Source organism: Pristis pectinata, chromosome 10 (assembly GCF_009764475.1).
Source record: "Pristis pectinata isolate sPriPec2 chromosome 10, sPriPec2.1.pri, whole genome shotgun sequence".
NCBI lineage: Eukaryota > Metazoa > Chordata > Chondrichthyes > Rhinopristiformes > Pristidae > Pristis > Pristis pectinata.
The window spans coordinates 10571732-10640748 of record NC_067414.1 but is presented as its reverse complement, the minus strand read 5'-3'; the positions used below and the strand labels follow the sequence as shown (position 1 = coordinate 10640748).

At 44.1% G+C, this 69017-nt stretch overlaps 2 protein-coding genes across 2 annotated transcripts in view; one reads left to right on the top strand and one right to left on the bottom strand.

The window, feature by feature from the left end:
• Positions 1-14561: 14561 nt before the first annotated feature.
• On the top strand, positions 14562-47798 carry gpr137ba (G protein-coupled receptor 137Ba). Its single transcript, XM_052024067.1, has 7 exons — positions 14562-15014; positions 32582-32631; positions 37652-37874; positions 39577-39726; positions 41314-41442; positions 43911-44035; positions 45771-47798. The coding sequence occupies exons 1-7, from the start codon at positions 14661-14663 to the stop codon at positions 45895-45897; spliced, it is 1158 nt and encodes a 385-aa protein (XP_051880027.1). The 5' UTR covers positions 14562-14660; the 3' UTR covers positions 45898-47798.
• A 19845-nt stretch (positions 47799-67643) lies between these two features.
• LOC127575160 (ERO1-like protein beta) overlaps positions 67644-69017 on the bottom strand; it is a 30603-nt gene continuing 29229 nt past the window's right edge. Inside the window, exon 8 of the mRNA XM_052024852.1 lies at positions 67644-67782. Coding sequence (XP_051880812.1) covers positions 67644-67782 — 139 coding nt within the window. The remainder of the gene's footprint in view (positions 67783-69017) is intronic.

Below are 69017 nucleotides of genomic sequence, written 5' to 3'. Positions count from 1 at the left end.
ATAGGTAAAATGTCCCAACACTGGCCACACACATTCTGGAACAAACTCCACTGAAAACTATGCATGGATTGTTCTATATGGAGAAAAGATGGACCTGGTTCTAGGCAATGAGCCTGATCATGTTTCAGATCTCTCGGTGGGAGAGCATTTTGGAGATAGTGAGATAGTGACCATAACTCCTTGACCTTTGCCATAGCCTTGGAGAGGGATAGGAGCAGACAATATGGGAAAGTATTTAATTGGGGGAGGGGGAATTATGATGCTATTAGGCAGAAACTTGGGAGCGTAAATTGGGAGCATAAATGTTCTTGGGGAAGTGCACAGTGGAAATGTGGAGGTTGTTCAAGGAATATTTGCATGGGGTTCCGGATAGGTTTGTCCCATTGAGGCAGGGTAAGGATGGTAGAGTGAAGTTGATAAGAGATGTAGAATACCTTGTCAAGAGGAAGAAAGAAGCTTTCCAAACGTTTAGAAAGCCTGGATCAGACAGGGCTCTGGAGAGCTACAAGGTAGCCAGGAGGGAGCTCAAGAATGGACTTAGGAGAGCTAGAAGGGGGCATGAGAAAGCCTTGGCGAGTAGGATTAAAGAAAACCGCAAGGTGTTCTACACATATGTGAAGAATAGGAGGATGACTAGAGTGAGGGTAGGACCGATCAGGGATAAAAGAGGAAACGTGCCTGGAGTCAGAAGAGGTAGGGGAGGTCCTTAATGAATACTTTGCTTCAGTATTCACTAGTGAGAGAGACTTTGACGTTTGTGAGGATGGCGTACGACAGGCTGATACGCTGGGGCATGTTGACATGAGGAAAGAGGATGTGCTGAAAGTTTTGAAAAACATTAGGATTGTTAAGTCACGGGCCAGACGGGAGATATCCAAGGTTATTACGGGAAGCGAGGGAAGAGATTGCTGTGCCTTTGGCAATGATCTTTGCGTCCTCACTGGCCACAGGAGTAGTGCCAGGTGGGTGGCAAATGTTGTTCCTTTGTTCAAGAAAGGGAGTAGGGAAAACCCTGGGAATTACAGGCCAGTGAATCTTCTTCAGTGGTGGGAAAATTACTGGAGAAGATTCTTAGAGACAGGATTTATGGGCATTCAGAGAAGCATAGGCTGATTAGAGACAGTCAGCATGGCTTTGTGAGGGGCAGGTCGTGCCTCATGAGTCTGATTGGATTCTTTGAGGATGTGACAAAGCACATCAATGAAGGTCGAGCAGTGGATGTGGTGTGCATGGATTTTAGTAAGGTGTTTGATAAGGTTCCTCAGGGAAGGCTCATTCAGAAAGTCAGGAGGCATGGAATCCAGGAAAACTTGGCTGTGTGGATTCAGAATTGGCTCGCCCATAGAAGACAGAGGGTGGTGGTAGATGGAGCGTATTCTGCCTGGAGGTCAGAGACCAGTGGTGTTCCACAGGGATCTGTTCTGGGACCCCTGCTCTTTGTGATTTTTATCAATGACTTGGATGAAGATGTGGAAGGGTGGGTTAATAAGTCTGCAGATGACATGAAGGTTGGTGGTGTTGTGGATAGTGTAGAAGGTTGCTGTAGATTGCAACAGGACATTGACAGGATGCAGAGCTGGGCTGAGAAGTGGCAGATGGAGTTCAACCAGGAAAAGTGTGAAGTGATACACTTTGGAAGATTGAATTTGAAGGCAGAATACAAGGTTAATGGCAGGACTCTTAGCAGTGTGGAGGAACAGAGGGATCTTGGGGTTCCTGTCCATAGATCCCTCAAGGTTGCCGCGCAGGTTGGTAGGGTTGTTAAAAAGGTGTATGGTGTGTTAGCCTTCATTAGTCGGGGTATTGAGTTCAAGAGCTGCCAGGTAACATTGCAGCTCTATAAAACTCTGGTCAGGCCACACTTGGGGTATTGTGTTTAGTTCTGGTCGCCTCATTATAGGAAGTATGTGGAAGCTTTAGAGAGAGTGCAGAGGAGATTTACCAGGATGCTGCCTGGATTGGAGAGCATGTCTTATGAGGATAGGTTGAGTGAGCTAGGGCTTTTCTCTTTGGAGAGAAGGAGGTGACTTGATTAGAGGTGTACAAGATGATAAGAGGCATAGATCGAGTGGACAGTCAGAGACTTTTTCCCAGGGCGAAAATGGCTAACACAAGGGGGTATAATTTTAAGGTGATTGGACGAAGGTATAAGGGGGATGTCAGAGGTAAGTTTTTTTACACAGAGTGTGGTGGGTGTGTGGAACACACTGCCTGCAGAGATTGTGGAGGCAGATACATTAGGGACATTTAAGAGACTCTTAGATAGCCACATGAATGATAGAAAAATGGAGGGCTATGTGGGAGGGAAGGGTTAGATAGATCTTAGAGCAAGATAAAATGTCGGCACAACATCGTGGGCTGAAGGGCCTGTACTGTGCTGTAGTGTTCTATGTTCTGACAGAAACTAGCAAAAGTACTCCAGAGAGCATGTGCACACCTTTCAGCTCTAGTTGTGTTTGTTATCTTGAAAGGTGTTTTATAAATGGATATTCTATTCAAGGTTGGTGTACTAGCACCAGCGATCTGGGTTCAGTCCTGACTTTGGGTGCTGTCTGTGTGGAGTGTGCACGTTCTCCCAGAGAATGCATGGGGTTTCCCCCAAACCTCAAAGACATGCGAGTTAGTAGGTTAATTAGCCACTGTAAATTACCACTAGTGTGGGGGTGAGTGGTAGAATCCGGGGAAGTTGATGAGAATGTGGGGAGAATAAAATGGGATTAATGTAGGATTGGTGTAAGTGGGTGGTCGGTGTGGACTTGATGGGCTGGTTCCATGCTGTATCTCTCTAAAGCTCTGTGATTGTCCCAATTATTTGCAAGAACTAAACACTAGACTGTATTGTATGCTTATTTTCACATCCACTTCAAATACGACATTTCTGCTTACTGTTCCCTTGCCTGAACCACTTGTATGGAGCAAGAGTTTCAAGCCTGAACCTACAGCACCTCATCCTTAACCTTCAGCTTGAACATGTACAGCAGCAATGTTATCGTAGCATAGAAAAATGTCCAGCAAATCCCATATGACAATGAGCCAACTAAGGCAATATTAGGACAGATGAATAAAAAATGAAATGGTTTAGTTGTAAAGTGGCTTCAGTGACTGTGATGCCTGGGGGTGTACGGACACAAGTGTTTTGAAGATGTTGGGATAGGTTGAAAGGACTGTAAGAAAAGCATGGCTTTATAAATAGTGTCACTGAGTGCAAATGCAAGGAAATCTCACCACGATGTTATAAACTCTGGGGAATGATGGCGCCAGAGCGTGGCAGCTCATCGCAAGCGGCTCTCTGAAGATCCGCTCATTACTTCTATTATAATCATTCTACTCTTTCAAGATAAGATAAGATCTTTATTAGTCACATGTACATCAAAACACACAGTGAAATACATCCTTTGCGTAGTGATTTTTGGGGGGCAGCCCGCAAGTGTTGCCACACTTCTGGTGCCAACATAGCATGCCCACAACTTCCTAACCCGTACGTCTTTGGAATGTGGGAGGAAACCGGAGCACCCGGAGGAAACCCACGCAGACACGGAGAGAATGTACAAACTCCTTACAGACAGCGGCCGGATTTGAACCTGGGTTACTGGCGCTGTAAAGCATTATGCTAACCACTATGCTACCGTGCCTAGTTTTAAATCTAAATTCTATGTCTCTAAGAATTACCACTCTTTATTCTGCATTCTGGTATTGCTTTACCTCAATGCACTGTGTAATGAATTGTTCTGTACGAACGGTATGCAAGACAAGTTTTTCACTGTACCTCGGTACAAGTGACAATAATAAACCAATTCCAGTAACACTGGTCAGGTTCCAGCAGTGGTGTGTGTGGCCAGTTCTTCCCACTGCACTTGAAGGATGTCACCACCTAGGACAGGATGAGTAAACAGATCCAGGATCAAAAATTTGCTCTACGTGGAAGGACAGGAGAAACGGGTTTATTGTTCTTAGAACAGAAGGGTTTAAGGGAGATGTTCAAAACCTCGACGGGTTTTGATGAAATAAATACAGAGAAATTGTTTACGGTGACAGAAAGGCCGATAACCACAGATGTGAGGTGATAGGCAAAGGAACCAGAGGTGAACATGGGGAATAATGTCTGCACTTTGAGTTGTTGTGCAAATTCAATAATAACTTTCAAGAGGAAACTGGATAAATAATTAAAAAGGAAACATTTGCTGCTGTGGAGAAAAACCAGAGGTAAGGGGCAACTAACTGGAGAGCTCTTTCAAAGATCTGGCATCGACACAATGGCTGGTTTCTGTGTTGCATTGCTATTTGATTTTATGATCTTTGAATCAATTCCACATTGACACGGTTAACTCTCAACTGTCTGCAGAAGTGGCCTGGCAAATTACTGACGAAACACAACGTGGCCTACAGCAGCTCAGGAAGGAAGTCAATTCTACTTTCTCAGGATGGGCAATAGACATTAGCCACAGTCCACATCCTGAGAATGACAAAACATACATTGGCTGGACTTGGCTGCAATTTTAATGGTGAAGTTATCAATGGTCAACATTATTAAAGGGTAAATAGACCATTAGCAACACACAAGATGCTGGAGGAACTCAGCAGGTCAGGTAGCATCTGTGGAGGGAAATGGACAGTCGACATTTTGGGTCCAGACCCTTCGTAAGCGGTTAGCATAATGCTTTACAGCGCCAGTAACCCGAGTTCAATTCCGGCCGCTGTCTGTAAGGAGTTTGTACGTTCTCCCCGTGTCTGCGTGGGTTTCCTCCGGGTGCTCCGGTTTCCTCCCACATTCCAAAGACATATGGGTTAGGAAGTCATGAGCATGCTATGTTGGCGCCGGAAATGTGGCGACACTTGTGGGCTGCCCCCAGAACACTCTACGCAAAGGATGTATTTCACTGTGTGTTTCGATGTACATGTGACTAATAAAGAGATCTTATATCTTATCTTATGTGTGCAGGTAAACACAGAAATAAGATGTCTGAGGTACCATGTTCTTTGAGAAGCTTTGCTAAAACTGTTTGTGACTGAGAGACTCGCCGTTGAAATACACAGAATAATGTGAATTTGTACTTGCATTACATGGAATAAACTCAGCAGAAGAAGTTATTGTTTGACCCTTTCAGGTCAAGTCATTTCTTAACGATTTGATTAGTGTAAGTCTTACCAAGCACCCCCTCTGGCACAGAAAATTAACTGCAGAGTCTCATTCTTTCAAAGTTTAATTACTGTTGGAGATTAATAAAAGTAGAAATAATTTACGTTTTACTTTTTCCACCTCCCTCTTATCTCTCTATTAATCCTAGCCTTTTACCTGTCTTTATTTTGCTTTCTGGGTATGATTTTACATTGAATTAACTGTTCTAATTGACAGTTTCCTGGTTCCGATTCAGTGTTCCACAGGAATGTTTAGCTCACTGTTATGTACAAATTCTGGGTCATTAAATGAAAATTAAATTTACTGTAATCTATTTTACTAATGATACATCATCACTATGGAAGTGATATATTGGATTAGCTATTGATCCCTTAATAAATAGTAAAGGGCAATATGTAAGAATTGAACATTTGACAATCTCTCCTGAGCAACCATGATCAAATGAGTTCAAAATGCTAGAAACCCTCTTTTTTACAGTAGTAAAGCCTTACTATGTGAGTCAGGTTCAATAAACCCAAGTCATAAATCACAATTTTTTGAAGTAATAATTATCTAACCAACCTAAGTTGTCAAATTATAGGTCTTCTCTAAAACATTTTCCCCACATCTAACCTAAAATCCTGGCAGTATTTTACTTGTAAGTATTCCAGACCAAAGGCAGCATTTTAGAAGTGAGGAATTTGTGCTAAACTGGCTATTGGGCATTTATTTATTGCAGATAAATGAATAGTCAGCCTGTGGCATTATCCTCCTGCCTGTCTTTTTATCTTAAGTCCTGTAGGTAGTTATTAAATTTTCCCCCAAGGTCAGCTTTTCCCCCAAGGTCAGCTTTTCCTGTTGGAAAAGATATGCTCAGTGTTTAATTTAATACATCCATCACCCCTTCCTTTAGGTTTAATCTTACAGCATGCTTAATTTCAACACCTCTAACACATTTAACTAATACAGAGTCAAATATTGCACCAATTTCTCAATTATCAGCCAGATGTACAAATATTTGAAAAGACGCAGATTTTGTTTTGTCATTTATCATTTGTAAGGTGACGTGAGGGACGAGAGTGTAGGTGCCAGAATAGGTTACTGGGGCAGTAGTGGAAGCAAGCATTTAGTGGAGTTTAAGAGGCTTTTAGATAGATACATAGAGTCATAGAGCACTACAGCACAGAAACAGACCCATCGGCCCATCTAGTCCATGCCGACCTGATCTTCTGCCCAGTCCCATCTAGATGCACCCGGGCCATATCCCTCCAAACCCCTCCCATCCGTGTACCTATCCAAACACAATTGAACCCACATCTACCACTTCCGCTTGAATATGAAGGGAATGGAGGGATGTGGATGATACACAGGAGGAGGACATTTAGTATAAATTTTATTAACCTCGCACTCATCGTCAGCAAGACCAAGGAACTGATTGTAGACTTCAGGAAAGGGAGGTCGGGAGAACACACACCAGTCCTCATATACAATTACAAAACAGTGCAAACCTTTACATTCTTGTACAGATCAATCATTAGTGTTACTTTTTTATATATATAAAAACAAAGCACCAATGCCACACATGTGGCTCCCTGGAAGCTACCCGGTCCCGTATTTACAATATTTAGGGGCTTTCTCGCCTGTCCCCCCCCCCCTCCAGTGGCAGAAGAACCCTAAACTGTAGTCCTTTCCCACCGAGCCTTTGTGTTGGCTGCACCCAGCTTCAGTGCGTCCCTCAGCACGTAGTCCTGCAGCCTGGAATGTGCCAGCCGGCAGCATTCCCCTATAGACATCTCGCAGTGCTGGAAGACCAACAAGTCTCAGGCAGACCAAAGAGCGTCTTTCACCGAGTTGATGACCTTCCAGCAGCAGTTGTATAAATTGGCATCGAGATCGGCACAACATCGTGGGCCGAATGGCCTGTCCAGTGCTGTGGACGGCATGGTAGCATAGTGGTTAGCACAATGCTTTACAGTGCCAGCGACCCGGGTTCAAATCCGGCCACTGTCTGTAAGGAGTTTGTACATTTCTCCCCGAGTCTGCATGGGTTTCCTCCGGGTGCTCCGGTTTTCTCCCACATTCCAAAGACGTACGGGTGAGGAAGTTGTGGGCATGTTATGTTGGCGCCGGAAGCGTGGCGACACTTGCGGGCTGCCCCCCAAAATCACTACGCAAAAGATGTATTTCACTGTGTGTTTCAATGTACATGTGACTAATAAAGATCTTATAATAAAGATGTTTTATATCTGTATCTGTCTTGTACAGACACACACTTATTTAAGAACATTAGATGCAGGCTTATGAGGAAATATAGTCACAGGATTAGGGAGCAGTAACTTAAAACTAAGGAGCATAGGAACTTCTTTTCAGGGATTCTCCACCCCGGAGGTTTGGGGGGGGGCTGGATAATTGGGGGCACTTAAAGAGAAGGTAGATGCATTTTTGAAAGATTGGGTGGGAATTGAGGGCTTAGGAAACTGGCACAGAAGAAGAGATGAGGCCTGGGGCAGATCAGCCATGAACATATTGAATGGAAGGGCAGGCTCGAGGGGCCGAGTGTCCTACTCCTGCTCCCATTTTCTATTTTCTTGTGTTCTGATATTCTTAGGAGATTGTGGTGGCTGCTCCAAGCTGTAACTGGACGGTCTCTGTTGGATCTCTGTGGAACTGCAGGCATGACCACCCCACTCACTGATGACCCCTGCTGGTTAATTTATGCCTCATCGGCTGCACAAGTTTTGATGATATTATCTCGCCGAGTGTGGTAGGTGGCAGGAGATGGCTTTCACTTTCATTAGTGCACTGTTTTGGATTTCCAAATCTGGCATTGAAAGTTCAGTTGCAGATTAAGAACATAAGAACACAAGGAAGGACCAGGATTAGCCACAGGCTCTCAAGCCTGAACCCAATTAAATAAGATCATGGTTAACCTCAACCACAATCAGCTTGACCCTGACTTTACCTGATCCCCTTCAACACACAAAACCCATTGTTTTGTATACACTCAATGGCAAAAACCCCACATCCTGCCGGCAGAGATTTCTAAACCGAAAACTGTTCTCTGTGACAAAATTTCTCTCTGCCTTAGTCCTAAATGGCCAACGTTTTAGCATGTGGCTGTTCTCCCCAAGAACCAGTAACTCCAGTCAGAAGAAGGCAGCCCTGGGTGTCATCCTAGTCAAGCCTTCTTAGAGTTTTACATGTTTCGATGTCAACACCTCACATTTGTCTATGAGAGAGAAAGAGAGAAGATGCTGCCTGACCTGCTGAGTTCCTCCAGCACTTTTTATGTATTGGTATTGGTTTATTATTACCACTTGTTCCGAGGTACGGTGAAAAACTTGTCTTGCAAACCAATCGTACAGTTCAATTCATTACACAGTGCAGTTACATTGAGTTAGTACAGAGTGCATTGAGGTAGTACAGGTAAAAACAATAACAGTACAGAGTAAAGTGTCACAGCTACAGCAAAAGTGCAGTGCAATAAGGTGCAAGGTCACAACAAGGTAGATCGTGAGGTCATAGTCCATCTCATTGTATAAGGGATCTGAGATGAAGGAAGATGCGGGAAGAGAAAGGTGCAGGGGAGGTGCAGGGAAAGCTTGGCCTCTCTTGGGCATGTGTCCAGATTAGACACTTGGACTTTGATTGAAAGTCATTCACTGCCCACCCTCCAGTCACTTGTTCTTCCTCTTCTGCCTCAAGATATCATGGTTTACTTTTGCATGGTTCATAAATGTGGCTATTTCATTATTGCTTCAGAATATGATTAATATTATGATTAACTGGGAATTATTTTCAATTGCTTTCCAGCCCTATTACTCTGAACCCATAAGGACTTTATTTTGCGGTTACCTTCTGAGTGCTATTGAAAATAGAAAAAATTGAGATCCCAGTGTTTGCAATTTATCCATCCTGTCAGTTACATCCTCAAGAAAACCTATTAGATTTGTCAAACATTATTTCTTTTCATAAAACCACGTTGGCTCTGCTTAATCATATTACGATTTTGTAAGTGTCCTGGTACCATTTTAAGAAAAGATAAGGTATCTTCATCAGTCAGATGTACATCAAAACACACAGTGAAATGCATCTTTGCGTAGAGTGTTCTGGGCATTTGCAATAATGTACTGAATCATTTTATTGACCCCTAACTTCAGCTTACTGGTCTATAACTCACTAACATCTCTCTCCTTTCTTGAACAGTGATGATACATTAGCTACCTTCCGGTACAGTGGGATCACTTGAGATTTGACATGCCAGAGCGGTGCCTTCAATGTTCTGAGGGATAGTCAGTGTGCCAGTCAGTGGAGGGTCAGTGCACCCAACAGTGCCAAGGTTGTGCTGGGGGCTGCAGTTAGTGTGACACAAGGGTCCAACAATTGTGCCAGACGTTGACTATCTATAAATTGGCCAATGACACCACTGTTGGTAGAACCTCAGATGGCAATGAGGAGGCGTACAGGAGTGAGATAGATCGGCTGGTTGAGTGGCGTTGGCAACAACCTGGTTGAGTGGCGTTGGCAACAACCTGTCAGCAAGACCAAGGAACTGATTGTGGACTTCAGGAAAGGGAAGTCGGGAGAACACACACCAGTCCTCATTGAGGGGTCAGCGGTGGAAAGGGTGAGCAGCTTCAAGTTCCTGGACATCAACATCTTGGAGGACCTATCCTGGGCCCAACACATAGATGCAAGCATGAAGAAGGCACGCCAGCAGCTCTACTTCGTTAGGAGATTGAGGAAATTTGTCACCAAAGGCTCTTACAAATTTCTGCAGATGTACGGTGGAGAGCATTCTGACTGGTTGCGTCACAGCCTGGTATGGAGCCAACAATGCACAGGATTGCAAGAGGCTGCAGAGGGTTGTAGACTCAGCCAGCTCCATCACGGGCACAACCCTCCCACCATTGAGGACATGAAGAAGGCGGTGCCTCATGAAGGTGGCATCCATCATTAAGGACCCTTGCCACCCAGGACATGCCCTCTTCACGTTACTACCATCGGGGAGGAGGTACAGGAGCCTGAAGACCCACACTCAGTGATTCAGGAACAGCTTCTTCCCCTCTGCCATCAGATTTCTGAAGGGTCCATGAACCCATGAACACTGCCTCATTCTTCCTTTTTTTGCACTTTTATTTATTTTTGTAATTTATAGATTTTATGTCTTTGCATTGTACTGCTACCACAAAACAACAAATTTCATGTCATATGTCAGTGATAATAAACCTGATTCTGACAGTGCTGGCGAGGTCAGTGTGTGCTAGAGGGGTGAAGTCAATGTTGCGAAGGAGTGCAGTGTGTCAGAGGGAGCCTTCACCTCCCAGGTGGGCCACTGCTCCACCCTTTATCTCCCCCTGCAGAATTTGCTCCACCTGGCACCATCTTCGGGCTGTTTGCCCTCTCTAGGTGCTCTAGTTTTCTCCCACATCAAGAGTGGCATGCAGTTTGGTAGGTTAATTAGTCAATGTAAATTACCCAGAGTGTAAGTTGGTGTTAGAACTTGGCAGGAGTTGATGGGAATGTGGGGAGAATAGGTTACAGGAAAAGTTAGTGGGGGAATAGGATTGTTCTATGGGCTGAATGGCCTCCTATGTTGTAAGGAAATATGATGTGGCATGATGTATCGTAACAAGGCGTTGAACATGATCCCTGAGCAGGTGCAGACACAGAGGGGTTTGGTGCAACTTCAAAGTAAGTTGGTGTAAGAAGTGATATGCTGGAATAAATTTAAGAGGAGAGGTTGCAGTGCTTAAATAATATCAGGATGTAGTGCCGGTGTGCTCACCTTTCCTGACCTGATGAGGTCATTAAAGCACTTGAGACATTGAATGATTGATGATCAATGTTGTGGCAGTCTCCTGCCATGCCTCTAGGTGCCACCAGCAGCCAACCTCCGGGCAGCAGTGGATATAATATTCTCATACAGTGCTTTACACGTGACCCAGCAAAGAGTCACTGAATTTTGGGAAGGTTTGTCTGCTGTCCATCTTTTGTTTTGGAGTTGGAATTGGTTTCTTATTGCCATATGTCTTGCATACCGTTCATACAGATCAATTCATGACACAGTGCATTGAGGCAGAATGCAGAGTAAAATGTCACAGCTACACAGAAAGTACAGTGCAGGTGGACAATGAGGTGCACGGTCATTGTGAGGTAGATTGTGAGGTCAAGAGTCCATTATCTTCTGACTAAATTGAATAGTGCAGCCAGTTCCAGGACCCATCAAACATTTGGCTTACAATGTGCCTTTAAAATCTGGAGGTGAATTGGGTCAACATACATGCCCAACAGGTTGTGAGACCGGAAACAATGTGTTAATCATGTAGCTGGTTGCAGCAAGTCGCCTACAGGAAATTTTGGGGCTCCACGTCACTGGCACCCTACCCCTACTGCTCCACATCAGCTCTGTGACTGCAGTTAGGGGTTAGTTATTGACTCGGATACCGAGTGTTTGGCCCCTGCTCCTCTTCAAATAAAACACTGAGAAATTGTAATCCCACCTGCGTGAGAGGACAAGGTCCCATTTTAAAGGTGTTATCTTGAGCAGCACAACAGTCTCCAGGTATGCAGCTGGGTACGTGCTCAGTTCTAGAGTGGGACTTGAACTGCAAGTTCCCAGAAGAAAGCTGTCACCTTTTCGAGGGAAATTAGGAAGGGGATTAAAGGCTGGACTCGCCGAGGTACCCATATCCCCTGTGTGAATACAGAAGGCTTTCCGATTCAGTGAGCACTGAGCACCGGGCAGGCCAATCACTGACCTCTGGGCTTTGGGGCCCAAGTATTTCCAGTAAATGGAAGACAAATAGGATTGAGTTTCTCTCCTGCCAATAGGAATGCTGGAATTTTCTCATCCTCAGCTCAGGACCAATGAAGCACATTTCCCCAAGGTCGGAAGGTCGGGTACAGATCAGACTTGGAACTTTCTTCCTTATCAGACTCCTGAGGCAGTCCCTTGGGATCGAGGACGACTTGCTTCCACCCCGGCTTCCTGGAGTTTGCTGATGAGGCCATTATGAGAATCACAGACCCTTCCCCAGGTGGGGGAGGAGGTTCCCACTGGGACAGATGGGTGGGTGGTCTGTGAGGTGGTGAACTCCTCTCACTGTTTACACAGGGCATGGACCAGAGTTTCTCAGTATCACCCCCAATGCTCTTCTTCCCTTTGAGTGGTGCTGAGCTAGAGATTCCCAGGAATCAGTGGGTAAATTCCGTGAGGAGGCTCTGAGCACATCCGCCAAACTCTTCCTGCATCCTGCCAAATCTTGACCTCACAATCTACCTTGCACCTTATTGTCTACCTGCACTGCACTCCCCTGTAGCTGTGACACTTTACTCTGTATTCTGTTATTGTTTTTTCTTAACTGGTACTAGATAAGATTTCTTAATTAGTCACATGTACATCGAAACACGGTAGTATAGCGGTTAGCGTAACGCTTTACAGCACCAGCGACCCGGGTTCAGTTCTGGCCACTGTCTGTAAGAAGTTTGTACGTTCTCCCCGTGTCTGTGTGGGTTTCCTTCGGGTGCTCCGGTTTCCTCCCACATTCCAAAGACGTACGGGTTAGGAAGTTGTGGGCACGCTATGTTGGCGCCGGAAGCGTGGTGACACTTGCGGGCTGCCCCCAGAACACTCTAAGCAAAAAAGATGTATTTCACTGTGTGTTTCAATGTACATGTGACTAATAAAGAAGTAAAGAAATCTTAAATGCATCCTTTTTGCATAGAGTGTTCTGGGGGCAGCCCGCAAGTGTCGCCACGCTTCCGGTGACAACATAGCATGCCCACAACTTCCTAAACCGCACATCTTTGGAATGTGGGAGGAAACCAGAGCACCCAGAAGAAACCCACGCAGACATGGGGAGAACGTACTACCTCAATGCACTCTGTACTAACTCGATGTATCTGCACTGGGTAATGAATTGACCTGTACGATCAGTATGCAAGACAAGTTTTTCACTGTACCTCGGTACAAGTGACAATAATAAACCAATACCAATAATGTGCCCCTGTGACAGTGCCCATAATAGAATCCAACACCAGGCTCCAGAAACAAACACTGAACTCCATCAGGGTTACCAGTGTGATGACAGCAACTTGAATTGGCGGTTTCATCTCATGACCTCCAGCTCATAGCTGCCACATCCGGTCAAACAGTTGTGTGTGTGTCCCAGTCCCTCCTCTGGGGTGAGGTGTGCGTGGGAGGTGGGTGGAAATTGAAGAAAACACGCGGGGGGGGGGGGGGGTGCAAGGTTGTCCTTGAAGGGAGAACTTGAGAAGCAGGTCTCCAAGTGTTGTTGGTGTGTCCGCCCGAGGACCCATTTCCACTTCACCATTTTGATCCGCTCGGTGAATGTTGTCCCTGGTTTGCGGGGCACTGGCCCTTGACGCTGGGAGCCTCAGAACAAGGCTACAGCCCTGAAACACCGCTGTACTTCTCCTTCCTGCAGTCTCAGCTCCACTGTGGACCGATTACTCCGGCGAGGTCCAACTCCCTGTGGAAGTTTGCATCCCACAACACCGAGGGGAAACATAGGCACAAAATCTCCTTGTCACAAAATACGTGTCAATAACCCGTTGACGTGGTTTCTCCTGAAGGTGTTTGTGTCTCTCGCCTTGACAAGTAACTGCTGAGTTGTGCTTCTGTCTTTGTAGCCTTACGATTGTTAGTCTTTTTCCAGCTGACATGTTTGCCCGGGGAGAACCGAATGATTCGGTTCCAACGTTGAATCTGAGTTCTCTGTGACGAACAGACGGTTGTTTGGAGGTTAGCTGAGGTGGATGGGAGAAACATGGAGACACAGGAGAGTGCGGATGCTGGGATCTGGAGCAGCACACAATCTGCTGGAAGATCTCAGCGGATCGAGCAGCCACTGTGGGATGGGGTGGGGTGGGGTGGATATGGTGGATGGACAGTATGGGAGTAACCTTAATCCTGAATGTAGCGCACAGTAGGATTAATAGAGGTGGAAAAAGTATAACATGAACTGTTTCTACTTTTATTAATTTCCAACAATAATAAAACTTTGAAGGAATGAGACTCTGCCGTTAATTTTCCGTGCGAGAGAGGGTGCTTGGTAATAATGAGCACTAATCACATCATTTAAAAATTACTGAACCTTAAAAGGTCAAACAATAACTTCTCCTGCTGACTACAAATTCACATGGTTCTGTGTATTCCAGTGACGAGTCCCACAGTTTAGCAATGTTCTCGAAGAACGTGGTACCCTAGACATCTTATTTCTGTGTTTACCTGCACACGGGTGGCAGTTCAGTCCAGGTGAAGGGTCCCGGCCCCAAACGTCGATTGTCCACTTCCCTCCACAGATGCTGCCCGACCCGCTGAGCTGCGCCCGGTGGCTCTGCCCCGGGGTGGGTCTTCCCCAGCGCGGGCAGAGCCACCCCCGCCAAGCGCCGGCAGTGAATCATTTCTGCCTTGGTCATGTGCTCCTTCTGCCCGTCTCCTGGAGCAGGAAGTGGTTGTGTTTAGCTGAGGTGCGAGAGCTCCCATGGCTGCAGGGAGCTGCGAGCCCGGAGGAAAGGAATGGACGGAGAGGGCGAGACGCGGCTCTTCCCCACCCTGTCCCCAGCCATCCCCTCCCTCCTGAAACTGGGGCTGACCATCGCCTACACCGTCTTTTATTCGTTGCTCTTCGCCTTTGTCTACGTCCAGCTCCTGTTGATTCTGCACTATCGGCACAAGAGGCTGAGCTACCAAACGGTGTTCCTCTTCCTCTGTTTGCTCTGGGCTGCTCTGAGGACCATTCTCTTTTCGTTTTATTTCGAGGACTTTGCGCAGGCCAACTCGCTCGGCCCCTTCCCCTTCTGGCTGCTCTACTGCTTCCCGGTTTGCCTTCAGTTCTTCAGTTTAAGCTTGATGAACCTCTACTTCACCCAGGTGAGTACAGGCGCGGTTGTCTCTCGTCTGCAGAAGACACCCAGTTGCCCCAATGCATTCGACTGGACGAGGTAATGTGAACGGCTTTCGTTTATTTCTCCTTTCTAATTGTGTCCGGTTTTGGTCACCCTGTTACAGGAAAAACATCATTAAATTGGAAAGAGTGCAGGGATTTACGAGAATGTTACCGGGACTCGAGGGACTGAGTTATATGGAGAGGTTGGGCAGGCTAGGACTTTTATTCCTTGGAACGTAGGAGACTTGAGGGCTGACCTTATAAAGGTGTATAAAATCATAGGGTGAATGCACACCGTCTTTTTCCCAGGGAAAGGGAACATAAAACTAGAGGGCTTAGGTTTAAGGTGAGAGGGGAAAGATTTAAAGGGGACCTGAGGGGCAACTTCTTTACACAGAGGGTGGTGAGGATCAGATCTCTTTATTAGTCACACGTACATCGAAACACTCAGTGAAATGCATCTTTTGTGTAGAGTGTTCTGGGGGCAGCCCGCAAGTGTCGCCACGCTGCCGGCGCCAACATAGCATGCCCACAACTTCCTAACCCCTACGTCTTTGGAATGTGGGAGGAAACCGGAGCACCCGGAGGAAACCCACGCAGACACGGGGAGAATGCACAAACTCCTTACAGACAGCGGCCGGCTTTGAACCCAGGGCGCTGGTGCTGTAATAACATTACACTAACCGCTACACTACCGTGCCTGAGCTGCCGGAGGAAGTAACACACAAAATGCTGGAGGAACTCAGTGGGTCAGGTAGTGTCTATGGAGGGAAATGGACAGTCAATGTTTGGGTGGAGACCCTTCATCTGGAGAGGCCATTTCCCCCCCACAGATGCTGCCTGACCCGCTGAGTTCCTCCAGCATCTTGTGTGTTGCTCCAGATTCCAGCATCTGCAATCCCTTATGTCTGCCAGTGAAAGTGGTTGAGGCTGGTACAATAACAGCATTCGGATAAGTACACAGATAGGGAAGGTTTAGAGGGATATGGGCCAAATGCAGGCAAATGGGACGAGCTTAGGTGTTCAGTGTAGATGAGTTGGACCGAGGGGGCCTGTTTACGGCCTGTGTGACTCTGACTCTCCTTCCTCAGTCCTGTGAAGCGGTTTGTGGGAGGATTAGTAATTGTTTGACAGCCACCATGCAGTTAGGAGTGGGGTGGGGGGGGGGAAGTGGACAGAGAGGTGAGACTGTGAGGCCTGGGGTAAATGGCCATATAAACATGGAGCAAAGTAAGCCTGTTCCTCAAAGATAAAGATGATAAGAGGCATAGATCGAGTGGACAGTCAGAGACTTTTTCCCAGGGCAACAATGGCTAACACAAAGGGTCATAATTTGAAGGTGATTGGAGGAAGGTATAGGGGATATGGCAGGGGTAAGTTTTTTTTTACACAGAGTGGTGGGTGCGTGGAACGCACTGCCAGCAGAGGTTGTGGGCCCATTTAAGAGACTCTTAGACACATGAATGATAGAAAAATAGGGAGTTATGTGGGAAGGAAGGGTTAAATAGATCTTAGAACAGGATAAAATGTCAGCACAACATTGTGGGCTGAAGGGCCTGTACTGTGCTGTAGTGTTCTATGTCCCCAAGCACTTTACAACTCCCGATGTGTGGTCACTGTTATAATGCAGGAACCCCTGAGGCCAAGTTATCGCCCACTAACATCAATATTGGGAGATGCCGAGGAGAGTTTCCCTTTATCGAGTGCCATGGGATGACTTACTTGAGAGGCAGACAAGGCTGTCTCTAGCATTTCATCTGAAAGACAGCCCACTGTCAGGGCTGGAGACACAAGAGACTGCAGATGCTGGAATCTGGAGCAAAAAAAAACAAGCTGCTGGAGGAACTCAGTGGGTCAGGAGGGAAATGGACACTCGTAGTTTCAGGTGAAGCACTGCGCTGGGGTGTCCTGTGTCCTTCTAGAGTACGTGCTCCAGTCTCTGGAGAGGGGCTTGCACTCACTGATCTCTGGCAGAAGCGAGAGTGCAACTCACATGAACAATCACTAATCCTCCCACACACTGATTCACAGAGTCCTTAAAATATCCAGGAAGATGGTGTGCATTTCACCACAAAATAAACAGAAAATGCTGGAAATGTCCATCAGGTTAGACAGCTTCTGTGGAAAGAGAAACTATTCGCACTTCAGGTATCTTCAGCCTGAAACATTAACTGTTTCCCTTTCCGCAGATGTTGCCTGACCTGCTGAGTGCTTCCAGCATCTTCTGTTTTTGTTTCAGATTTCCAGCATCTGCACGTTTTTAAAATTTTTCATTTACATAGAACATTACAGCACAGTACAGGCCCTTTGGCCCACAATGTCGTGCCGATATTTTATCCTGCTCTAAGATCTATCTAACCCTTCCCTCCCACATAGCCCTCCATTTCTCTATCATTCATGTGTCTATCTAAGAGCCTCTTAAATGTCCCTAATGTATCTGCCCCCACAACTTACCTCTGACATCCCCCTTATACCTTCCTCCAATCACCTTAAAATTATGCCCCCTTGTGTTAGCCATTGTCACCCTGGGAAAAAGTCTCTGACTGTCCACTCAATCTATGCCTCTTATCATCTTGTATACCTCTGTTAAGTCACCTCTCATCCTCCTTTTCTCCAAAGAGAAAAGCCCTAGCTCACTCAAGCTCTCCAATCCAGGCAGCATCCTGGTAAATCTCCTCTGCACCCTCTCTAAAGCTTCCACATCCTTCCTATAACGAGGCAACCAGAACTGAATACAATACTCCAAGTGTGGTCTAACCAGAGTTCTAGAGAGCTGCAACATTACCTCACAGCTCTTGAACTCAATACCCCGACTGATGAAGGCCAGCACACCATATGCCTTCTTAACAACACTATCGACCTGTGTGGCAACCTTGCGGGATCTATGGATGTGGACCCCAAGATCCTTCTGTTCCTCCACACTGCTAAGAGTCCTGCTACTAACCTTGTATTCTGCCTTCAGATTCAATCTCCCAAAGTGTATCACTTCTTTATCTTATTGGTCTGTATTTCACCTGCTGATTATTTTCTGAGAGGTTATTGGGATGGGGACTGGGGCGGTAGTCAAGTGGAGAGGAGGTGAGCTCAGAGATCGATCTGTGCAGATCATTCTTCTGAGGTCTGGATAAAAAAAAATAAAAAATGAACTTTATTGAAGATGTTTCCAGCTGTCCCACTGACCTGATCCTGGGAGCTGTCAAAGTTGTCCTTGCAGGACCTTCCCACAACCTCCTTCCTTTTTGTTGGGATCTTCCATTGGCAGCTGCTAGATCAACATGACACAGGCAGGTGAGATAAGTGGCTGTGCATTGCACAGTTCCAAGCACTTCTCTCTGCCAGAGATCAGCACTCCAGTTGTTGTTCCCATTGGCTGCAATTTAAATGTTATGCTGAAGAGGAGAGGGTGTCTAGTAAGTGAGTAGCCAGACTTGCACTTGTGGTCTCCTGGTGTATGAAGGTGGTCACTGAGAGGAGATGTGAGCAGCATCTCTGCCTTTAGGGTGTAGGTTTACACAGATTAACAATGCATTTTCAATTGACGCTGGATAGAAAGAATAAATGTGGTTTAAAAAATGTTGCACGCAGCCTATTAAACCATCTGCAGTATTAAATAACTTTTCCCACTGTGGTAAATTAAAAAAGTTGAAAGCCAACAGGGTGTGAATGTGATGAGCAGAATACAATAATGCAATTGCGTGGCACCTTTTTATTTATTTACTTTTGGAACCTGGGCTTTGTTAGCCAGACCAGCACTTATTGCCTGTCCCAAATTACTCTTGTGAAGATGGTGGTGGGCCCCTTTCTTCAACTGCTGCAGTCCCTCTGGTGAAGATGCCCCCACAGTTGGTGCGGAGTCTGGATGGTGTACATCTTGAGGGGAACGTGCAGATGGCAGTGTTCCCCTGTGCTTGCTGTCCTTAGTCCTTCTTGATGGTAATAGTTGCAGGTTTGGGATGTGCTGTTGGAGTAGCCTGGGCAAGTAACCGCAATACATCTGTACCATGGCAACGTGGCAGCCACTGTATGCCAGAAGTGGAGGAAATGAATGTTTAGAGTGGTGGATGGTGTGCCAGTCAAACGGGCTACTTCAGCCTGGATGGGGTCAATCTTCATGAGTGTAGTTGGAGCTGCACTAATCCAGGCAACTGTGCATCACACTACTGGCTCATGCCCTGTAGATAGATGGTGGAACTGGTGTAGGTGGCCTTAGGAAGTCAGGAAGTGAGTTACTGCCACAGGATACCTAATCTCCAAACTACATTTTTAATGTAAGAAGATATCTCAAGGGCCTCACTAGGTGAATTGGCATCAATAGTTGCAATCGCACCTTACACAAAGATGATGCTTTTAGAAGTTGATTATCCCAGTTCCAGGACACTACCATAGCAGTTCCTCTGCAAAGTGCCCTCGTCCCAAGCATCTTCAGCTGCTTCATCGCTGATCTTTCTTTCATTATAAGGTCAGATGGAGGGATGTTCACTGATGAATTTACAGTGTTCAATTCCACTCGCAACTTTCAGACAGACTCAGATCTCCAAAAATTGAATAAGCAACCAAGAAATTGGCAGCACACAAAGTCATTAGGATAAAATAATAAACACTTGGTCAAAAAGGTAGCTATTATGGAGATCAAATGAAAATAGAAAAAAACTACAGATGCTGGAAATCTGAATTAGAAGTGGAAAATGCTGGAAACACTCAGCAGGTCAGGCAGCATCTGTGGAAAGAGAAACAGTCAACATCTGAAGAACGAGACTCTGTCAGAGTTCTGTCCTGAAACATTAACTCTGTTTTGCTTTCCACATGCTGTCTGACCTGAGGGTTTCCTGCTTTCATGGACAGTCTAGAAGGAAGAAAGAGACAGCGGAGGCAGAGAGGTTTAGAAAGGTGATACAGTGGGTTAGAACCTAGGCCATGGTTGCTGCTGATGGAACAAAAGGACTGGGTGCTGTGCCAGAGGTATAATCGGAGGTGGTCAGAGGATTGTCGGGAAGGGGGAGGCTGCAGAGCAATGTAAGCTATGGTCTGGTTTGAAATTAGCGATGAGCTTTTTTTATGAGGAATAGGGCGCCAGAACAAAATCCAGTGGAAGTCAGTGAGCACAGGGATGATGAGTGAACGGGGCTTGGGGTGAAGTAGGAAGCAGACAACAGTATTGAATGAGCTCAAGTTCATGCAGTCAAAAATCAGGAGCTTTGCCACAGGGATATTGGAAAGAACTGAGTCTGCAGGTCTCAAAATCATGGCCTGGGCTCTCAGCTGCTGTGGTGCTGAGGAAGGGCGGAAACAGATCCTGTCATGAATGTGGGAAAAGGTAGACTTGAAGACAAAGAGGGCTTGGGATTGCAAGTTCAACTGGAGACGATGACTTTGCTTTCCCAATATTGACTGGCTCATTGACTTGGAGAGAAGATGAAACAAGGTTAATGGTTCAATAAAGGTGATAGACTTTCTCACCTCCTGTCTTGAAAGGGTTTAGTCTGAGTATGGTGTTAAAAGGGAAGTTTGGTGTGGTGAATGTTTTGCCTACAAAACCACCAATTGTAACAGACCCATAAATCTGTCGTGCTATCAGTTAGCAAAAGTGAAATTAAGAGCTAAGAAAGGGGAAGGACTTTAAGACCTTCCTTATACCAAGAAAAGATTTGAGGTTTAAAAAAGGATTAAGTTCAGCGGACCTAGTGTTAAAGAATTGCCTTTGAAACCGCTCATTAACGGGTGAAAAGGTTGATGAGAGGAGGAAGTATCACAAGAACGAGGTACAGTGATGATGTTCCGCAGACACAACTGACTCTCACTCACCAGTTGTCTAGGAATAGACGTGTCCACAGTGTGGAAGGCACCAATGTCGTCAAAAAGACCTGGGGGTTTTCTCTCACACACACCTTCAAATATGGCAGGACTGGTTGAGGTTTTCCTGTTTGGGGGGGGAAAGGAGGGGACACACATGGGATCCTTGACTTTATAAATAGTGGCATAGAATAGAAAATAAAGATGCTATGCTAAAGCTTTATAAAGCTCTCATTAGCTATAGCGATCACTTCTGGGTTTTAGGAGGGACAGCAAGACCCTGTGGTGGAGGGTTGTGGCTGCAGAAGAAATCACATAACTGAAATCCTTCATTATGTCACTTCTGCACCATGACTCCCCAACACCACAAGGAGAGGTTGTATCAACGAGTTCGGAATATCAAGGGTCTGTACGGAGCTGCCTGTTGGAGTCGACGTGTAGATGGTGGGCAGCCGAAGGTGGGCTTTTCATACTTGCCGCCGCTGCTGTTCAAAGATATGAATGGGTTAAGGGAGTGAATGAGGAGGAACTGGGAATGTGCAACATGCCAGAGCTGGGAAGAGACAGGGTTCGTGTGAGTTGTTGAGCTGGAGGAGGTTGCAGAGCTAAACCAGTGAGGGTGTTACATTGAGAAAAGCAGAAGCTTTAGCACAACCCATCAGTTCTTCTTTTTAGGCTGATTTCAGTTCTGTTTTTTGTGCTTTCATTATTCCGTGGCAGATATGTTGAGTTCCTGGATTTGAACATTTCTGTGGCTGTCCCTCCCCCCTGCATCCACTCCGTCTGCTACATCTGGGTGCTGCTCCTGAAGCATTTTAGTTCCACTGCAGTCACCTTCACCTTATAACCCTCCCTGTGGTCTATTAATCATCCCCAAGCTTCACAGCACCATCGGCAGCTGTTCCTTCAGTTTCTAAACTCTGTGATCACCTCCATAACTCTGTTTCCTTCCTTCTTTAAGACTCTCCTTAAAGTAAACTTCCTGATCAAACTTTTGGTCATTTTCGTTCCTATCTTCTGATGAGACTCAAGCGTCACATTTTGTTTTACAATAGTAGTACCCTGAAGTACCTTGAAGATTTAAAGATATTGTGCAAGGACTCAAGAAAATAAGAGCAGGAGTAGGCCACTCGGCCCGTCAAGCCTGTCCCACCTTTCAATACGATCATGACTGATCTGCTCCTCAACTCCTCTTCTGTGCCAGTTCCCCAGACCCTCAATTCCCCAATCTTTCAAGACCTTACCTACGTTTCTTTAGAGCAGCACAGTGGCACAGCTAGGGTGGTGCAGCTGTTCAGTCCTGACCTCGGGTGCTGTCTGTGTGGAGTTTGCATGTTCTCCTGGTGGCCACATGAGTTTCCTCCAGGTGCTGCAGTTTCCTCCCACATGCCAAAAATGTGCAGGTTGGTAGGTTAGTTGGCCACTGAAAATTGTCCCTAGTGTGTAGATGAGGGGCAGCATCTGGGGGAAGTTGAAGAAAATGTGGGGAGAACAAAATGGGTTCAGGTATAGGATGGGTGTAAACATGGGGTTTGATGTATGGACATAGTGGGCCAAAGGGCCTGTTTCTGACTAGGAAATATCTCCAGCAATCTAGCCTCCACTACCCTATGAGGTAGAAAATTCCAAGTTGTTATTTGCTACCAGCATAACAAGACTATCTGATGAATGCCAGTCATTCTTTGTGAAGTATTTCCGTGATGTATTCAGAAGGCATTCTTGGGGAATTTCACCTTCGCTCCCTCACTTTCTCACTTTCTAACTGCAGTTTCAATAGATGGCAAAGAGTGCTGGTTACAGAGATCTATAAACAGCAGCAGAGGGTTCCGTGAGGTTTCAGCTTGGCTTTTTTACTGTTCAGAGCCCTAAATTTAGAATGAGAGAACCTCGCTGAGAGTGTGTGGGACTGCAAAGCTGGGTGTGCCAAGTTGGTGCCATTCTGGATTCTGCAAATGGCATTCAGACTGAGAAGCTCAATGGAAAGCATACTCTGCTCACCACTGGGCAGGTTGCTTTGGATTTCCCATGCCGATCTCCTGCAGCAAGGCATCAGCCGTCACACAAGGGATTGGTGCTGTGTTTTCCCCACCAAGTGGTTACAGGTACTTCAGGATACTCCTGCTGTAAAACAAAGTGTGATGGTTGACCCCCCCCCCATCAGAAGTTATTGAGGAAAATGACCATCTTGTGCTTTAACCCTGGGCTTCCTTTCACTTCACTTTTTACACTCATTGCCGTGCAAAAGGCTGACATATAATTTTGGTTTACATTGAAGTAGTACAGATGGCACAGTTGAGCACCTCCAGTGACTGCAATGAATATGGTGTCACTGAGGTCCAGCCTTGGGGATACCAACTTTCTGTAAGGCTGATTTACTGTTTCCTGCAGTTAAAGGTTAATCTCCACGCTTCTGTTAAGAGCAACCCCAGAGAAAAATCAAAGGAAAATTAAAACAAAATTGTGTGAGGGTTATTTTCTTTTTCTTTGAATATAGAACATAGAAAACCTACAGCACAATTCAGGCCCTTCGGCCCACAAAGCTGTGCCGAACATGTCCCTACCCTAGAAATTACTAGGCTTACCCACAGCCCTCTATCTTACTCAGCTCCATGTACCTATCTAACAGTCTCTTGAAAGACCCTATCATATCAGCCTCCATCACCATTTCCAGCAGCCCTTTCCACACACTCACCACTCTCTGAGTAAAAAAACTTACCCCTGACATCTCTTCTATATCTACTCCCCAGCACCTTAAACCTATGTCCTCTTGTGGCCACCATTTCAGCCCTGGGGAAAAGCCTCTGACTATCTACCCTATCAATACCTCATCATCTTATACACCTCAATCAGGTCCCCCCCTCATCCTCCGTCTCTCCAAGGAGAAAAGGCCGAGTTCCCTCAACCTGCTTTCGTAAGGCATGCTCCGCATTCCAGGCAGCATCCTTGTAAATCTCCTCTGCACCATCTCTATGGCTTCCACATCTTTCCTGTAGTGAGGTGACCAGAACTGAGCACAATACTCCAAGTGGGGTCTGACCAGGGACCTATATAGCTACAACAATACCTCTCAGCTCCTAAATTCAATTCCCCGATTGATGAAGGACAATACACCATATGCCTTCTTAACCACAGAGTCAACCTGCGCAGCCGCTTTGAGCGTCCTATGGACTCGGACCCCAAGATCCCTCTGATCCTCCACACTGCCAAGAGTCCTACCATTAAGACTATATTCCGCCAACATATTTGACCTACCAAAATGAACCACTTCATGCTTATCTGGGTTGAACTGCATCTGCCACTTCTCAGCCCAACTCTGCATCCTATCTATGTCCCGCTGTAACCTCTGACAGCCCTCCAAACTATCCACAACACCCCCAACCTTCGTGTCATCTGCAAACTTACTCACCCACCCCTCCACTTCCTCATCCAGGTCACTTATAAAAATCACAAAGAGTAAGGGTCCCAGTACAGATCCCTGAGGTACACCACTGGTCACCGACCTCCACTCAGAATACGACCCTTCAACAACCACTCTTTACCTTCTGTGGGCCAGCCAGTTCTGGATCCACACTGCAATGTCACCTTGGATCCCATGTCTCCTCACCTTCTCCATAAGCCTTGCATGGGGTACCTTATCAAACACCTTGCTGAAATCCATATACACTACATCTACTGCTCTCCCTTCATTGATGTGCTTAGTCACATACTCAAAAAATTCAATCAGGCTCGTAAGGCAGGACCTGCCCTTGACAAAGCCACGCTGACTATTCCTAATCATATTATACCTCTCCAAATGTTCATAAATCCTGCCTCTCAGGATCTTCTCCATCAACTTACCAACCACTGAGGTAAGACTCACTGGTCTATGATTTCCTGGGCTATCCCTGCTCCCCTTCTTGAATAAGGGAACAACATCCGCAACCCTCCAATCTTCCGGAACCTCTCCTGTCTCCATCGACGACGCAAAGATCATCATCAGAGGCTCCACAATCTCCTCCCTCACCTCCCACAGCAACCTGGGATACATCTCATCCGGACCCGGTGACTTATCTAACTTGATGCTTTCCAGAAGTTTCAGCACCACCTCTTTTCTAATATCTACATGCTCAAGCTTTGAGCATATATCCATTAATTACATGAACAATATCCATTAATTACATGAATTTTGGATAGAAGATTTCTTTGTTTGACAGTCCACTTGGGTAATTAAGGTCCTGCGTGCTTTCAGATAGAGGTGAGGAAGGAATCAGATTTATTATCACTGACTTAGATGACGTGAACTTTGTTGTTTTGCGGCAGCAGTACACTGCAAAGGCATAAAATTACCATGAGTTATAAAAATAAATAGTTGATATAATATAAATAAAGGCAGGCATGGTAGTGTAGTGGTTAGCGTAACGCTATTACAGTGCCAGTGACCCAGGTTCAATTCCGGCCGCTGTCCGTAAGGAGTTTGTATGTTCTCGCTGTGTCTGCGTGGCTTTCCTCTGGGTGCTCTGGTTTCCTCCCACATTCCAAAGACGTACGGGTTAGGAAGTTGTGGGCATGCTATGTTGTCGCCGGAAGCGTGGCGACACTTGCAGGCTGCCCGCAGAACACTCAACGCAAAAGGTGTATTTCACTGTGTGTTTCGATGTACATGTGACTAATAAAGATATCTTATCTTTTATATAAAAAAGGAATAAGGGGGTAGTGTTCATGGATTCATGGACCATTCAGTGGTCTGATGATGTGAGAGACAACTAGTAGTGAGGGGAGGTGGGGAATGGGGTTTTCGGAGCCATGTAATGAAGCCTCCAGAAATACATCCAACCAGAATGAACAACCCTAGATTGTCAGTGAAAGCAGTGAGCACAAATGAACATTAGACACTATTCAGAAGGGCTGAGCATGAGTTAGTACATTTTGCTGGGGTTGTGGAAACATGGTATGTATTGATAAGGCCACGGAGATTATGATTTTCACTGACAGCAGTCCAATTCACTTAAATGATCTCAGAGCTATCAGGGAAAGCTCAAGCACTGACCATTCTGCCTCAGAGCCTCAGAAACTTGTCAGTTTATGTCCCACTGCAGGGATTTTTGCTGATAATTTGGGCATCACTTCCAGGGCTGTCGAGTGGGAGTGCTAAGCTGTCAGAGGTTCTGCCTTTCAGAAGAGATGTCACACCAAGATCCTGCCTGTCCTGTCAGGTGATGCTACAATGGTTGTTCTCAGCATGTTGTTGTGGGACATTACAGTCAACTCATTTCTGTCACATTTCCTAGATTATGACAAGGATTATTATTCAAAAGTACTGAATTGGTTGAGAAGTGTTTTAAAAAATTGTAATGTTGTGAAGGGCACTATATAAATGCAAACTATTCTTTTTAATTTTTAATTGGACTGTAGAGAGTTGTTTGTGAGAGTTGTAGAAATAATCATGAATTAAAGTTAAACCAAGAATTAAAGTACTGATGCAGGGTTTCAACCCAAAACATCGACAATTCCTTGCCTCCCACAGATGCTGTTCGACCCGCTGAGTTCCTCCAGCAGATTGTTTGTTGCTCCAGATTCCAGCATCTGCAGTCTCCTGTGTCTCCATGAATTAATGTTGTTCAGCATTGAGTTAACTTATTTAACTTGTTTCATCCTTATCATTTTGTTATGAAGGACTTATTGCATTCCTTCCTATATTATGTTCAGTCAGTTTGAGCTAGGCATTTGATAAGGTACCCCATGCAAGGCTTATTGAGAAAGTAAGGAGGCATGGGATCCAAGAACTGGCTGGCCCACAGAAGGCAAAGAGTGGTTGTTGAAGGGTCGTATTCTGCGTGGAGGTCGGTGACCAGTGGTGTACCTCAGTGATCTGTCCTGGGACCCTTACTCTTTGTGATTTTTATAAACGACCTGGATGAGGAAGTGGAGGGATGGGTTAGTAAGTTTGCTGATGAATCAAAGGTTGGATGTGTCGTGGATAGTATAGAGGGCTGTTAGAGGTTACAGCAGGATATAGGTAGGATGCAAAGTTGGGCTGAGAAGTGGCAGATGCAGTTCAACCCAGATATGTGTGAAGTGGTTCATTTTGGTAGGTCAAATATGATGGCAGAGTATAGTATTAATGGTAGGACTCCTGGCAGTGTGGAGGATCAGAGGGATCTTGGGGTCCGAGTCCATAGGACGCTCAAAGCGGCTGCGCAGGTTGACTCTGTGGTTAAGAAGGCATATAGTATATTGTCCTTCATCAATTGGGGAATCGAATTTAGGAGCCGTGAGGTATTGTTGCAGCTATATAGGTCCCTGGTCAGACCCCACTTGGAGTACTGTGCTCAGTTCTGCTCACCTCACTACAGGAAGGATGTGGAGGCCATAGAAAGGGTGCAGAGGAGATTTACAAGGACGCTGCCTGGAATGCGGATCATGCCTTATGAAAGCAGGTTGAGGGAACTCGGCCTTTTCTCCTTGGAGAGATGGAGGATGAGGGGGAACCTGATTGAGGTGTATAAGATGATGAAAGGCATTGATAGGGTAGATAGCCAGAGGCTTTTCTCCAGAGCTGAAATGGTGGCCACAGGAGAACACAGGTTTAAGGTGCAGGGGAGTAGGTACAGAGGAGATGTCAGGGGTACGTTTTTTTACTCAGAGTGGTGAGTGTGTGGAATGGGCTGCCGGAAACAGTGGTGGAGGCGGATATGATAGGGTCTTTTAAGGGACTTTTGGATAGGTACATGGAGCTGAGTAAAATAGAGGGCTATGGGTAAGCCTAGTAATTTCTGACGTAGGGACATGCTCGGCACAGCTTTGTGGGCTGAAGGGCCTGAAATGTGCTGTAAGTTTTCTATGTTCTATGAGCTATTCAGATCTGCAAACAATAAACAGTTCAGGAACAGGCGAAGCTATAAACAGGCCAACTAAATCCTATATGTGACAGATGTAAATCGAATGTGGCTTCTCTGACACATATGTTTTGGTCCTGTCCTCTTTTGGAAAAATATTGGAAAGACATTTTTAACATTATCTCAAATGTATTGAATATTGATTTATAACCTCATCCTATCACTGCAATTTTTGGATTACCAAGGATAGAGTCTGGCCATTTATCTGCTTCCGCTAACCGTATGATTGCCTTTGTTACATTAATGGCCAAATGATCCATTTTGCTTAAATGGAAGGATCCAATACCCCCTACTGCTTTTCAATGGTTCTCTCAAACTATATCATGTTTAAACTTGGAAAAAATTAGGAGTGGTACTGTTGATCCTTCGCTTAAATTTGAAGATATTTGGAATCCATTTATTCAATATTTTCACATGATATGGATCCCCTTTCAATAACTTTTCAGTTTGGAGGAACGGAGTTGACGACATAATATTGCTCTGTTTCTACTGAGAAATTTCAGTCCAGTCTTTTTTTCTCTTTTTTTGTTTGTTTTTTTTTTGAAATTTTTCTGTTTGGTTTGGTTTGATATATTGTTTATAATTTTTCTTATTGATTTGGGGATTTTTTTCTTTCATATATATATATATTTATGAAATCTTTTTCTTTTCTTTCTTTTATATTATATTCATTTACTAAGAGATCGTGGGATCTACAGATTTTTAAATATATTTTATTGTTCTTTACGATTATCTAGGCCATGATTGTTCTCCTGATCTCTTTGTATTACATGTACAAACATTGTTATATATTAATCTGTATTAATTTGAAAACCAATAAAAAGATTGGGGGAAAAAAAAGAAACAGGCCAACTTTTTGAAACTGTTTCAGTGCAGAACCTTCAGGACAAGAGTGTGTATAAGTGGGCTGAACATTGTGGCAGGAGCACCCATGATTTCCCAAAGCCCCAAACATAATGAAGGACTTGTACCTCCACATTACTTTTCAATATCTCAAAACCACTTTAAGTTAGCAAAACTGTCCCGAAGTGCAATCACTGTGATAATGTGGCAGCTGATTTCTGAGCATCAGAGACCTGTGAACAGCAATGTGATAAGTGATCAGGTAATCGGCTCCCACTGGGGCTGGTTGAAGGATAAAGTTTGGACAGGAGGCACATCTATATTGTAGAGTCTTAGAGAGATACACCATGGAAACAAGTCTGTTGGCCCACAGTTTGTGCTGATCAACAATACCCATTTTTTAAACACTAATCCATTTTATTCTCCTCCCAATCCCATCAACTACACTCACGTGGGGGCAATTTTACAGCAGCCAATTAACCCACCAACCTGCATGTTTTTGCGATGTGGGAGGAAACTGGAGCGCCCGGAGGGAACCCACACGGTTCCTGAGAAAACGTGCAAACTCCACACACACAGTGCTGGAGGTTAGGATTGAACTCCAGGTCACTGGAGCCGTGAGGCAGCGGCTATACTCACTACTACACTGGGTAATGTTCTGGTCTGAGAGAGTGCCATGGGACTTTTTGATGTTTGGGATTCTTGGTTTTTACATCTTTAGCAAACCTGGTGGAGCTTCAGCCTAAATTTTGTGCTCAGGTTGGTGATGTGGAACTTGAACCCACAACGTCCTCACTCAAGGGCCGAGACATGGAGTGAGATTTACCCACCAGAGAATCATTGTTGCCTTTGTTTCACTGTAAAAGCAATCAGTGAAAGTCCCGTGGATCTTATAAACTGATATAAGCAGAATGACAGAGACACTGGCATTACGCCTCCAATCAATGTTACTTCTTCATCTGGAGCGTTTTACTGTTCTTTGGCCTTTTTCCACATCTGTTTGTATGCTTCCTCTTACAATACTAATCCAATTGCCTCTTTAAATGTTTTGAACTTTCTGAGTCAGTAGTCCATTATGTTCAATAGTTGATAACTTCCTGTGTAAAGTATAACCAGGAAAGAACATGCTAACTAGTTAATTACAGCTAAATAGGGCCATACAACTCAACTGAGGTTATCTGTCCAATCAAAATCTGTTCATCTCTCCTTCCGTATTCTCTGTAAGTCTTCGCCCTTCCTTCAAAGCTGTGCACTACAATTTCTTCTGAAAGTTGGGAACTCACCTATCTAGAAATGCATCTGTGGTTGGTAGCATTAAACACACTGTACAGGGACTTGTACTGTATAGGGAGCTTAGCACAATTGGCATGAATGCTTAGGCGACTAATCCCTCTGTGCTCTCTAACTTACCCCCGGGCCCTCTGTGCATCTGACGCACTAACATCCATGTTGATCCATGCAGGGCCCACAGACCACAAGCCAATCATGCATGAACAAGCCCTTCCAGCACATTTATTGGTTTATTATTGTAACTTGTACCGAGGTACAGTGGAAAAACTTGTCTTGCATACCGATCGTACAGGTCAATTCATTACACAGTGCAGTTACATTGAGTTAGTACAGAGTGCATTGAGGTAGTACAGGTAAAAACAATAACAGTAGAGTAAAGTGTCACAGCTACAGAGAGAGTGCAGTGCAATAAGGTGCAAGGTCACAACAAGGTAGGTCGTGAGGTCAGATGTGAGCCCCCTTTGGTGTAATTAAAGGGATCCTGTTGAGTGGGTCATGGGCCATGGAGTTCAGCACTGGAACCACCTCAGGTGGGTCTTCTCGAAGTTAAATACTTGTTCTTTCTGGTGGGTTTATCTTGGACCCCCATCACCACCCCACAGTTTGCCTGTCACGACCCTGACCTTTGACACCTCCATCTTCAACCTGAGCATTGCCTTGACCACATTCAACATTCCAGCTGTCCTCAGTGGCAGAATTTTACAGGTATAGGATCTTTTACATCTGCCCAGTGGGTCCTTGGTCTAACGTCTCATTGGAAGTGTCTCTCTGGGAGTGCCCTCAAAACGAACATTCGATGGCCAGCCACGAACAACTGGTTAATCTGAGTTCCCAGCTCCAAAGATTTTCCAGGTTAGTTATTTCCTTCTGTCACAGAAGGTGATGTTACTTGTAACTCTGCAATGCAAGTTCCCTGGAGAAATAACTGGGCAAAATGCTTTGGCTCCAGGCAAGTCTCTTCCTTTAAAATCTCTGTCTGATTAGCCTATGGATAAGATAGACCAGAAGAGGCATTTTATTCAGTGTTTAAAATAGTTTGTGTCACTGTCGATCTGAAACACTCAGTATAGACCAGGTATCTACTTCCTCTGTGGTTGACTTCAAGTCTGCAGGAGGCTGCACTTTTGGTGGTACCTTCTCTTGGCTGAAACATCAGACAGAGATCCCTTCTGCCCTCTTAAATGGATATAAAGGTTCCGTTACATTTTTACTAAAGACAGCAGGTAGTCTTGGACTATCACCCAGCACAAATAAAACCGATTTTCTTGCTCGTATCAGGTTGCTGTTTGTGGGAGCTTGTATTGAGCACATTGCAGCCATCCTTTCCATATTGCAACAGTGACAACATTTCAAGAGGACTTCATCGCTGGTGAAGTATTCTGGGACTTCAAAGAAATGCAACTCATTCTTTCTTTCATATCTGCATTAAAACTGATAGCACTTCCAGCAGGAGCCTTTCCCATTAGGATCACTTGTAGGAAAAGGCAATGTGTTCCCACAATTTTGCATCAAATTAATATTGTCACCACTTTGAGCTGTTAGATTAGTTTGATGCGTTGGGCAATGCTAGGGGGAGAACAGTTGACAAGGTTCATGTCACCTGATGACTCTTGACCTCACAATCTACCTCGTTATGGCCTTGCACCTTATTGTCTGCCTGCACTGCACTTTCTCTAACTGTAACACAGCATTCTGTTATCGTTTTCCCTTGTACTACCTCAATGCACTGATGTAATGAAATGATTTGTATTGACAGCATGCAAAACAAGGTATATGTGTGTTGTTTTGTACATGTGATGATAATAAACCAATTTACCTACTTCAGGTCCACTAAACCCTGCTACCTGCTGGCCAGTCTCAACCACATCTCATAGCAGACAAACTCTCAGCTGACGACTATTGTTACCAACCTCATCTCATTCTCACAACCTTCAGCAGCGGTCCTTGACCCAGTCATCATTAGGTAGCACTCTTGCTTGGGCCAGAAAATCACTGGAGACTTGGCTGAAAATCTCCTCGTACTCTCTCATGATGTTGGACACTCTCCAACCCATCTCATCAATACTGGCTCTCAGACCAATCCCTTCAATCATATTCCTTCACTAGTTTTCTGTAACCTATTCGTTAACACCTTAATTCTCCTACCACCCAGAAACACTAGGGGGGGACCAGCTTTCATAAATTTCCAGACCTATTTAATTGAATTAAATTACCCAGCTGCCAGGGTGGGATTCAAACTTGCATCTCTGGATCAATAATATCAGAACTCTGTCAAGTAACTAAGTTACTATTCTACTGTACCACTACACAAGACACATTTATCTTTGAAAATATAAAGAGAAAACTGCAGACGCTGAAAATCTGATATAAAAACAGAAAATGCAGGTCAGGCAGCATCTGTGGAGAGAGGAACAGGTTGAAGACACTTCATCAGTGCTGAAGAAGACGTATTTATCTAGTGGAAAATCGTGAGCTAGATGAATTTCTTCATTATTTAGTTGTGAAAAATCAATATTGCATTATCAACATCAAAATTAACTTCCTGTTATTGTCAGTTTTCCAATTAATGTCGAAAGATCCTCACTGGAGGCCATGTGATGAAACAGGTGAAGCTGGTGATAATGTATCATCACTTTATCCCAGCAGCATAGTCTCTTGGTCATGTGCCTGTTTTAGTGAACTGTGTATCTATCAGACACATTTCGGTCCATTAGGCTGTGAACAGTGAACTGAATTTTTTTTTCATATTCCAGGTGATTTTTAAAGCAAAATCGAAGTATCACCCAGAGCTTCAAAAATACAGGTAAAGCACTTACAGTATGCACTTCATTACTGCCACATAATAGCTGTGATCTCCATTAGATTACCACCATACAGTATAGTCACAGTATACAATGTTAACCATTCACTATTTCCATTGCATAGTTAAGCCATAGTCCACACTATCATATGGTGGTCGGAGGACATAGAATTATTAAATACTAGACTGTTTTATGATGGCTTATAAACAGCAGTAGTCTGTAATATAACAGCACATTGTAGCAGTAGTACTCTGCATTGTATAGCTTTTATATAGGGAAGAGGACACATTATACTACCATTGTGTAGAAGTTATGGTCTACAGTGAACAGCCAATGTACCATAAACTTACAGCCCACACTTTACCATTTTATCATACAGTCAACAATTTATCACCTTTACATGGTTCTGTTTCAGGTTACATTTTCTATATAATGATCAGCCATTGTTGCACAGTTATGCAATAAACATATTTAGAACAATCGCCATTCACAGTCCATTGTCATTACATGGACAGTCACTACAGTATTACACAATGGTTTATGTAGCATTGCTATTCTAGGTGGGTACATTTTGTAGTGAATTAGAAAATACTGTGCAGTCAGTCTACACTGCATCACCATTATATAATACCTCCAGTCTACATTGTACAGCAATGGTTCTCAGCTGTGGTTTGCACGTGGACCAGACAGAGCCTACAGCAGTGCACGTGATTACAGGTTTTTAAAAGAGAAACACTGCAAGTAATTTATGTAGACGCACTTCACGTAAATGACAACCACTTCCAGAAATATTCCATTTTCTAGTAGACTAATCAGCATTGTATCACCACTACATGGGGAGAGAACTTGCTAGGTTTTAAAAATATTTATTCATTTTTGGGTAATCTGGGGGATACTGGCAGGTCAGCATTTAATGTCCAATTCAAATTGTCCTTGAGAAGGTAGTGGTGACCACCATCGTGAACTGCTCCAGTTTGTAGAGTCTCACAGCACGGAAACAGATCCTTCTGCCCACCTCATCCAAACAGACCATCAAGCACCCATCTACTCTGGTCCCATTATTCCTCTTGGATCCGCATCCACTCCCCCTGCCTCCATCCCCCAACTAACCCACCAGCACATCTTTGGGATGTGGGAGGAAACTGGAGCTCCCAGAGGGAAATCTACAGAGTCATAGGGAGAACATGCAAACTCCGCACAGACAGCACCAGAGATCAGGATCAAAGCCGGGTCTCTGGAGCTGTGGGACAGCACCACTAACTGCAGCACCACTGTGCCAACCCAAGGATGAAGGTACTTCCACAGTGCTATTGGGTAAAGAGTTCCAACATTTAGATCTAATGACGATGAAGGAACGGTGATATATTTCCAATTCAACCGGTGTGCAGTTTGGTGAGGAGCCTGCAGGTGGAGTTATAGTCCTGCATTTGCAGCCCTGGTGGTGGAGGTCGTGGTTTCGGGTCGTGCTGTCAGAGACAAGTAGCTATGTGCATTTTGTAGATGGTACATACTGTGTATGGTGGTGGAAGGAATTAATGGGTCACTGATCAAGCAGACTGCTTTGAGCTAGAAATTGCATAGATCTTAAATAGGAGCCAGTGCAGTTAACATGGGCTTATTGATGCCAGTCTTAGGAGCAGACAGTATCCCTGCTGAAATCCTAAAATTCAGCAGTGAAGAGCTTCAGTCACAAACCGACAGCCACATCCCACGTATCTGGGAAATGGAGGGTATTCTAGGGAATCTCATAGAGTCATACAGCGCAAAAACAGGCCGTTTGGCCCAACTTGTCCATGCCAACCAAGTTGCCTACCTAAGCTAGTCCCAATTGCCTATGTTTGGCCCATAATCCCTCAACCTTTCCTACCCATGTACCTGTCCAAATGTCTTTTAAATGTAATCGTACCCACCTCTACCAATTACTCTAGCAGCTCATTCCACATACCTACCATCCTCTGTGTGAAAAACATACCCCACAGGTTCCCTTTAAATCTTTCCCCTCTCGCCTTAAACCCATATTGGTTTATTATTGTCACTTGTACTGAGGTACAGTGAAAAACTTGTCTTGCATACCGTTCATACAGATCAATTCATTACACAGTGCAGATACATTGAGTTAGTACGGAGGGCATTGAGGTAGTACAAGTAAAAACAATAACAGAATAAAGTGTCACAGCTACAGGGAAGTGCAGTGCAGGTAGACAGTAAGGTGCAAGGTCATAACAAGGTAGATTGTGAGATCAAGAGTCCATCTCATTGTATAAGGGAACCGTTCAATAGTCTTATCACAGTGGGATAGAAGCTGTCCTTGAGCCTGGTGGTACGTGCCCTCAGGCTCCTGTATCTTCTGCCTGATTGGAAAGGAGAGAATGTCCCGGGTGGGTGGGGTCTTTGATTATGCTGGCTGCTTCACCAAGGCAGCGAGAGGTATAGGCAGAGTCCATGGAGGGGAGACTGGTGTCCATGACGCGCTAGGCTGTGTCCACAACTCTCTGCAGTTTCTTGCGGTCCTGGGCAGCGCAGTTGCCATACCAAGCTGTGATGCATCCAGATAGGATGCTTTCTATGGTGCATCAGTAAAAGTGAGTGTCAAAGGGGACATGCCAAATTTCTTTAGCCTCCTGAGGAAGTAGAGGCGCTGGTGAGCTTCCTTGGCCTGTGCCCTCTAGTTATTAGACTCCCTTACCCTGGGAAAAAGACTGTGACCGTCCACCTTATCTATGCCCCTCATGATTTTGTAAACCTCTATCAGGTCACCCCCTCAGCCTCCTTCACTCCAGGAAAGGAGGCTGAGGGGGTGACCTCTCCTTATAACTCAAGCTGTTGATTGTGATCATCTGCGAGAAAGGAGACAAGTCTGAGTGTAGTAACTACAGAGGGGTCTCCCTGCTGTCCGCCACAGTGAAAGTCATCTCCAGGGTCTTCCCTTCCCCCATGGCCGCATTTCCAGATCACAGTATGGATTCCTCCCATCCAGAGGCACAGTGGACATAATTTTTACCACACAACTCTGAGAAAAATGCAGGGAATTCCATGGACCTTTTCAACTCCAACCACTTTGATTCCATCAATCAGGAGGGACTATGATACACCCTCCTCGAGATTAGCTGCCCACTGAAATTTGTCTCCATCCTTACACTTGCTCCACAACCCCATGCTGTCTACGTGGAGTTAGCACGTTCTCTCTCTGACTGTATAAGTCTTCCCTGGGTGCTCCAGTTTTCTCTCACATCCCAAAGACATACAGGTGGGTAATTAATTATAAATTGCTCCAAGTGTACAGGAGAGTGGATGGGAATGGGGTTATAATAAAATGGGATCACTGTAAGTGTGTATCTGAAAATCAAAACAACTGCAGATGCTGGAAATCTGAAAAATACAAACAGAAAATGCTGGAAACACTCAGCAGGTCAGGCAGCATCTGTGGAAGGAGAAACAACAAACATTTCGGGTCTGGGACCCTTATCAGTATAAATGGGTGTTTGATGGTCAGCATAGACTTGGAGGGCCAAAGGGCCTGTTTCTACACTCTGTGACTAACACAAGAAGGGAAAGTTTAAACTCCAGTTGTTGTGGGACCCAATGCTAGTGTAGTTCAACAAGCATGGGAGTGATACGTGCTAACAGAGGAGCACAGGTTAGGATACAGACAACACGGTTAGCACAATGCTTTACAGCGCCAGCAACAGGGTTCAAATCCGGCCACTGTCTGTAAGGAGTTTGTACATCCTCCCCGTGTCTGCGTGGGTTTCCTCCGGGTGCTCCAGTTTCCTCCCACATTCCAAAGACGTACGGGTTAGGAAGTTGTGGGCGTGTTATGTTGGCGCCGGAAGCGTGGCAACACTTGCAGGCTGCCCCCAGAACACTCTACACAAAAGATGCATTTCACTGTGTGTTTCGATGTACATGTGACTAATAAAGATCTTATCTTATGATCTTATAGATTTTTGGACAAATCTAAATTTTGAGATTTCAGGACAAGGTGTCAGCTGAGGGTATTGAATAGCTGAAATGGGAGGTAACAAAATGACGGATGAAGCTTTCAACAAGATGGGCTGAGGCAGGTTGAATTGATATGGAATGCAAGGGTATAAAATCAGATACGTCAGTCCTCGGCCTCCTCCACTGCCGGGAGAATTCCAAGTGCAAACTGGAGGAACAGCACCTCATTTTCCATCTTGGAACCTTGCGGCCTAACAGCATGAACATTGAACTCTCCCACTTTAGGTAACCCTCCCCTGCCCCCCAGCCCCCGCCCCCCCCCCCACTACAACCATGCCTCTTCTTGTCTTCCTTTTCCTAGCCTCTATTTTTTCCCTTTGTTCCTCCTACCTTTGACCCATCCCCTGGTGGATCTGCTCTCCCCTCCTCCCCCACACCTGCCTATCACTATCTCTTACCTGCATCTACCTATCACCACCCTGTGCCCACCCCGCCTCCCCTCTTTTGTCCACCTATCACTGCTCTGCTTTTCCCTTCTATATATCGGGCTTCCCCTTTCCCTATCTTCAGCCCTGAAGAAGGGTCCTGACCCAAAACGTTGACCCCCTGCTTTTCTCCACGGATGCTGCCTGGCCTGCTGAGTTCCTCCAGCATCATCATAATTTTCATCTAGATATTGCAGCATCTGCAGTCCATTGTTTCTCTTGTATAAAATTATAAAGGGGCATAGATATGGTGAATACACATTGTCTTTTTCCCGGGGAAGGGGAACTCAAAACTAGAGGGCATAAGTTTGTGAGAGGTGAAAGATTCAAAAGGGACTTGAGGGGCAACTTCTTCACACAGAGGGTGGTGCGTTTATGGAACGAGCTGCCAGAGGAAGTGGTTAAGGCAGTTACAGTAACAGCATTCAAAAGACATTTGGATAAGTACATGGATAGGAGGGGTTTAGTGGAATATGGCCAAACATGGGAAACTAGGACAAGTTTGGTGGGCACCATGGACAGGTTGGGCTGACGGGCCTGTTTCCATGCTGTAGTACTCTATGACAGGGTTGAATTGGTTTCTTTTCTGATCCAGGCTCCCCCTTCAGCTGGTCTTCCTGCTGGCCAGTCTCCTGTTCTTCGTGGTCAACCTGACCTGCGCCCTGCTTGTGAAGATCACGCACTATGAAACCAGGACCATTGTGTTTGTCCGTGTGGCCGTCAATGACACACTCTTCGTGCTGTGTGCGATCACCCTCTCCATGAGCCTGTACAAGATTGCTAAAATGTCCCTGGCCAATATATACTTAGAATCCAAGGTTTGTTAATCCCAATAAAACCCGTGAGTAGAAGTAACCTCATTTTCCTTTGAAGAGTTTACATGGAATTTTCTTACCACATTTATCACTTCATGAATGAAATGCTTGTGAAAACAATTATCTCGGGTCACAGTGATTTAGCAGAAATAATCAAGGGTTGATGGTGGTAACAGCTAATATGTTGGGAGGGCGTAGTCAGAGGCATTGCTTAACGTCATCCATATGAAGTGGCTGTGATATCATTTGAACCATAGCGCTGGGATGTTGCTTAATCATAGAACCAGGAAGTAACTGAAGAGGACTGAGTCAGTTTGTATCAATACCAACTCATTGGGATGAACAATACGTACCTCTTCAATGCTTGGTCCTAAACAGGCCTCCTTCAGATCACTTGGGTTCATATAAGAGTCTTTCCTTCTATTTACAATTCTCTGCCTTAAGACTGTTTTAAGTGAATGGGTGAAGGTCTGGCAGGTTAGGCAAGGGACTGAAGATCTGGCAAGTGGAGGATAATGTGGGAAGATGTGAAAATGACTACTTTAGCAGAAAAGTTAAGAAAAACGGGCATATTATCTAAATGTTGAGGGGTTGCAGAGCTCGAAGGTGCAGAAGGATCTGGATGTTCTAGTGCATAACTCACAAACGGCTACTATGAAGGACCAGCAAGTAATTAGAAAAGCCAACAGAATGTTATCATTAGTTGCTAGGGAATTCAATATAAATGTAGGGAGGTTATACTTCAGTTATAGGGAGCATTGGTGAGGTTGTATCAGAAGGACTGTGTACAGGAGCAGTCTCCTTGTTTAACAGAGTGTTAATGCATTGGAAACGAGAGGGTGAAAGTTTACCACAGATAGAAGTGTATGTAGAGTTTACAGTCAGATAAACCCTGGTCTTATTGAATGGCAGAGTAGACACGAAGGGTTGAGTGGTCCACTCCTGCTCATAATTTGTATGCTCGTTTGTTTGTAAATTTCCAACAGTGCATCATGATTAGAATGTAATTAAAAGAATAACTGAATATACTGCTATAATTTCCCAAGAAAATAAGCCACTAATTTGATCACCTGTACAATCATGTTAAATTACTTTTGAATACTCATCATTCTGATTAGCTTTTCTTGTTGGTTGGTACTGGGGTCACTTCATCATTTAATCCTGCATTATGTCCTACATAAAAGCAAAATACTGCTGGTAATGTAAATCTGAAATATGAACAAATGCTGAAAATACACAGCAGGCCAGGCAGCTTCTGTAAAGAGAGAAGCAGTGTTAATGTTACAGGTTGATAACTTTTCACCAGGACAGGGGTTTTGCTTCAGTTGAGAGCCATGTAGACACAAAGGGTTGATTGTCCTCCCTTTGTAAACCTCTGTAGTTCTTCAGTCTCCTACCTCGGTCAACCACTCCCGCAACCAAACCATTCTTAAAACCCTCTGGAGAGGGCAGCAGTCTGTGCTGAACTCAACAAGCTCATTTCTATCAGGGACCCAGGCAGGGCAAGACTTTTATTCTGCCATCCTAGGCTGGATTTACAACTCAGAGTGATGCAATCTTGTTACCTTGTACAGAATATTTCACAAGATTACACATCAATGCATCTTCCTGAAGATCATTTGGTATCAATTATACTTCCTTGTATATTTGAACAGAAATATAGAAAAAGATGCTGGTAATTAAAATCTTCTGTTTGTATTTTCAGGGAACATCATTGTGTCAGGTTGTGGTGGTGGGATTGTTAATTATATTACTGTACACATCAAGGGCTTGCTACAACCTGGTCGCTATTACACTCACCTCCTATAACCACATGAGGATGTTTGATTATGACTGGTACAATGTGTCTGATCAGGTCAGTACACCTCTGGGGCAGGTTAGTCTTGCATTTTTCCTAAATGTTTTCCCAGAATTACACAGGACAGAAGGAAATCCTTACGACACCATTGTACCTGAACAAGATCTATGAAAAAGCTTTCTATTAGTTCCATTTCCATACTCCTTCCTCACAGCCCTGGAACTACTTCCCCTTCGGATAATATATGGAACTAACTATTGAAAATGACCATTGAACCTGCTACCAACACCCCTTCAGCCAATAACAATTCAATACAAGATGATGTCTCCACCTTTCTCCTCTGTTGTCAAATCACCCTAAGCCTGTGACCTCTGGTTATTGACCCCACTGCCACTGCAAAGAATGGCTTCCTCACTCTTTAAAAACAGCCCTCATTATTTTGAACACCTTTATTACATGTTGACTTAACACCACTCCCCCCCCCCCCCCCCCACCCCACCGCAACCACAGCTTTCTCCAATGTCTCCACAGAACTGAAGAAACCTACTTTGCGCGTCATTCTCACAAATCTCCTCTACCTCTTCTGAAAGGTGGTGCTCAGAACTGGACATAATACACCAGCTGTGGTCAACCAGTGATTTATAAAAGAGTAGCATCTCTTCTGTGAACTTTGCTTCATTCCTCTGTTTATAAAGTCAGGAGTGGTTTTATAAAGTCAGGAATGTCTGCAGTGGATTGGTTCTGGCAGAACCTAAACTGAGCACCAGTGTGCAGACTGTTGGTGAGAATGCACACTGTCAACAGCACCTTCCGGTACTTTGCTGATGACAGAGTGTGGTAATTGTTCAGCCATTAGTACAGGATGTACCACTTTGTTGGGAAATGCCAAAGTAGTGGTTGCTTAGGAACAGCTTGGGTTGATTTTGGAACATATTTTCAGCGTATCATTAGGAGTTATTGATTTTGTTATATCCCTCAGCTGCTCAAACACCTTTTCACCAACACCAGTAAATCAACACTGGCTGCTGAGATGCTGGGAATCTAGGAAACCTAGATGGAGACGAACCAAAGACTACCTTTTCGCTCTGTTGCTGGGCTCCATTAGTAATGGTGGGGATGTCCATGAACTGCTTTCTCTCCTTAACTGTTTAAGTGTCCAACATCATTCACAACAGGTGCCTGATTGGATTGTGGAGCTTTGATTTAATCCATTGGGTGTGGGGTTACTTGACTTTGTCTACAAGTTGCTGCTTCTACTATTTAGCATCCATTTCAATGAAACGGCTGGGTGGTAAAAGATGTTAGACACTAGATTTGGACAAATGGTTGCACCTCATCCAACCCTATAATCACCAAAACCTCTTTTCCTCCTGTAAGTGGCCCCTTGTGCATCCCCACTTTCATTACCCCAGTGTTGGCACCAGAGGTCCTCGGGTTTTGCATCCCCTTCTTAAATCCTGCTCACTCACCTCCAAGATCATCCTTGAACTTTGCCTCTTATCTATGTGTTTGGTCAACTGTCCTAATGCATGGTATAAATTTTGTTTGTTTAGATTCTTGTGTGTTATTTTTGAGGTGTACTCAATGTTAAAGACAGAATATAAACTGAAGTTGTTGATGAGGTGTTGTACTGGTCTCACACAGGCAGATCTACAGATTCAACTGGGGGATAAAGAGTACTTAGTGTTTGGGGTGGTCCTATTCATCTGGGAACTGCTTCCCACTGCTCTGGTTGTCCTGTTCTTTCGTGTAAGGAGACCCATTCAAAGTCTGGTAAGTAGGTCAAACATATTCTGGCTGGTTGGGTGTTGGTGTGACTCATTGCAAAGCTCACTAACATAAGTGCTGGTGTGGGGGATGTATGAATTTTTGGACAATAATTATCAAACATCCCAGGATCATTTATGATAAAGAAAAAAAATGGGGCACACTAACACAAGATTTGCAGAAAGACAATAACACATTCACACTGACAGGAGGGACATGGAGGGATGATAACAGTTATAGTCTGACAAAAGATGGTCACGAAGAGGGACTTATCATTAGAAAGGACTTTACCATCATTACATCTCCCCACCGTTGATATCTTGGGGTGGGAAGGGTCACCATTGATTAGAAACTCAACCAGACCAGCCATAGCATAATTAAAAGAGCAGGTCAGAAACTGGGCACTGCCTTGTGAATGAGCTCCTGACTCTCTAAAGCTTCCCATTGTCTGCAAGGCAGAAGTGTGATGAAACACTCTCCACTTGCCTGGATGTGTACAACTCCAATACTCAGAAGTTCAACAAAATTCAATGTCAACCAGACCAAGACAGTCCACTTGAGTGGCAATCCATCCACCACCCAAAACATTCAATCCTTCACCAATGGTGCGCAGTGGCTGCAAAATGCACTGCAGTGTCTTGCTCAAGACACTCCAACACTGCTGAGACCCACAATTCCCACCACCAAAAGATGACAAGGGGAGCAGATACATGGGAACACTACTACCTGCAGGTTCCCTTCCATGTCACACACCATCCATGGTAATAAAATATCTTACCATTCCTTCATGGCTGGATCTAAATCCTGGCACTCCCCGCCCTACAACTCTTGGAAGTATCTTCACTAGAAGGACTGCATCACGTCAAGCTGGCTCAGCACATACTCAACAGCAGTTAGAGGTTGATGGTAAATTCTGGATCTCCAGTGAAGAGCACATCCCATAAATGTAAGAAAGAGTTGTGTCTCAGTTTTAAATAAATGTTTCCTCCTTGAGACCATGCCCTCTAGACTCTTGCATGAGAAACATCCTCCCAACATTTGCCATCTAAGAATCTTAGGTTTCAAAAGATCACCTCTCATTCTTCTAAACGCCACTGAGTACAAACCTAGCGTAACACTTAGCAACATGGTTTATATGGAGTTCTCTTATTGTTCCTTCCTTTGAGCAGGTAACTAATCAACACAAATAATGATTACACTGACACCAGGTGGTCATAAAAAGAATGCTATGTCACAGGAGAATAACAGTGGAAGTAATAGTGCCACTAATTCCACAGTATTTTAATTTCCATGAAGCTGGTTATTCAGAGTGGTCATTGTTTTAACAAGGGCAACAAAACTTTGAAGTGTGGAACCCAATAAACTGAATTTACTCTTTGGAGAGGAGGATGAGAGGAGACATGACAGAGGTATACAAAATATTAAGAGGAATAGATAGAGTAGGCAGCCAGCACCTCTTCCCCAGGGCACCAATGCTCAATACAGGAGGGCATAGCTTTAAAGTAATGGGTGGGAAGTTCAAGGGAGATATCAGAGGGAGGTTTTTTTACCCAGAGAGTGGTTGGGGCATGGAATGTGCTGCCTGGGGTGGTGGTGGAGGCAGGTACATTGGTCAGATTCAAGAGATTGCTAGATAAGCATATGGAGGAATTTAAAATAGAGGGATATGTGGGGGGAAGGGGTTAGATAGTCTTAGGCGAGGTTTAAAGGTTGGCACAACATTGTGGGGCCAAAGGGCCTGTATTGTGCTGTACTGTTCTGTGATTCTGTGATAAGTGCTTGGCGTCCTTCTGATCCAGATTGATTTGAACATGTTCCTCCGGGGACCCTAATATTATGCTCCACCAGCCAGGTTTGGTCAGCAGGAACTCTTGGTTTGATCCTCACTTGGCTAGAGGATAATTATCAAACTAAATTTGTAACAATTGATACTTATAATTTTGTCAACCCCTGGCATGCAGTCAAAATAGTTTCAAAGTGTAAGTAATGTGTGAAGGGTGGCATGGATAGGAGCTCAGTGATATTTGTGTAGATCTGGAGCAAGAGGTGAAACAAAAGGTGCAGAATAACATCCAATTCAAGAAAAGTGGATTGTGAATTATTTTATCAGATGAGAAAAAGGTGATGTGTCTTTTCTGTGAAAAATTTGTTGTTATACCAGAGCAGGTTGAATGTATAGACAACATTATGAAATGAAACATTACTGTCTGGTTAAACAACTGTTGTGTGTAAAGGTTCTTCAAATGGTAAAAGTAATTTTGTTTTGTTTTAATGAATTTATTTTATTTCAATAACACTGCTATAATGCAGTAACTTAAACCAGCATATTGCAAATAACAATATAGCACTGCACTCTTGCTTTTAGAAATTTGACTGGGGGAGGGTTTTGATTCAGTCCTCAGTTCTCTGCTCTGCTCCTTCAAGTGCTAAGGATTGGGCTGGACTCATTGACAGGTTTTTCTATATTATGGCAGATGGGGAATAGAATACCTTACAGTCACGGATTCACTCCCAGAGCATTTTTCTTTGATAATCCACGACGCTATGACAGCGATGATGACTTAACCTGGAACACAACATCCTACAGTGCATTCAGCAGGTAATTACTGGAAACTGACTTCTGATTCAACTGCAGCATCAGGGAGAATTGTAGCATCCACTGGAAAAAGAGGAGGCCACTCAGCCAGTTCTGCTGTGCCATTTCTTTGAGTATCCAGCTATAAATACTCCCCTACATGTTTCCCTTTGGCCCTGTGAGTATATCCTTTCCAATTACCCAATTTACTGTGGAAAACCATTTTGAATTTTGTTGCACTGCCCTTCCTGGCTGTGCATTCCACTGAGTAAGAAAACAATCTCACCCACTCTGGTTCTTTTGTTGGTTATTTTGAATCTCTAATTCATGCCAGCAGAAAGAGGCTCTGCACTTATCTCTATAAATACCCTAACCTTGAGCACTTAATGTATAGTAATAATATAGAACAGAAATCATAGCAAGATCATAAGGAATAGGAACAGGACTGGGCCATTCAGCCCTTTCAGATGCTCTGCCATTCAGTAACATTGTGATTGATCCTGGTTTCCCCCAGTTCACTTTTTCATGCCCTCTCCCCTCATTCTCCTACTGGTTAAAAAAAATCTGTCTCAATGTTCAATACTTCAGCCTCCACAGCTTTCTGGGGCAACTAATTCCAAAGAATCACAACCTTTTTGAGAAGGGTAATTCTTCCTCATCTCACTTTTAAATAAATATTTTCTCCTTCTGAGACCATGAGAAGCATCCTCCCAACATTTGCCTGTCAAGCCATTGAAGAATCTTAGGTTTCAAAAGATCACCTCTCATTCTTCTAGACTCCACTGAGAACAAACCTAGCTTAACATTTAGTTCAGTATCTTGCAATGTGGTTTATATGAAGTTATCTTATTGTTTCTTCCTTTGAGCAGCTGTTTTCTCCCCCGATGGCCCACGAAATGGTTTAACCCATTGCAGCTCATTTTCCCATGTTAGTGACTTGAAGAGCCATGGACATTCAATAGGTCCCAGGTTCAAAACGCAATAAAGTGTAAAACTAATTCTACAAGTACCATGGATATCACCATTATTTATTAAAAGTGAATTGTCTGTGAAGAAAGGCTTTGGGGCTAAGTAATGTGAACCTTACTGATAAACAACCTATTTCATTTCATGCTTAGTAATCCATCAGATACAATAACCGTCTTAATAACTTGTCGGTTTCACTTTCACGTCCAACACTGCCAAGACCTCACTCGCATTTCTTGTGTGGATGTAGGATATACCATTTCCAGGTTATGTTACAGGTTCCGCCCTCCGTTCTCCAGGGAAAGAAATAATAAACCTTGCTCATCCACCTTGCTGCATTGTGACTTATTCCCTTCCCAGTATTCAGTTTTCTTATCCATTCTGTTGGAGGACAATTTCTTAGTCTTGCACGTGCATCAAGATGCCAATTCTTCAACTATAGACAGTAAATGTCACAAGTTAAAGTTTGAAAAATTGAAAATAAAATGGCTGCATCAAATGTCAACATATACATTCTTAAACATCAGGGAAGGGTTTGGGAGGGACTATCCCTGCAACGGGATCTGGAATGTGAATCTTGGATGTTTTGTTTAAATTCCTGATTAGGAGAAGGAGAAGCCAAGGCTAAATGTTCCCCTCATGATTGCAGTACCAGCTGAATCAACTGCATTGACAAAGACCAGGATATGTTTTTGCTGATGCTTTACTGACTGAGTTTTATGAAATGATTGCATTAGTTCCCTAGCACAAGGTAAAATTATACAATTTCATTGTAACCTTTCTTTGTTTATAGCACGCTTGATCAATATGGATCTAGGAACCAAAGCTATGAGGAATTTGCTTCCTTTGCTTCAGATACCTGTGCGCCAATAGCAGCAGAAGTTCATCTGTACAACTCCACCCCTTCACTCATGATCTGAAGAAATATTACTTTTTAAATAAGTTAATCACACTCCAGTTAATAGATATTGCAGAAACAAGGTCCCACAGCATGTACGGCTGGAATGGTTGTGCTGGACGATGCACGTGTAAATGCAAAGGACTCAAATTAAACAGTTTTTTTACTGACATAATATTACCTTTGTGAATGTAAATTTTTAAAAAATAAATTGATTCATTTGTCTGTGACTAATTAATGTAGCCTGTGGATTAGTTTCTGTGACTATTGTACAGTCCCCACTAGAATCTATAATCCACCAAATCATAATAAATTTAACACAAGACATAGGAGCAGAATTAGGCCATTCGGCCCATCGAGTCTGCTCTGCCATTCGATCATGGCTGATTTATTTTTCCCTCTCACCCCCATTCTCCTGCCTTCTCCCCATAACCTTTGACACCCTTACTAATCAAGAGCCTATCAACCTCCATTTTAAATATACCCAATGACTTGGCCTCCACAGCCATCTGTGTCAATAAATTCCACAGATTCACCACCCTCTGGCTAGAGAAATTTCTCCTCTCTGCTCTAAAGTGACGTCTTTCTATCCTGAGGCTGTGCCCTCCGGTCCTAGACTCTCCTACTACTGGAAACATCCTCTCCACATCCACTCTATCCAGGCTTTTCAATATTCAGCAGGTTTCAATGAGATCTCCCCTCATCCTTCCAAACTCCAGCAGTTACAAGCCTAGAGCCATCAAATGCTCCTCACACATGATCCCAGGCATGAAAGGGTTAATTCTCGTAAACCTCCTCTGGACCAATGCCAGCACACCCTTCCTTAAAATTGGGGCCCAAAACTGCTCACAATACTTCAGATGTGGTCTGACAAACGCCTTATAAAGCCTCAGCATTACATCCTTGCTTTTATTTTCTAGTCCTCTCAAAATGAATGCTAACATTACATTTGTGTTCCTTACTACTGACTCAATCTGCAAATTAACCTTTCGGGAATCCTGCACTAGGACTCCCAAATCCCTTTGCACCTCTGATTTCTGAATTCCCTCCCCATTTAGAATATAGTCTATGCCTTTATTCCTTCTACCAAAGCGCATGACATACATTTCCCTATGCTGTATTCCATCTGCCACTTCTTTGCCCATTCTCCCAACCTGTCCAAGTCCTTCTGCAAACTCCCTAATTCCACAACACTACCCACCCCTCCACCTATATTTGGTATCATCTGCAAATTTGGCTACAAAACCATCAGTTCCTTCATCCAGATTATTAACATATAATGTGAAAAGTAGCGGACCCAACACTGACTCCTGCAGAACACCACTAGTCACTGGCAGCCAAGCAGAAAAGGCCCCCTTTTATTCCCACTCTTTGCCTTCTGCCAGTCAGCCAATCTTCTATCCATGCTAGTACCTTTCCTGTAATACCATGGCCTCCTATCTTGTTTAGCAGCCTCATGTGCAGCACCTTGTCAAAGGCCTTCTGAAAATCCAAGTAAACAACATCCACTGACTCTCCTTTGTCTATCCTGATTTGTCAGGCAAGATCTCCCCTTAACAAAACTAATGCTGACTTTGGCCTATTTTATCATGATCTTCCAAGTACCCCGAAACCTCATCCTCATCCTTAATAATGGACTCCAAAATAGAACATTACAGCACAGTACAGACCCTTCAGCCCATGTTGTTGTGCTGACCCTTTAATCTAGTCTAAGATTATTGCACTGCACTTTCTCTGTAGCTGTGACACTTTACTCTGTACTGTTATTGTTTTTACCTGTACTACATCAATGCACTCTGTACTAACCCAATGTAACTGCACTGTGTAATGAATTGACCTGTACGATCGGTATGCAAGCCAAGTTTTTCACTGTACCTCGGTACAAGTGACAATAATAAACCAATACCAATATTTCTATCATCCATCTAAGCCTATCTAAGAGTCTCTTAAATGTCCCTAATGTATCTGCCTCTACCAGTACCCCTGGCAGAGCGTTCCATGCACCCACCACTCTATGTAAAAACTTACCCCTGATATCCCCCCTGTACTTTCCTCCAATCACCTTAAAATTATGTACCCTCGTGTTAGCCATTTCTGCCCTGGGAAAAAGCCTCTGACTGTCTACTTGATCTATGCCTCTTATCATCTTGTACACCTCTATCAGGTCACTCCTCATCCTCCTTTGCTCCAAAGAGAAAAGCCCTAGCTCGGTCAAACTATCCTCACAAGACGTGCTCTCCAATCCAGGCAGCATCCTGGTAAATCTCCCCTGCACCCTTTCGGCAGCTTCCACATCTTTCCTATAGTGAGGCCACCAGAATTGAACACAATTTTCTAAGTGTGGTCTAACCAGGGTTTTATAGAGCTGCAACATTACCTCATGGCCCTTGAACTCAATCCCCTGACTAATGAAGGCCAACATGCCATGCGCCTTCTTAACAACCCTATCAAATTGCGTGGCAACTTTGAGGGATCTATGAACGTGGACCCCAAGATCCCTCTGTTCCTCCACCCTGCTAAGAATCCTGCCATTAACCCTATATGCTGCCTTCAAATTCGACCTTCCAAAGTGAATCACTTCACACTTTTCCAGGGTGAACCCCATCTGCCACTTCTCAGTCCAGCTTTGCAGCCTATCAATGTCCCATTGTACAACCTTGACAACTTTCTACACTATCCACAACACCACCAATCTTCGTGTCATCTGCAAACTTACTAACCCACCCTTCCACATCCATCGTTTATAAAAATCACAAAGAGCAGGGGTCCCAGAACAGATCCCTGCGGAACACCACTGGTCACCGACCTCCAGGCAGAATACACTCCATCTACCACCACCCTCTGTCTTCTATGGGCGAGCCAATTCTGAATCCACACAGCCAAGTTTCCCTGGACCCATGCCTCCTGACCTTCTGAATGAGCCTTTCATGGGGAACATTATCAAACACCTTACTAAAATCCATATACGTAACATCCACTGCTCTACCCTCGATGTGTTTTGTCACATCCTCAGAGAATTCAATCAGGCTCGTGAAGCATAACCTGCCCTTCACAAAGCCATGCTGACTGTCCCTTATCAGACTATGCTTCTCCAAATGCTCATAAATCCTGTCCCTAAGAATCTTTTCCAATAATTTGCCACCCTCAATCATCTGGTACTACTCCTGTGGCCAGTGAGGACGCAAAGATCATCGCCAAGGGCTCATAAATCTCTTCCCTTGCTTCCTGTAGTGTCCTGGGATATATCCCGACCAGCCCCAGGGACTTATCTATCCTAATGCTTTCCAAAAGTTCCAGCACATCCTCCTTCTTAACATCAACATGTTCTAGCTTATCAGCCTGTTTTACGCTGTTCTCACAAACGTCTCTCTCACAGGTGAATACTGAAGTATTCATTAAGGACCTCCCCTACCTCCTCTGACTCCAGGCACAGGTTTCCTCCTCTATCCCTAATCAGTCCTACCTTCACTCTCGTCATCCTCCTGTTCTTCACATACGAGTAGAACGCCTTGGGGTTTTCCTTAATCCTACTCGCCAAGGCCTTCTCATACCCCCTACTAGCTCTCCTGTCCATTCTTAAGCTCCTTCCTGGCTACCTTGTAACTCTGTTACTGTCTGATCCTTGTGCCTAAACCTCAAGTAAGCTTCTTTCTTCCTCTTCACTGGATATTCCACATCTCTTGTCAACCATGGTTCCTTCACCCTACCATCCTTTTCCTGCTTCAATGGGACAAACCTATCCAGAACCCCCTGCAAGTGGTCTCTAAACAACCTCCACATTTTCCATTGTGCATTTCCCTGAGTACATCGGCTCCCAATTTACACTCCAAAGTCCCTGCCTAGTAGCATCATAATTCCCCCTCCCCCAAGTAAGTACTTTCCCATATCGTCTGCTCCTATCCCTCTCCAAGGCAAGGGTAAGACTCAGGGAGTTGTGGTTACCATGTCTGAAATGCTCACCTACCAAGAGATCTGACACCTGACCAGGTTCATTGCCTAGTACCAGATCCAGAATGGCCTCTCCTATACTCAGATAGTCAGCCTGTCTACGTTTTGTATCAGGAATCCTTCCTGGACACACCTAAAAAATTCTGCCCCATCCAAACTTTTTGCACTAAGGAAGTGCCAATCAATATTAGGGAAGTTGAAATCACCCATGACAACAACCCTGTTAATTCTGCACCTTTCAAAAATCTGCTTCACGATCTGCTCCTCAGTGTCTCTATCGCTATTGGGGGTGGGGGGGGGGGGGGGGGGCTATAGAATTCTCCCAAAGGAGTGATTGCTCCTTTCCTGTTTCTGACCCTCACCTGCACTGACTGAGTAGATGACCCCTCCAGGACATCTTCCCTTTCTGCAGCTGTGATACTATCCCTGATTAGCAAAGGCACTCTCCCATCCCTTTTACCTCCCTCCCTGTCCCTTTTGAAACATCTAAACCCTGGAACACCCAGCAGCCATTCCTGCCCTTGTGAGAGCCAAGTCTCTGTAATGGCCACAACATCGTAGTTCTATGTACTGACCCATGCTCAAAGTTATCTCCCTTGTTCCTGATACTTTTTGCATTAAAATAGACACACTTCAACCCATCCAATTGACTGCAATTTTGCCCTATCAACTGCTTATCCTTCCTCACAGTGTCTCTTCCTCATTCCTCAGTCAACGCAATACTTGATCTCCTATTAGGGAACCAGGCAGGTCAGGTGACAGAAGTATGTGGAGGTGAGTATTTTGGGTCCAGTGACCATAATGTCATTAGTTTCAAGTTAATTATGGATAAGGACAGGTCTGGTCCTCGGGTTGAGGTTCTAAGTTGGAGAAAGGCCAACTTTGTGGAAATGAGAAAGGATCTAGGAAGAGTGGATTGGGATAAGTTGTTTGCTGGCAAGGATGTGTTCACTAAGTGGAAGGCCTTCAAAGGCGATATTTTGAGAGCGCAGAGTTTGCATGTTCCTGCCAGGATTAAAGGCAAAGTTAAGAAGCATAGGGAACCTTGGTTTTCAAGGGATATTGGCGATCTGGTTAAGAAAAAGAGAGGTGTATAGCAGGTATAGGCAACTAGGAACAAATGAGGTACTTGAAGAGTATAGAAAAATTAAGAAAATACTAAAAAAGGAAATCAGGAAGGCAAAAAGAAGACATGAAGTTGCTTTGGCAGATAATGTGAAGGTAAACCCGAAGGGTTTCTACAAGTATATTAAGAGTAAAAGGATAGTAAGGGACAAAATTGGTCCCCTAGAAGATCAGAGTGGACGTATATGCGTGGAGCCTCAGGAGATGGGGGAGATCTTAAACAGTTTTTTTGCATCAGTATTTACTCAGGAAACGGGCATCGTGGATATGGAAGGAAGGGAAACAAGCAGGAGGGTCACGGAACATATAGAGATTAAAGAGGAGGAGGTGCTCGCTGCTTTACAGCGAATAAAGGTAGATAAATCCCCCGGGACTGACAAGATATTTCCTCGGACATTAAGAGAGACGAGTGTAGAAATTGCAGGAGCCCTGGCAAATATATTTAAAATGTCCTTAGCCACAGGTGCAGTGCCGGAGGACTGGAGGGGAGCTCATGTAGTTCTGTTGTTTAAAAAAGGATCTAAAAGTAAACCAGGTAATTACAGGCCAGTGAGCCTGACATCAGTAGTGAGTAAATTATTGGAAGGTGTTCTGAGAGATCGGATATACAAGTATTTGGATAGCCAAGGGCTGATTAAAGATAGTCAACGTGGCTTTGTGTGTGGTAGATCGTGTTTAATGAATCTTGTAGAGTTTTTCGAGGAGGTTACCAAGAAAGCAGATGAAGGTAAGGCTGTGGATGTTGTCCACGTGGACTTTAGTAAGGCCTTTGACAAGGTCCCACATGGGAGGTTAGTTCAGGAGGTTCAGACACTAGGTATCTATGGAGAGGTTGTAAACTGGATTCGAAATTGGCTGTGTGGGAGAAGACAGAGTGGTAGTGGATGATTGTTTCTCAGACTGGAGGCCTGTGACTAGCGGTGTGCCTCAGGGATCTGTACTGGGGCCATTGTTGTTTGTTGTATATATCAATGACCTAGATGATAATGTGGTAAATTGGATCAGCAAGTTTGCTGAAGACACTAAGATTGGAGGCGTTGTGGACAGTGAGGAAGGATTTCAAAGCTTGCAGAGGGATCTGAACCAACTGGAAGAATGGGCCAGAAAATGGCAGATGGAATTTAATGTAGACAAGTGTGAGGTGTTGCATTTTGGAAGGACAAATCAAGGGAGGACATACACAGCAAATGGTAGGGCACTGGGGAGTGCAGAGGAACAAAGGGACCTGGGAGTTCAGATACATAATTCCCTGAAAGTGGCGTCACAGGTAGACGGGGTTGTAAAGAAGGCTTTTGGCATCCTGGCATTCATAAATATGGTGAGGTTGTATGAGACATTGGTGAGGCCAAATTTGGAGTATTGTGTGCAGTTCTGGTCACCTAACTATAGGAAGGATATTTGTAAGATTGAAAGAGTGCAGAGGAGATTTATTAGAATGTTGCCGGGTCTTCAGGAGTTGAGTTACAGGGAAAGATTGAACAGGTTAGGACTTTATTCCTCGGAGCGCAGAAGAATGAGGGGTGATATGATAGAGGTTCACAAAATTATGAGGGGCATAGACAGAGTTAATGAGAGTAGGCTCTTTCCACCTAGATTAGGAGAGATAAGTACGAGAGGACATGGCTTGACTGTGAAAGAGGAAAGGTTTAGGGGGAACATTAGGGAGAACTTCTTCACTCAAAGAGTGGTGGGAGTGTGGAACGGGCTGCCGTCTGATGTAGTAAATGCGAGTTCACTCTTGAGTTTTAAGAATAAATTGGATAGATACATGGATGGGAGAGGTCTGGAGGGTTATGGACTGGGTGCAGGTAAATGGGACTAGCGGAATACTGTTTCGGCACAGACTAGAAGGGCCGAATGGCCTGTTTTCTGTGCTGTAGTGTTCTATGGTTCTCTACATGCTGCATCAACCTATACACCAACTACCCCATCCACTGATCTATCACTTAGGTTCCCATCCCCCTGCCAAACTAGCTTAAACCACCCCCCCCCCAAACTAGCTTAAACCACCCCCCCTTCCCCCCACAATAGTTCTAGCAAACCTGCCTGCAAGGATATTGGTCCCCCTCCGGTTCAGGTGTGACCCATCCCTTTTGTACAAGTCATATCTTCCCCAGAAGAGATCCCAATGATCCACAAATCTGAAACCCTGCCCCCTACAGCAATTTTTCAGCCACACATTCATCTGCCTATTCAACCTATTCTTACCCTCACTGGCACGTGGCACAGGCAGCAACCCAGAGATCACTACCCTTGAGCTCCTGCTTTTCAGCTTCCTACCTAGTTCCCCATATTCACTTTTCAGGACCTCATCCCTTTTCCTACCTATGTTGTTGGTACCAATATGTACCACGACTTCTGGCTGCTCCCCCTCCCCCTTTAGAATGCTGTGGACCCGATCTAAGACGTCCTTGACCCTGGCACCCGGGAGGCAACATACCACTCAGAAGCCTCTTTCACGTCCACAGAATCTCCTGTCTGCTCCCCTAACTATAGAGTCCCCTATCACTATTGCTCTCCTCCTCTACCCTCTTCCCTTCTGAGCCAGATTCAGAATCAGTGCCAGCAACCTGACTGCTGCAGATTTCCCCTGGTAGGCCCCCCCAACAGTATTCAAAGCAGTATACCTGTTATTGAGGGGAACGGCCACAGGGGTAGTCTGCATTATCTGTCTATTCCCTTTCCCATTCTTGACAGTCACCCAGCTACCTGCCTCCTGCAACTTAGCTGTGGCTGCTTCCCTACAGCTTTTTTTTATCTATCACCTCCTTATTCTCCCCTATGAGCTGAAGGTCATCCAGTTGCAGCTCCAGTTCCCTAACACAGTCTGTAAGGAGCTGCAGCTGGATGCACCTCTCACAGATGTAGCTATCAGAGAGACTTGAGAGCTCCCAGATCTCCCTCACCAGGCAGGAAGAACACACCATTGACCCTGGATCCAGTGTCACTACTTTAGCTGGGCATTGACAGACAAAGAAAGAAACGAGCCTGAGGCCCCCCCCCCAACCCCACCCCCCCCCCCCCAACAGTGGTCCACTCCAACAATGGCTGCTCTGCTCGACCCTACCTTCTTTTTATTGGTTGTAGCCAATTGGCTAATTTCCCATTCAATTATCACCTGACAATTCACAGCTGTGCCTCTTGGATTGTCTGGAAATACCTGGGAAAAAACTGGGTCCCAACACTCACCTCTTTATACGGCTCCTACTTCTCGCACCGAGAGTCCCACTTCTCGCTCCAATTCACGGCCCTCGCTACCTGGAAATCTTACCAACCTCACGTCTTACCAACCACTGAGGTCAGGCTAACTGGCCTATAATTTCCTGTCTTTTGCCTCCCTCCCTTCTTAAAGAGTGGAGTGACAATTGCGATTTTCCAGTCCTCCTGAACCATTCCTGACTCTAGTGCTTCTTGAAAGATCATTACTAATGCCTCCACAATCTCTTCAGCTACCTCTTTGAGAAGTCAGGGGTGTAGTCCATCCGGTCCAGGTGAGCCCCAGGTGGGTCCGGTCCAAGCCCCTTCTCCTTAGTAATAGCAACTACACTCACTTCTGCCCCCTGACTCTCGAATTTCTGGCATGTTGCTGGTGTCTTCCACAGTGAAGACAGACGCAAAATATCCCAGTAGCTGCAGGGATACTGAGGAGCAGATTGGGCAGCAGATTTTGGAAAGGTGCAAGAATAGCAGGGTTGTTATCATGGGAGACTTCAACTTCCCAAATATTGATTGGCACCCGCTTAGTACCAAAGGTTTAGACGGCAGAGTTTGTTAAGTGTGTCCAGGACGGATTCCTGTCACAGTATGTTGACAGGCCGACTAGAGGGAATGCCATATTAGATCTAGTATTAGGTAATGAACCGGGTCAGGTGACAGATCTCTAGGTGGGTGAGCATTTGGGGGACAGTGACCACCGATCCCTAACCTTTAGCATTGTCATGGACAAGGATAGGAGCAAAGAGGACAGGAAGATATTTAATTGGGGAATGGCAAATTATGAGGCTATAAGGCTAGAACTTGAGAGTGTAAATTGGGATGACAACTTTGAAGGGAAATGTACTATGGAGACATGGTTGTTATTCAGGGATCTCTTGCAGGATGTTCGGGATAAAGTTGTCCCGGTGAGGCAGAGAAGGAATGGTAGGGTGAAGGAACCATGGGTGACAAGAGAGGTGGAACAACTAGTTAGGAGGAAGAAGGCAGCATACATAAGGTGTAGGCAGCAAGGACCAGATAGGGCTCATGAGGAATATAGGGCAGCAAGGAAGGAACTTAAGAAGGGGCTGAGGAGAGCAAAAAGGGGACGTGAAAAGGCCTTGGCGAGTAGGGTTAAGGAGAATCCCAAGGCTTTTTTCATGTACGTGAAGAGCAGAAGGATGACGAGAGTAAAGGTAGGACCAATTAGAGACAAAGGTGGGAGGATGTGCCTGGAAGCTGTGGAAGGGGTGAGGTTCTCAATGAATACTTCTCTTCAGTATTCACCAAAGAGAGGGGCCTTGATGACGCTGAGGACAGTGTTGGTAAGGATAACATTCTAGAGCATGTAGATATCAAAAGAGAGAATGTGTTGGAGCTGTTAGAAAATCTTAGGACAGATAAGTCCCCGGGCCCTGACGGAATATTCCTCAGGCTGCATTGTGATGCGAGGGAGGAGATTGCTGAACCATTGGCTAGGATCTTTGAGTCTTCGTTGTCCACAGGAATGGTACCAGAGGATTGGAGGGTGGCAAATGTTGTCCCCTTATTCAAAAAATGTAGTAGGGATAGTCCAGGGTTTACAGACCAATGCACCTTACATCTGTGGTGGGCAAGCTGTTGGAAAGGATTCTTAGAGATAGGATCTATGAGCATTCAGAGAATCATGGACTAATTAGGGACAGCCAGCATGGCTTTGTGAAGGGAAAATCATGTCTCTCAAGCCTGACAGGGTTCTTTGAGGAGGTGATCAGGAAGATTGATGAGGGTAGTGCAGTAGATGTGGTCTACATGGATTTTAGTAAGGCGTTTGACAAGTTTCCACATGGTAGGCTTCTTCAGAAGGTCAGAGGCCAAGGGATCCGGGGAAGCTTGGCCGTGTGGATTCAAAATTGGCTAGCCTGTAGAAAGCAGAGGGTTGTGGTGGAGGGAGTGCATTCAGATTGGAAGGCTGTGACTAGCAGTGTCCCACAAGGATCGGTTCTGGGACATCTAGATATTTATTAATGACTTAGATGAGGGGGTGGAAGGGTGGGTTAGCAAGTTTGCAGACGACACAAAGGTCAGTGATGCTGTGGATAGTGTGGAGGACTGTCAAAGATTGCAGAGGAATATTGATAGGATGCAGAGCTGGGCTGAGAAGTGGCAGATGGAGTTCAATCCGGAGAAGTGTGAGGTGGTACACTTTGGAAGGACGAACTCCAAGGCGGAGTACAAGGTTAATAGCAGGATTCTGGGTAGTGTGGAGGAACAGAGGGATCTGGGGGTTCATATCCACAGATCCCTGAAAGTTGCCTCACAGGTGGATAGGGTAGTTAAGAAAGCTTATGGGATGTTAGCTTTCATAAATCGTGGGATTGAGTTTAAGAGTCGTGAGGTAATGATGCAGCTCTGCAAAACTCTGGTTAGACCACACTTGGGAGTACTGTGTCCAGTTCTGGTCACCTCATTATAGGAAGGATGTGGAAGCGTTGGAAAGGGTGCAGAGGAGATTTACCAGGATGCTGCCTGGATTGGAGAGTATGGATTATGAGGAGAGACTAAGGGAGCTAGGGCTTTAATCTTTGGAGAGAAGGAGGATGAGGGGAGATATGATAGAGGTATACAAAATATTAAGAGGAATAGATAGAGTGGACAGCCAGTGCCCCTTTCCCAGGGCACCAATGCTCAATACAAGAGGGCATGGCTTTAAAGTAATGGGTGGGATCAAGGGAGATACCAGAGGGAGGTTTTTCACCCAGAGTGGTTGGTGCATGGAATGCGTTGCCTGGGCGGTGGTGGAGGCAGGTACGTTGGTCAAGTTCATTAGATAAGCATACAGAGGAATTTAAAATAGGAGGATATGTGGGAGGAAGGGGTTAGATAGTCTTAGGTGTGGTTTAAAGGTCGGCACAACGTGGTGGGCCAAAGGGCCTGTATTGTGCTATATTGTTCTATGAAAATACTTATTTAGTTCATCCACCATTTCTATGTTCCCCATTACTATCTCTCCAGTGTTATTTTCCAATGGTCCAATGTCCAGTCTTACTTCTCTTTTGCTCTTTATATATCTGAAAAAACTTTTGGTATCCTCTTTTACATTATTGGCTAGCATACCTTCATATTTCATCTTTTCTCCCCTTACTGCTTTTTTTAGTTGCCTTCTGTTGGTTTTTAAAAGCTTCCCAATCCTCCAGCTTCCCACTAATTTTTGCAATATTGTATGCCCTCTCTTTTGCTTTTATGCTGTCTTTGACTTCCCTTATCAGATACGGTTGCCTCATCCTCCCTTTAAAATACTGCTGCTTCTTTGGGATGAACTGATCCTGCATTTTCCGAACTGCTCCCAGAAACTCCTGCCATTCCTGTTCTACCGCCATCCCTGCTAGGGTCCCCTTCCAATTAGCTTTGGCCAGCTCCTCTCTCATGTCTCTGTACTTACCTTTACTCAACTGTAAAACTGATACATCCGATTTCAGCTCCTCCCTCTCAAACTGCAGGATAGATTCTATCATTTTATGATCACTGCCTCCTAAGGGTTCCTTTACCTTAAGCTCCGTAATCAAATCTGGTTCATTGCACAACTCCAAATCCAGAATTGCCTTTTCCTTAGTGGACTCAACCACAAGCTGCTCTAAAAAGCCATCTCGTAGGCATTCTACAAATTCCTTCTCTTGGAATCTAGTACCAACCTGATTTTCCCAATCTACCTGCAAATTGAAATCCCCCATGACCACTGTAACATTGCCCTTTTTACATGCCTTTTCTATCTCCTCTTGTAATTTGTATCCCACATCCTGGCTACTATTTGAAGGCCTGTCTATAACTCCCATCAGGGTCTTTTACCCTTCCAGTTTCTTAACTTTACCCACAAGGATTCTGCATCTTCTGATTCTACGTCACTTCTTGCTAAGGATTTGATTTCTTTTTTTTAAACCAACAGAGCCACCCCACCCCCTCTGCCCACCTGTCTGTCTTTTCGATAGGATGTGTATCCTTGGATGTTTAGCTCCCAGCTGTGATCTTCTTTCAACGACTTTGTGATGCCCACAACGTCATATCTGCCAATTTCTAACTCCACTATGAGCTCATCTACCTTATTTCATATACTGCGTGCATTCAATTATAAAACCTTCAGTCCTGTATTCAACATTTTCCTTACCGTCTTTCTGGTCTCAAGTGTTTTTTGTGTAGGAGAGAAGACTACTCTAAGCTGTATTGGTAATAGGTAAATTTTTGTGCTTGTACCGAGATACAGTGAAAAGCTTTTGTTTGCATGTCATCTAGACAGATCATTCCATACACAACTACATTGAGGTAGTACTAAAGGAAAAAAAAACAGAATGCAGGAGAGTGTTACAGTTACAGAGAAAGTGCAGTGCAGGTAGACAAATAAAGTGTGATGGCTATGACAAGGTAGAGAGATCAAGAGTTCATCTTTAGCATATAAGAAGTCCATTCAAGAGTCTGATAACAGCGGGATAGAAGCGGTTCTTGAGCCTGGTGGTACGCATTCTCGAACTTCTGTATCTTCTGCCTGGTTGGGGGGGGGGAGGTGGTGGGGGAAGAGAAGAGAGAATGACTGGGGTGGGAGGGGTCCTTGATAATATTGGGTACTGTACTGAGGCAGTGGGAAGTGTAGACCATCAATGGAGGGGAGGCTGGTTTGGTGGGGGGGGGGGGGGGGGGGTGGTGTCGGTGCTGGTTTGAGTGATGGACTGGGCTGCATTCACAACTCTGCAAATTTTTTGGCATCTTGGCCAGAGCAGTTGCCATACCAAAGTGCGATACTCCTGGATAGGATGCTTTCTATGGTGCATCTGTAAAATTAGTGAGGGTTATGCCAAATTTCCTTAGTCTTCTGAGGAAGTAGAGGCGCTGGTACGCTTTCTTGGCCATAGCATCCACTTGGCTGGACCAGGTCCAATTGTTGGCAATATTTACGCCTGGGAATTTGAAGCTCTGAACCATTTCTACTTCAGCACCATTGATACAGACAGGGGTGTGTATTCTGCCCCACTTCCTGAAGTCAACGACCAGCTCTTTTGTTTTGCTGACATTGAGGGACAGGTTGTTGTATTGACATGATGCCACCACACTATCTCCTTCCTGGACTCAATCTTCTCATTGTTTGAGATCCGGCCCACTATGGTGGTGTCAACTGTGAACTTGTAGATGGGAGTTAGAGCAGAATTTGGCCACATAGTCCTGAGTGTATAGGAAGCAGAGTAGGGGGCTGAGGGGCACCAGTGTTAAGGATAATCATGGAGGAGGTGTTGCTGCCTATCCTTACTGATTGTGGTCTGTTGGTCAGGAAGTCAAGGATCCAATTGCAGAGGGGGGAGCTGAGTCCTAGGTCTAGGAGTATGGAGCTGAGTCTCTTTTGGAATTGTTATATTGATGGTGGAGCTATAGTCAATAAATAGGAGTCTGACGTAGGTGTATTTGTTATCCAGCTGTTGCAGAGATGAGTGTTGGGCCAGGGAGATGGGATCTGCCATGGACCTGTTTCAGCAGTAGGCAAATTGCGGTGGGTCAAGGTTGTCCAGGAGGCTGAAATTGATATGTGCCATGACCAGCCTCTCAAAGCACTTCACTACGATAGAGCCACTGGGTGATAGTCATTAAGGCATGCTACCTTTTTTTGGCACTGGGATGATAGTGGTCTTAAATGTGGGAACCTCAAATTGGAGTAGGGAGAGGTTAAAGAAGTCCAAGAATACTCCTGCCAGCTGATCTGCACAGAATCTGAGGACACGGCTGGGGACTCCATCCAGGACAGTTGCTTTCTGGGGGTTCACTCTCATTAAGACTGATTTGACATCTGCGACAGTGACCGTGGGTACAGGTGCATCAGAGGCTGTCAGGGCTGGTGGTGTCATTGCACTGACCTGTTGAAAATGTGCGTAGAATCCATTGAACTCGTCAGCGAGGGATGCGTTGTTGGCGGCGATACTGCTCAACTTCATTTTGTAGCCCGTTACAGCATACAATCCTTGCCACAATCAACGACTATTCTGGGGCTCTAGTATGGTCTGGATTTGTCCAGACCGTAACCAAATTGATTATCCAATTTGAACACCTCAGACCTGGACTTCAGTAGGGAGCGGTTCTCTGTTCAACTACGGTTTCCGGCTGGGGAACACTCAGATTGACTCCTTTGGCACACAGCCTTCTACATACTTGCTGAAGAAGTCTGTGTCAGCAGTGGCATACTGATGGTCTATAAAGACTATACTTATAGTCTTTGAATATGGACCAGTCCACTGATTCGAAGCAGTCACGCAGGAGCTCACCTATTTTCTCAGACCAGCATTGTACAACTTTCTGTACTGGTGCCTACCCATAACTTGTTTATTGAGCAAAGAAACAGAAATAAATCTCATTCAAAACCACAAATCCATTTGGGGATGGCACCATAGAGGTTGCAATATTGGAATTGCCAAACCAGGCTTAAAATGACACTGAGCAAAACTTAATCAGTAATAGTGGTCATTTGTTGGCCAGTACTGTACAATTTCAGTTACTGGATTGTAAAAGCTCATGTGCCAAGTTGAATTTATTTAGCACCTTTCATAACCTCGGTACTGCCTGAGCTTTACTGCCAATTTGGATATAACAAAGGACCTGGAAGCTACATGATAATGATTGAATGATTTTTTTTGTTTGAAGTGGGAGAAGGATAAATATTGATTGGAACACTGGGAGTACCTCTCTGCTCTGGCACTAAGGTAACAGGGCTTTGGTTTAATAAGTCACACCACTACAGTTATACACAAGTAGCAAACTAGAATGTCAGTCACTTTAAGCTGAAACCCTTTAAGTAGCACTTTTTGAACCCACGATCTCTGAGGAATGACTGACATGGTATACAGAAAGTCTGGGGATAAGGTGTTGTGAACCCAGAGGCGTGCCTTAAGTGCACAAGTGTCCCGTTATCACATCCACTATAATAAACTCCAGCATTTTCCTTCCTACTGATAGACTAGTGTGTAGTTCACCATTTTCTCTCACCTCTTTAAGAATATTGGGGTTACATTTGCCACCCTCCAAAACAGGAATGTACAGAATTTTGGAAGACAATCACCAATGGATCCATGATTTTTACTGCTCTAGGATGCAAAATATCAGACCCTAGGGATTTATTTATTGGCCTTTTATTTCTCCAACATTTTAGTCTTTCCTTGTCGACTCTTGGTTTCCTGACATTTCTGGGAAATTATTTTTATTCTTTCTGTGAAGGCAGGACCAAAATATTTAATTGCTCTGCCATTTCTTTGTCCCTTATTATGAATTCTCCCCTTCCAGACTGCAAGGGACCTGCATGTCATCAATAATCTTTTTTTTTACATCCTTGAAGCCTTTACAGTCCAATTTTATGTTCCTTACAAGTTTATTCTCATATTCTATTTTTCCTCAAATCAAATTGTTGGTCCTTTTTTCTGCCAAATTCTAAACTGCCCCCAATTCTGCTACTTTTTATGGCAACATTGCATGCTTACCCTTTGGATGCAACACCATTCTCATTTCTTTCATAAGCCATGGTTGGGACACTTTTTGTTGCTCCAAAGAATATGTAATTGTTGCAGTGCGTGCATTTGTTCCTTAGGTGTCAGCAAGTGGCTCTCTGCTGTCCTGCCTTTTAATGAAGCTCACCAATCTGTCACAGCCAACTCACTCCTCATATCTTTGTAGTGTCTTTTCTTTTTAGATATCGAGTTTGGATTGAATACCATCACGTTCTATCTTAATGAAGAATTCTCTCATGTTCCCTCATGGGCACTCCTGTACTACAGCCTCATGTCATATCATTTTTTTTTAACCTTATCAACACAAGTTGCTTTCGCATCCCAGTTACTTCCCTTCACTGCTTTCGTTTTTCTTCTCCCACCTCTAGTATTGTACACTTCTCTGCCTCCTCCCACTTTTATTTAAAGTACAATCTATCTTCCCAGTTATTCAATCCACTAGAATTCTGTCTGAAGTAATAGTTCAGATCCTGAGTGCCCAGCAGAACAGCTCTTTTCCCCAGTACCAATGCTATATGTCTCACAAATCAAAACCACCTTCTCTTGCACTGATTTTTGGGCCATGCATTCATCTCCCTGATCCTATTAATCCTATCCCAACCAGGGTGTGCCTCAGGTAATAATCTACAGATTACCAGTTTTGTGCTTCTGATTTTTGGTTCCTAACTGCTCAAACTCACTCAGAACCCTTTTCTTAGTTTATGGCATTTGTTACTGAGTGGATTACAGGATCCTCCCCCTCCCACTCCAAGTTTCTCTTCGACCAGAGGAGATGTCCATTACACTGGCACCATAGCCTCCAGGTGTCATTCTCCTGGTTGCAGAGGTTAGCATCTATTCCTCTTATACACTGTACCTTGCTACAACCACTCTTTTTATTCCTTCCATTTGAATAGCTTCCTGTATCCGTGATTCAGCTCGTCATCCCTGCAAGTGCTCATGTCCAAAGGTTGCAAAAACCTCAACTTGATTGGACAAATACAGGGAATGGACATCTTGCACTACTTTTTAAATCTTTTAAAAAAAATTTTATTTACAACGTGGTAACAGGCCCTTCCGGCCCAACAAGTCCGCGCCGCCCATTTTAAACCCAAATTAACCTACCCGTACGTCTTTGCAATGTGGGAGGAAACCGGAGCACCCGGAAGAAACCCACGCAGACACAGGAGAACGTACAAACTCCTTACAGACAGCAACGGGAATCGAACCCCGATCGCTGGCGCTGTAATAGCATTGCGCTAACCACTACACTACCGTGCCATACTGTGCTTCTTGGATTGCCAAACCTAACTCACTCAGTTACACCTGCCTGTCCCTAACCATGCCAATTCTAAATTATCAGGCTAAAGGAAGTGGCTGCCTCCAGGAACAAAAAGGTCCGGAAGCTTTTCCCAATGTCTGCAGCTCGGACTCCTGCTCCTCAACATGGTACCAAAGTTCCTCAAGCCAGACATTTCCCATAGATGCATTTGTCTTGGACAAAAAAATCCACAAGTTCCCATGTACTGCAGTAGCAACTCATTTCCTGTCCTCCCATTACTTTATTTACCTCTTTTAGTTTATTAATCAAATTACATTTAATTGTTAAAATTTACAGGTTAGCTTAAAAAATTAGTAGTCATTGCCATTCACTTAGCTGCTTTATTTTTTTCTTGCGAATGTGATTCTGTTGCAAGTAAGTTTTTCATTATACCTGTGCATATGACAATGCACTCGACTTTGACTTTACCTGAACATCACACAGTAGATTTCTCCTGCTGCAGCTTTTAAACTGCTCTTGTGGACTTTACCAAATTCCCCACTAACTCTGCTTCTTCCAAGTTTTATGAATATGAGGAATACTGATCAGCTGAGGGAGGACGTCAGATGCTGGTTTTCTTTCCTGTATTGGACCTAATTCTATGAGACATTCTGGGGTTTGGAGTCAATAAGGATGCTATGCTCACTTCCACCATCTGTACCTCACATCTAGTGGGTCTGTCCTGCTGGTGGGGCAGAAAATGCTCAAGGGTTGTAATGCAGGAGTCTGGCATATTATCTGTGTGATGCAATTCCACGAATATGATTGTGTCATGCTGCTGCTTGACTAGTTAGCTGGTAGGACAATTCTCCCATAGTTCTGGGATTGGTGTGGGACTTTGCAGGAATTTGTAAAGTTGACTGGGCTGGAACAACTTTACAGCATCAGATTTTGGTGTCAGGTCGCCTACCCGTGTTTATTTTTCCCCTTTTTCTGTTTTGTTGTAGCAATTTAGATACAATTCTATGGTTTGTTGGGCGATTACAAGGGACAATTAACTGCCAGTCACTTAGCTGTTTGTTTGGAGACACAACTCAGGCCAGACCAGAAAAAATACAGATGTTGTCTCATCAACGATGTTAGTGAAAGGGTAGATTAGATGACTGTTTTGTGCAGCCCCTGAGCTCTGTCTGCAATGGCCATCTTGAGCTTCCAGTTGCATGTCAATTTAATTCTCTTTCCTACTCCCACATAAACCTGTCTGTCCTCTGCCTTCTCCATTGCTATGGAGGGGCAAAATGCAAATTGGAAGAACAGTAATTCATATTCTATTACAGGAACTTAAATTTTCCAATTTCAGGTAATCCACACCCCTTGCTGCTCTCCTCGCACATACACCCATCTGTCCACCAGGTTTTCTTCTCCCTTTGTTCATTCTTCCCATCCCCTCCCCCCACTTGGTTACACCTGCCCTTCACCATCTGGCTCCACCTATCACCTACCAGCCTCTGCGCCCCCAACTTCACCACCTGGTTCCATCTGTCCATCATCTCCTTCCAATCTGGTTCTATCACCTGCCAGTTTCTGTCCCAATCCCTTCACCCAACTGGTTTTATCTGCCTATCATCTACCAGCTTCTAACACTCTTCCCCTCCTTTACCCCCCTCCCCCACATATTGCTCCCTCCCAGTCCTGGTGCAGGTTTCAACCCAAAATGTCGATTTACACCTTTTGCATTCATAGATGTTGCTTGACCCACCGAGTTCTTCCAGAATTCTGATTTTGATGTTAGTGAACTGATGGGCATTATGCTACTAATGAGAATGCCATTTTGTTTATTTAAGTGAATTTAAATTTCACAGCTTTCATGAGATTTTAACTCATTTTTGGTTGTGGCTCCAGGCTTCTGGATCATTCATTTGGTTATTTAATGACTGCACCCCCATTCTTTTATTCCTACATGATTAAACACTGTGGATGAGGACCAATAATGGAAGGGAAACTCTGGCCCTGGCAGATGATGCAATCCTGACCAGAAGATGGATCAAATGTTACCTGTAATGGCAGAGGCTCTGATCCAGCTTAGTCTTGAAGATGCTTCAGGTGAAACATTCAAAGGCCAATTGGATGTATAAACCCCTTTTCTAAGAAGCCATTAAAGCATCAGACATTATGTAATGGATTGCAACTGTTAAAACCTTGGCAGGAGCATGGGAATGTAATGAAAATACAGATGAGAACACTGAAGAGGGCATAAAGTTAGAGTTTTTCCTCCTCTTCAAGCACAAAAGGAAATGATTCAGAAAGTCCTTTATTAATTTGGAAATTTATTTTAACTTATCCCTGCAGAATCATAGGGTAATTAGTCCCTTTGGTCCTCCTATAACAAATCAGTTCTTTACATAAAATGACAGGTTTTGAAAGTGGATCACCAAGAAAATTTATTTTTTTTTAAATAAGTACACGACAAGTGTAATAAACAGAGGGTGCATTCCAAAACATTTTGTTTTAAGTTGAACACATGTTTGGTACATGTAGATTGAGAGGAACTGAACTAGGAAAGACGAGGAACTGAAGCAAGTAGTGATCAAGGATAACAAAAAAAATACAATCAATTTTGTCACATTAACTGAGCACTTATTTTGCTTAAGGCAGGGCACAGTTGCACTGAAATGTTAGTGCTGATCATGCAGATGAAAATTAGGAAATTATTAAAGCAACCAGGTGCAGAAGCTGCTGCTAAAAATGACAATTGTTTGTATTAATTGTAAGAGTTATAAAGCAATAGTTAGACAAAAAGAGATAAAAGGAACAAAGCTTGTTCACACAGGTCTGGTTATTCCAGTCAGAGTTGTAAATGTGTTCAAAATACTAATTTAAAAACATCTACCGTAGTTTAGAAACAAGTTTTGCTATTTGCAATCACCTTTATTAGCTGCCTGCTTTTCTATCTACCCACAATTGCTTTAAGGAGAACTATAATGGAGCTTCATTGCCAGTTTTAAATGAATCTGAGTGATACAACAAGTAGTTTAGGAAAAGAATGGTGGTTCAGCACTTGTAATTATCCTGAAATTGCACATCATTAGAGACACCAAAACTTTAATGACAACAGATTATTTAGCATGTCAGGTTGAAATATATTGTTTGCATTCCGTTAGACTATTGTATTGGTTAGTGCTGTTTTCACTTACTTAGATGCTCATTAAGTTTACACACGCCTTTGGCAACTTGTTTTCCTGATATATGGTAGAGATCTTCCACATTCAGAACCAGGGAATCATTATTACAGGCTGCCTAATCTTGTTAATTAAAAGATTCTATGGTAATAAAAACTTACAGGACCGTACATAAAAATACATGGCTTTAAGTGCAGATCAGAGGGTGGATATTTTGTGGCATGTGACATATGCATCAAATTTCCAAAGCTTCACCACCCACAAGGGCACGTATTCTCTACTTGCTAAGATGAGCACAGTTCTACAGACTTAGAAGCTTAACACTTCCCAGGCAAACCGGTGCATTTTATTGGCAAGCCATCCACCATCTTAACACTCACTGCTTCCCATCAGTAACATGCCGTGACCCACATATACCATTAACAAGATAGACTGCAGCAATTTAAGACAGTGATAGACAATCTGGTAAACTTTACTACAGAAAGGGACAAAACAATTAGGTGCATGGGAACAACAGAGCACTATGTATAGCTGGTTCAGCACCACCTTCTTATGGGCAGTTAGGGATGGCAGTAAATGCTGGTCTTGTCAGCATTGCCCATATCATGCAAGCTATTTCAAAAAGTCAGACCACAGGTGGAGTTATAACTCAAACCAGTGTGACTTCTCCAAATCTATGCCACTAATAAGTGACAAACAGATGATTTAAAACAACTAAATATATTATAACATATAAGCAATCTTCTAAACAACAGTCACTGTAGGAAGACCAAAACTATTAGCTCTGCCCAGTGTTGCTATTTCTTTTATACAACCTCTCTCTCTCGACCCAATCTAATGCATCATTCTTTAACGGAGGTGACCTTCTGGAAGGCAAGAGAAACCAAAATTTGGCCTAAAATAAAAGATAGTCACTGATAACACAACTGGGAATTCTGGAGAAACTTCTTCAGAGTGGCAAGAATGCAAAATGTTTTGCCATTTGGGGCAAATAGCATAGTTTAAGAGAAAAATAAATAAGAGCCAAGGGAGAAAGAAACTGGCTATGAACGCAGCAGGATTAGGCCAGACAGCCCTCTGAACCTGCTCCATCATTCACTGAGATCATGGCAGACCTTCTACAACTTCCACCCTACTTTATCTCATCTTATCAGCGTAATCTTAAAAAATAAAATGCTGGAAATACTAAGTAAGTCAGGCAGCATGTGAAAAGAGAGAGAGAAACAGAATAACATTTCAAGTCACCAATCCTTCATCTGTTATGTTCTGATTGTTTTTATTTCAGGTTTCCAGTTCCTGCATTTTTGTTTAGTGCTTTAATTAAACATCCTCTATGATATATCGTTGCCTTTTTTCTCACCACTCTTTGGTTAACAACTTTCTTTTGAATTCCTTACTGAATTTATTAATTACTATTGTTAGTCCTGAGCGAAACTTGGTTTTGAAGGCAAGGGCAATAATAATCACACAAAATGGGGATATCAGATTTGTATGAATGTGCTTGTTAAATGTGGTAATAGAGTTAGAAGAGGGGCAGGGTATGGCTCTTCTGTAACATAACTGTGGACACAAGTCATTTGGTTAAATGGCCCACTTGGGTGATGCACATTCCAATGTAGCTGTTACGCACGAGCCTACGCCTAATTCTTTCACCCTTCCCCATGGTGCACTGGCCACCTTCTTCTTTAACAACCACTCTTGCAAAGAACCAGCTGGGGTTAAGAATGCTTAGTTCAATAACTAATGTGCAAGCCATGGATTTGGAAATACAGATTTGCACAGGGGAACTATTAACAGTCTGAAGCTACAAAGCATTTTACCAGCAGCACAATCTTTGACCATTATAGATTTCAATATTCTAAACCATATCTATGTGAACCAGGCTAAGCTTAACACCAACAATATAGGGGTTGGAAAGACTTCAGCAACAGCCATGCAAAAAAGCAAACAAAGGAAGGACTAGTTTACATAAAATATATTCACTGTTATTTGTTCCATATATATTGACAGCCTTACTCCATATGCTCCAACAATAACTTACTTTATACCACATTTGAAGAGTCACATTTCTCAGCTCCTAGCTTCAAAAGGATGCTGCCTATCATGTACACAAGATTAGACAGTCATATTTGGTCAACTCAGAGAATTACATGCTTAATACTGGATGCTAACATCTGAAATAAAAAGTCATTGGAAACAACTACATAATGATACCGAAGCATACTTTATGTGGAAAGAGGGTTAAATCATACTATTGCTTTTGATTTATGTTTTGGAGTACCATGACCAAGGTGTGAAGGAGACTTTTAGATTTAATATAATATCAGGAGTTTTAATAGCTGTAACAGTCAGTAAATGCTTTTCTCAAAATCCATTACATGAATTCATTACTAACACTTAAAAGCTTCTTCCATTTCTCCACAGGATTTAACTGTTCAATGGTGCTTAAAAGTCCATATATTCATTGCACAGCAGTTAAAGTTACAACCCACCCAATGGTTGCTTTTATTTTTTTTAAATTACAAAAGTCACATTTTATCACAATATACAAATGACATAATGACAGTTATGCACCCCAAAGTAAAAGATACTTTTCTTTTGAAAAAGTAATGATATCAGATTCAGACACTGCATCTTTTATGCACTCTGATGATTTTAAAGGTCAATTAGAACTTTAGTAAATCAATGATCAAAGATAATGAAATACTTCTTAAGAACACATTGCATTGCCAACACAGTTGGGGTCCAGTGTAGTATTCTCAAACCACTGGGATCAAAAATGCAATTACACTCCATTAATAGCAGACAAATCCACAGCTACAGGGATTTTAAATTTCCTTAATGGGTAAGGTTTGGTGGTATTTGGAAAAAAAATTAATATTTATAGAAAGTAAACCAGACAAAAGCTTACACATGGTGAATGCCATAGGTTTGGGAATAATCAAAA

Excerpts from the sequence above, each read along its gene's own strand:
- gpr137ba (XM_052024067.1), top strand. The coding sequence starts at position 14,661 with ATGGACGGAGAGGGCGAGACGCGGCTCTTCCCCACCCTGTCCCCAGCC. Across the intron at positions 39,727-41,313 it reads GGTACAATGTGTCTGATCAG|GCAGATCTACAGATTCAACT; the intron begins GTCAGTACACCT and ends GGTCTCACACAG. Across the intron at positions 44,036-45,770 it reads TCCTACAGTGCATTCAGCAG|CACGCTTGATCAATATGGAT; the intron begins GTAATTACTGGA and ends CTTTGTTTATAG.